This window comes from Apostichopus japonicus, chromosome 20, assembly GCF_037975245.1.
Source record: "Apostichopus japonicus isolate 1M-3 chromosome 20, ASM3797524v1, whole genome shotgun sequence".
Taxonomy (NCBI): Eukaryota; Metazoa; Echinodermata; class Holothuroidea; order Aspidochirotida; family Stichopodidae; genus Apostichopus; species Apostichopus japonicus.
In genome coordinates, this window is record NC_092580.1 from 20165692 (window position 1) to 20237780 (window position 72089).

At 35.0% G+C, this 72089-nt stretch overlaps 4 protein-coding genes across 9 annotated transcripts; 2 read left to right on the plus strand and 2 right to left on the minus strand.

Annotated features, from left to right (window-relative positions):
* Positions 1-1521: 1521 nt before the first annotated feature.
* LOC139960966 (uncharacterized) lies at positions 1522-7414 on the minus strand. The gene is made up of 3 exons (XM_071959703.1): positions 7008-7414; positions 3497-3624; positions 1522-2366 (listed from the first exon to the last, which is right to left on the minus strand). Exons 1-3 carry the CDS (start codon positions 7233-7235, stop codon positions 2228-2230), a joined length of 495 nt encoding a protein of 164 aa, XP_071815804.1. The 5' UTR covers positions 7236-7414; the 3' UTR covers positions 1522-2227.
* A 334-nt stretch (positions 7415-7748) lies between these two features.
* Positions 7749-24419, plus strand: LOC139960963 (uncharacterized). Of its 4 annotated transcripts, none has more exons than XM_071959697.1 (14): positions 7749-7906; positions 9128-9872; positions 10557-10727; positions 12229-12529; positions 13363-13467; positions 14338-14491; positions 15317-15797; positions 16549-16760; positions 18215-18345; positions 18966-19063; positions 20392-20478; positions 21145-21218; positions 22405-22565; positions 23178-24419. In XM_071959697.1, exons 2-14 carry the CDS (start codon positions 9135-9137, stop codon positions 23270-23272), a joined length of 2808 nt encoding a protein of 935 aa, XP_071815798.1. In that variant the 5' UTR covers positions 7749-7906; positions 9128-9134; the 3' UTR covers positions 23273-24419. The 4 variants fall into 4 exon arrangements, with proteins under 4 accessions (XP_071815798.1, XP_071815795.1, XP_071815796.1 ...); XM_071959694.1 differs by lacking the exon at positions 7749-7906 and adding an exon at positions 7931-8113; XM_071959695.1 differs by lacking the exon at positions 7749-7906 and adding an exon at positions 8145-8468.
* Positions 23866-41141, minus strand: LOC139960965 (guanidinobutyrase-like). 3 transcript variants are annotated; one of them, XM_071959700.1, is made up of 8 exons: positions 40902-41141; positions 39632-39873; positions 37217-37339; positions 36053-36237; positions 33067-33273; positions 27632-27776; positions 26667-26761; positions 23866-25808 (listed from the first exon to the last, which is right to left on the minus strand). In XM_071959700.1, exons 2-8 carry the CDS (start codon positions 39837-39839, stop codon positions 25707-25709), a joined length of 1065 nt encoding a protein of 354 aa, XP_071815801.1. In that variant the 5' UTR covers positions 39840-39873; positions 40902-41141; the 3' UTR covers positions 23866-25706. The 3 variants fall into 3 exon arrangements, with proteins under 3 accessions (XP_071815801.1, XP_071815802.1, XP_071815803.1); XM_071959701.1 differs by having other exon boundaries at positions 39632-39880; XM_071959702.1 differs by lacking the exons at positions 39632-39873; positions 40902-41141 and adding an exon at positions 39202-39554.
* A 148-nt stretch (positions 41142-41289) lies between these two features.
* Positions 41290-53262, plus strand: LOC139960964 (dynein regulatory complex protein 11-like). The gene is made up of 15 exons (XM_071959699.1): positions 41290-41603; positions 42590-42917; positions 43809-44114; positions 44547-44618; positions 44835-45043; positions 45583-45667; positions 46451-46591; positions 46790-46865; positions 47177-47325; positions 48030-48184; positions 48994-49184; positions 49830-50113; positions 50490-50667; positions 50936-51174; positions 51506-53262. The coding sequence occupies exons 1-15, from the start codon at positions 41593-41595 to the stop codon at positions 51635-51637; spliced, it is 2556 nt and encodes an 851-aa protein (XP_071815800.1). The 5' UTR covers positions 41290-41592; the 3' UTR covers positions 51638-53262.
* Positions 53263-72089: the final 18827 nt, after the last annotated feature.

Here is a 72089-nt window from a genome sequence, read left to right on the forward strand (position 1 = left end):
GTCCGCTTTAAACAGAGTATAGTAGGATGCAAAGCATATATCTTCAAAAAATTGTAAAAAATTGCGCAACACTTTGTCCTTGCGTATATATACCATCCAAACCCGTAGCAAAGAAAAGCGTGTAAGTTCTCTAATGTAGGCCTATGTGTGTGTGTGGACAGTGTGGGGGGGGGGGGGGGGGAGTTTTAGAGACTACAAGGAGCTACCTACGTACGTTAATGTTTGTGTTATAACGGTGGTTAGTTTAAAATAGGTGGTGCTATACCACTTTCATCGCAATAAACGTTGTAGTCATAGTTGCAAGTTCCCTCAATCCCAGTTGGGACAATTTCCTAATGCTATTAGCTCTCTAAACTGTCCTCCCATATCATGCTTGAAAGCACTCCTATTGACAGTATGAACAGTTTCTAACCTTTATCGGATAGAAACATGATATTCATACTGCTGATACTGACAATGCAACTGCTCTGAAAGCGGGACATGAAAGTACAGTATAGAAAAATTGTCCCAACTGGGTGTTCATGAGTTATTTCCTTTCTGTTAGAAATGTTTCACAACAGTTCCAATAGAGGTGAATTATTTTACGGATATTGCATTGGTCAACAGTTGTCTTATGCTACAATGTTCTTCAGATGTATCTTACCTTCTATGTGAATGTCTACTTTCTGCTAGCGCCCTCTGCAATGACTGGAAAATGGGATAAAAGTTTGGGAACGTGCGGTACTTTGGATAATATTTGGAACATCTTAGGATCGTCACAGGGATATTAGTTCAAACAGACCCCACCAACCCGCAGAGGATATAGCAATGAACATGCCAAAGTGAAAGTATTTGCTCAGTGGCAGATCCTGGAATTTCAAACAAGGGGTTTTAGCTGTGAAGTTGTTGAAGCCAACATCCATAAAAATTAAAAGGTCAAGATGTGAATGGTGTATTCTGAGGAATATTTAGGCTATATAATGAAGTCATACATGCAAGGTTGTTCTTATAACCACTTTTAATTTTTTTTTGCAAGGATAAAGACAGGAGGGGGTGGTCTTTACACCCCAACTTCCACCCTTGTGAGTTGAGGTTTAGCAGCAATACAAAGTTTCATGTCTATATCCTCTGCCTGTTCCTCATCTCCAGAAACACCAATTAACCTTTGGCCCTGTAGTACCTCCAACAGAGCCCCTTCCACACCCTCTTTAAGTTTGGCTGTACCCAAAACACTGTGAGAGCAAAATATCCTCTGTAGGTGCCAACAAAATTACCTAATTATTGCCTTCCAAAACATTTTAATATTATATTGTCTTGTGGAATGGTTCAGTCATATTTCATGAGAGATTAAGGGGATGGAGCAGTTGGGGTGTGGTGGAGGAGGGGTATATTTGGTTTCAATGAATTTTCTCCATTCCATGCTATTGCTTGCATAGGGTAAAATTTAAATGGTTACTAATAGTTGAGAATAAGCAACAATATCCAAAAATTTGAATGCAAAGAACAATTCAAAAGTAAAAAGTTGCGACCAAACAAGGTATATTATTGTTATTCCATTTTTTATTCTTTTACGAAACTTTCTCAGAAACTGGCTGACAAAACAAACCCTTTTTCATCCATTTATACACTCACATGGCAACACACTTATCATCATGTTTGCTTTATGGTTTGCTAACCCTTCAAAAGATATCAACATCAAATACATTTACCATCAACTCTGATAAACTGCAGATGTATAAATAGGTAACATGCATCCAGATAGTTTGCTAAACGCCCATAAAGTGTTCTGGTTGGAGTTCCTGCAAAATTTGGTTGATTTTCCAAGATTTACGAGGAGTAAACGACAGCGGATGATTCTTGGACGTGAGGGCAAATTTTTAAGGATTTTTTTTCTTTTGGGTTGTCCCTCGGTTATTTAGTTACAAAGCGAGTCAGCTAGTCGTCTATCGGACGACCTCCAAAGCTGTAATTTGATTTGTCTCTGACAACAGGAGGACCATTAAAAATTTGCCCTGTACATGATGATATGAATGTCACTATTTACATGGGTTAAACTGCTCACTTTGATTGACACACTATATAGATAATTTACTTAACTTCTCTGAAACACAAGTTTGCTCAGCAGTTTTAAGGACACGATGATGAAAGGGTCATGAGAAATATTTTCCAAAGTGTGCTGAAACACACCATAAACTTTTCCTCTTTTTCTTCATTTCAATAATTGTTCTTTTACAGGAAGGAGACGTGTTCAATGTGAAGTTTCATCCTCGTCTGGTAGAACAATTTTATCCCTGGGAACAAAATCCGGATCAATCAGTGGTAGGCCAGCTTCTCGCCTCTCCTGGAGAACCCTTAGGGCTTCTGCACGATTCCATTTTATATTTTTGCTGTGGTAAAAAAAAAAAAAAAAAATACAATCAGTAAAGAAGGAACTGGAGATATACATATATATATGGGAACTTCAGAAATTGAACCTATCCCCCTATTTGCTGTGATCTTAATTCTTTACTTTGATCAACTAAATTAAAATTTCTCATCAATTCAAGTAACTGACCTACACACTGACAGGTATGTCAGTTCCTCAGAAGCAAGAGAAAACTCAACTGGAAAAGAGAAGACTTTAATGGCCCTTGAAAGGACATGTTTTCAATGTTGCACAAATTTATGAAGGACAAATGGTTTTGAATGTCACCGAAGGGGGCTCTGTTGTTATTATGACATCAAAAAGAATTTGGTATTGTTGAGTTCTTAGAACTTTAAAATAAAACAATGGATTCATATTAACAATTAGGCCTATATTGAGGAAACAACATCATCACCAATGCAGCTTTACAGGTGAATATCTTGCAAACCAGAATAGCAGTAGAAACATTACCAGGACTCAAATATATTTGTTTCTTGAAACTATAAAATATAAGGACTAAAATTCTGACTAATCATCCTTTAAAATCTTCTGATTTTTTGGCAGATATTGAGTAAGATCAAGGTCAAACTGAATTAAATCTGGATGGAAAGAACTCTGATGGCTTTACTTGTAAATGTGTTTATCAGCGTTACTCACAGGTTCATGCTCAATGTGATGCACGAGTATAACAATATATTGCTCATACCCTCAGTGGACTATTAAGGTTCACAAATCATCTTTTAACTCATAAAATATCTAATGAATTAACAAGAAATTCACTTGTGACATGGCCTTACTAATGTTCTGTGATCAATCATAACTTGAAATATAATCTTGGCAGGTTGAACTTGAGGTAGGTTTCATACAGGTCAAAACGTGTCCCCCCCCCTTTTGTTTATCATTTTGCAAGACACGATCCTTCACGTTGTGTCATTATAATCTCATCACCTGAGTTAATCAAACAACAGAAAAGAAACCGATTGAGAAATTATAACCACAGTTTGAAAGAACAAATGAGCTTGTTTTCCCTTTTCAAACTCAGTATCTGAATTTACAAATTAAACTCTTATGGATAAGTAAAATTCCTTCTTGTTTGTACTTTGGGATACTTACTTATCTGGGAGGTAGTGATAGTAGACAGGACCTAAAACCAGAACAACAGAAACTCCGAAGAAGAGAATGAACCTTTTCGACCAGAGGTCTATGAAGTTGTTTTTATCAAAACCCCAAGTAAGGTAATACTGTGGATGAAAAGAACATGGAATGGACTTAATGTGTGTAAGTTATTAAGCAAAACAAGATGTTTGAGAAATTGTGAACCTGTAAGTGTTAAAACTGAGTAGAATGGTACCACTAGTTTTTCAAATAAAGAATTGAAAAGTCAGCAGGTACTATGATTGGAGTTAATTCAATCAGCAGAATTGATATTGAAATATTTGGAAAGGATACTCTTTACTTTAAAGCAGCATTAAGCATTGAAGCAGAAGATCTCTTCATGCTCATTCAACACAGCTCATTAAATCAACTTCAACTGTTCAAATCCTATTTCAAGTATTGAAAGAACACTTCCTTGCATTTGATATATACATATGTGTTTCTTTTAGGCTCGCATGCAAATGGAAGGTCTACTAGGCTACAACGCCCAAATAACTTAGCAACAACAGAATCAGGCCTAGCCTCATATTGTTGAGGAACCTATAATGACACATTTTCAGAAATGTCATGATTATACCATAGCAACAGAAAATAGCCCAACTTGAAAGTGTGCTTGAAATTGGTCTCAAATGTGTTTTTCACTAAAACTGAATCCAAATGATATGGTAAGTTTCAAAGCTATGTCCAAACCATCACTCCTAAAATAGCTTCTTTTGTGTTAGCTTACTTACATGTAATAGACTGTTAGTTGTTTGAGTCCAATGTCAAATATGAAAGACATATTCCCACATTATTCTTTCAACAAATTTGTTATTGTACTTGTTATATTTGAACTATTGAAAAAATAATTGTATTTCAATTCGTTTAAGTCCATACAAGTGAATTTCACACAGATTCTGCTCAGATTTTCTGGTAGGTACACTGCATCATAAAGGGTGCAACAATGGAACCAATTTCTGTGAAGATACTGCCATGGAAAGTGGAGTTTTAAAAAATCTTGTCAAAATGTGCATGTTGGTCACATAAATATGCAAATACTAGATATGTTGAAATTGGAGAAATTTATTCAGCAATGAGCATATTTTGCCAGTTCAAAGTGCATCATAATTGAACACACCATGCTAACACAGTTAAAGTACAGTACTTGCTAATGGGTGTCATTTCGCCATAGAAAATATGCTCTTTCCGCCATATAAAAAGTGCCATTCTGACATGTTACCACGATGGCCGTAAAGCACTTATTGTATGGCGGTAAGAGCCGTTATTGTGGGTGCACTGTAGGCCTATATGCACTATATATTGCTTTACTTTGACACACAACCTAGACCCGCAAAATCCACAAAATCGATCATTTAAATCGACAATCAGAATCGGTTTTTGTAAAAAACAATCATATAATTTGATTCGATTTATTCAACCAACTATTATTTATGTGAAGACAGTGAAGAGACTCTTATAAACTATAATACTATTCAATCAACCTGTACATTAAAGACTGTGTTTTGTATCAATTCCCCAATCTTGTCTGAACTACAATTCAGTCTATCCAGCGAACTATCACACTTGAAGATGGTGTACCTACGTATCCTTCCACGCGATTCAAAGAAAGATTCACCGATACATATGGCGGTATGTATTAGTGTTTGCACGGGTTATCCGGGTACCCGGCTACCCGCCCGACGCGATACTACCCGGTTCCTAATTTATTACCCGAATCCTAAGCAAAGTGTGATTTAAAAAAAAAAAAAAAAAAAATTGGCAAACCGACGGTTAGGCAGATTTTCCATTGACTTAGTGTGGTGTTAGGCTACAATGTGGTCGAAGAGAACAGCAATAACGAAGGGGCCCCGCTCGACGCAATACTACCCGGTTCCTAATTTATTACCCGAATCATACGCAAAGTGTGATTGCTTAAAAAAAATGCAAACCGATGGTTAGGCTGATTTCCCATTGACTTAGTGTGTTGTTAGGCTACCATGTATTCGAAGATAACAGCAATAACGAAAGCTTTCCATAGATATCTTATAACTGCGTCACAATTTCAGCTAATAAATAGATGGCTAGGCTAGACTACCCTCATTGACTTAGTGTGGTGTTAGGCAACCATGTGGTGGAACGTAACAGCAATAACGAAAGTATTCCATGGATGTCTATATAACTGCGTCACAACTCCAGCAAATTATAAACAGATGGTTAGGCTTAGCTAGATTTCTCATTGACTTAGTGTGGTGTTAGGCTACCATGTGGAAGAAATTATTATTTATTCATTCGTTTATTTCAATGAAGGAAAGGCTGACATTATTTTAAGGCTGAATTTTAAGGCTGAATTTTTAACGATGTTTATGGATTATAGACGGGATTACTAAAAAATAGTAATCGCAAGTGGCTTTTTACTACGGTTTATTCCAAATGCGATCAAATTGCGCGAATTGTGCAATCTCGCGGCTAATGCGAACCCTGGGCCTGCATAATAGATAGTAGTAGTATAAAAAAATGTTTAAGAGCTAAATTGGATATTTATATAGTTGATCCAGACGTGCACGAGCTAGCATAAGCAGAGGCGGAAGTGCGATGTTAGTAGTAATGCTAATTATAATTAAATAATTAATTTATTAACAAGTTAATGAAAGAAACAGAAGCAAATAAAAATTATTGAGGGAGGTTTTATACCTTATCTTACACCTACGTATTTGAACATGAAAACATTGTCAGTAGAGAATATAATGCATTTATTACAGCATCCAATATGTAATTTCTTGAAAATCGTGATACACAAGGGTAAACAAATTTTTTCCGGGTACCCGGATACCCGACGGGTAACGGCCCTCGGGTACCCGGTTCCCGATTTTTGGACTCGTGTAAACACTAGTATGTATGTACCTATGGTAGAATGGCACTACATCCCTTGCTAACTATCCATGCTGGACATAAATAAGCTTGGCTCGTTTCCAGTTTGATAAGGTGTAATTTGATTTGAACAAGAACTGGCACATTCAATAAAATGGGGCAACCAGTCTGCTAAATCGATACTTTGTAGGCTTTCATTTTACATTACTCAGGCCCAGCCTTACTTTGGCTAAATGTATACTTTACCAATACTAGGCCTAGTAGTACTGTATTCTTTGATACTCGGCAAACCTGGTCAAGATAGATTGCGGTTTACATATAAACAAACGACTGTGTATGCTACAGCATTTTAAAATTAAGTGCATTTCCACTATCACTGAAACTAACGTTGGCAACTATTTTGATAGGTCTCACCCTAACTTTAGTTTAGACCTAACATTAGGACTTGGCTAGTTATCACAATGCGTAAGTGGTACTGGTACTTGGTAGCTAGGCTATGCCAAGGATTGCCAGACTGACAGTGACAGTCACTTTACGTGTCACTTTCAAGCAACGAAAAACTTCATACATTACTGTTACTAATTGTTTACTAGTGTTACTGTTACTACACTAGACTGCTTACTGGACTGTTGATATCATTTTGCTCGTCGTAGCTGCGTTTTCCCTCATCTATAATTTCTTGAACTCTCTTTGGGTCGATTTCTGTTTGTTTCCCTATGACATATTCAGATTGCTCTACTTTTTTAGACGTAGAACTGTACAGAGCAAAAGGCGTTTTCTGCAATGTAGGCTTCCAAACCTGGTAAATACTAGGAGCCCTTGATCTGCAGAGCCTTGCGATGTTCGCCATGTTGAAAACGTACAGGATAATTTAGGCTAGGTCTCGTTTAGGCTGCAGATAGCTTAGTACATGTATAGTTATGGCGGATATACACAATGTAAATTTGGTTAGGATGCTGGGCAAAGTTTTTAGTGTGCCTGCGTTTCTATACTTCGTTTCTAGCGAGATTCGGTGCTCTATCACTGATCTACACTGTAGATCAGTGTGCTCTATGTATCAATCAAAGTTACAATGCACCACTAGTGACCGAACTACACGTCCGTACCAGTTAGGTCGTCAGTAGCAGTTTAAAAACCAGGTACGCAGGTGAGAACTTGTCGCTTGCAGATGTTGCCAGATTTTTTACACTTTTATTTCAAGTTCTTGATAAAAGTCGAAAAAAAAAATTATTCAGCTAATTAATAGGATAAATTGTATAATCATAAATTTAATTTAATGAAATACGTTGACGATATATAGTTTTTGATATTATTGCATATTGTTTACCGATGGCTAAGAAGAAACCTACAAGTAATTACAACTTCTGTTGTTCCGCGGGTATACCTGAAAAAATGTAAACCGCATGTGCTTTCGCAATGGAGTTAGTTGGCCTTGTTATTTTGGTACAGGGTAGTGTTGCAATGTTAAGTGGCCAATATCACAGTGAAAAAGACTTTACGAAGGTTGAAGCTATTGGAAAGGTAAAACAAACACTTTTACAACATCGCTTGAAGAATAGAACAATTTTTTAAATATTAAACTTGAATAGTTTGACGTCGGATAAGTGCTATCGTTTGGTGGCGATGACTAAAAATGTTGTGAAGAGTGCGTTAACTGAAGTTTTAACCAAATGGAGTACGGCCTAGACTAGTAATGTCCTGCCACCCCTGTCTAGTCTATTGTGTCTTGTGAGCATCAGGCCTAGGTTTCAGCGTTACGCTGGGATAGACATTAGACAGTGACACTTCACATCTCTAACTGTCTAAGCTTACTTAGACCTACAGTAGCCTATTTTCAAGATTTGAACAGTTGTAACATAATGTTGTAGCAGGGCAGAAACCCCACAACTAGTATAAGTTAACTTTTATAGTTTAACTTTAATGCTTAACCACAGTCACAGCTACCTAGGCTATGTAATGTTGTTGCACTCCACACAACCACAAGAGCCAGGATGTGAGGTCTTTTGGTCACTTGGTGGGAATTTACTTATTTTCATCATCCTGGATTTGGTATCTTAAAATTAAAGGAAAACAAAGTGTACATGTAAGTGGAAAAAGAAAGTTGTTTTCTGCCCAAATTTTTCAGAGGAAAGTAATCAACGGAAAGTACCGTGTGCAGAGAATATAAACTGGAATGGGATTGGGAAACAACTTTTGTGCAAGGGAGTGCCTAGGCTAAGGTGACCATATTTTTTCCAGTAAATCCAGGTACATGTTATTGATGTTGTTCCCTTTCCCATGTTGACTTGAACTTATAGTTGGTACCTACACTACAGTATACATTTATAGGGACAGGTGCATGGCATTTTGACAGTGTTTTGATGGTTCCGTGTTTTATGATGGCCAAATGCCCAAGTTTACAAGAATCTAGTACTTTGTACAATGTAAAAATCTCATATAAAAACAGTTAAAAAGTCACTGGAAGTTTTATGTTTCATCATTAAGTGCAACATGATGCTATTCATATGAATTACAGGCTATGAAAATATTCAATAATCTTGGCTCTCTTATTCTGTGACCCATAAATGAACTTAACATTTGTAGATGTCAACATTAGTGTTGTTGGTCTCCTCTCGCCAAAGAGAAGCACCTTCGTACGTTTTCGACTGAAACGGCCTGTTCTCCGTCGCAGATGAAGCTCCAAACTTCGGGTAGGCCCCTTTAATATAACATACTAAGTTTTTAATTCTTATTTTTTCTTAGGTTTACAATGGCAGTTAATCCATTGTTCTCTGGACCAGTTCAATCTTCTAGGAATCATCAACATAAAGTCTCGTCAACCAATCATTTTCATAATAGTAACTCCTTGCATATTCAGAAAGAGAGCGGAATGGAATCGACCATTCCCAGGAAGAAGCCTCGTCTAAACTCTGACGAGAATGCAGAAGCAGAGGACGGTGAAGATCCATTTGAAGATTTTGAAGAAAGTTTTACGGCTGATGATTTAGATGCAATTGATATGATAGCTTCGCAGGCACTTTCTCAGGCTCCTTCAAACTCTGCGAATTCATTCAATAAGGCACCTTCTTCATCCACCAGACAATTTTCACAAAAGCCTCTAAAACAGCTGAACAATGTCCAAGTACAGCAGGGACTTCCTACCTCTGATTTCAGAAAGAAAGAGAGACCCTTCCCCTCCCACTTTCAACAAGCAAGGGAGCGCCCCGTACAGACCAACGTTAACATTCCATTCCATCAGCTGGGCAAGAGGAGTGTGAAGACGGAACCCTCTCAAGGGGTAACCGGTGGTAACAATTTCTTGAAGAAGAGAGCAACAGGAAGCAGCGGGGACAGAAATGTCAGGAACCTGCTGACACCTCCAAAAGGAACCACGATGGTGGATAGTTCAGCTCTTCCATCGGGTACTCAGGATGAGCAGACCGAATCTCATAAGCTGCAACAACAGCTGGAGTTTTTCAAAGCTGAAACAGAGCATCTCAATCAAAAGGTTAGTTTAAAATTGGAAACGTAGTCAGGAAAGGTTTAATAAGATTGACTATGAAAAATAAGACTAATATTCTGCCTTGTTAGTTGAAAAACCCATCTCAATAGAACAACCCTTAACATCTTTGTGGACTACTGCTTTCAGATGCTTGTGATCAGTTTTCAAAAATTTAATAGAGGGCAATTCCGGTAACGGATATTATAAAGACGACCTAAACCTTAAATATTTCATCCTGTTAGTCGAGCACCCCATCTCAATATGTGGTCCCGAACTTGAGATACGGTGTTTTTGAATGTGACCTATTCAGACTGGCTAGATCTTCCCTAAGTAATGTTAGAAGTGGATCTCAGTAAATGTTCTATGATATCATCAGGATAGATTTTCATCCAATTGTATTCTTTCTCAGTATAATGATCTCATTAATTTATCCTTTGGTACTCTGTGTACTAAAACACTGCATTAATGAAAAACTGTTGTTTTTTTTCTGAAAAAGTCGGATTTAGTATTGAATAGGATATTCAACATTAAATTTAACAGAATCCATTCATGCAAAATGGTGATATATTAAAGAAACACTGAATTGAAATTATCATTCTCAGTAGTTAGCTGTCTCATTATATATTTACATTACAGTTTATTTCCATTCTACATTACTTAAAGTGCTCACAATTTTTTCTCTTGTCCCAGTTACAAGCAATGAAGTCTGAGAAGTATAGAAAGGATGGGGAGATTGAGGTTTTGAGGCAGAACCTCTCCAAAGCACAAACAGATATCGGCCAGTTAAGGGTAGAACGTATACAGCAAGATGAACAAAAGCGGAGAGAGCAAGTCAACAAGGAAAAAGAATTACAGAGAGAGGTAGGTATATGTGGAAACTTCATTAACTACTGAGAAATCTTGACTGCTTATAAGGGTTATATACTTATATACCGTACACTATTTTTGTAATATTCTGTCAGTGGATCGGCGTGGTGGCGGGAAGACTCTCACACGTTTGGTTCAAATTTAAAGTAATGATATGTGTTGTTACATAGCTATTTCATCTGTCAGGGTAACTACTGATTATTTGAATGTATTAAATGTGCCATCAGATCAATGTATTTTAGTATGCAAGTAATTCTATTTGTCGATATTAACTTAAGCTGGCTGCACACTGTACTGACTGAATGGGACCTTGTTCAGTCGAGCAGTGTGCAGCCAGCTTTTGGGAATAGGACTGGTTATTTCTATGCAGCTTGAATTGCTAGACTTTCAACAATTGTCATGGATGGTTGATCAGGGCCATAGCCTGTCGTGGGAGGGGGGGGGGGGGGAGAGGAGGAAGAGGTGGAGGCTTCTGATCACTTAGTCAGTAGTGTGCAACCTCAAAATTGTAGGCACGTATTGTAGGAATGGCATTCGAGAAAGAACATTAGGATATTTTAACTGCTCATCAGGTATATACAGTTATGCACGATCACAGATGCGATGACCTTGCATTTGCTTTGGTTTTCACAAGTTTTGTTAGAACAAAAATAAATGTTTGGAGCTCCTAAGATTTAACCTGCATGAACAGTGTAGCAGTCTAAAGTGAAAGAGCTGTTAATAAATATATTTATTAAATCTATGTGTTATATGTAGGCCTATCAGTTTCATTATATCAGTGCCCCAATGATTTAGCTAAGAATATTGAGGTACTGCTTATATATATGTATATACCAGGGCCTTCTTTAACATACTAACTAGGGTGCAGCTGTTCTCCCAAGTCACCAACACGGCACACCCTCTCAGCTCATTTGCCCCCCCCCCCCCCCGTAACCTAATATTTAATTAAATCTAAATTCCCCATATATGTCTTCCCCTTCAGCATATATAGGCTACGGCTACCAACAGAATGTCCTTGCATGCTTAAATCTTCAATTACCTGTGTAAAACAATGAATAAAGCAGGGCTTAGAGTAATATAAATTCATATTTTCCGCTACAAAGTAATTTACCTTTTCTTTGTAGAAGTGTAAATTTCTAAACCATGAGATCTCAACTCACAAGGCCTGGGAAGTGCCATTTCCGGCAATCTGGGAGGCAATTTTGGCAAGAATTTTGGCAAGAATTTTCTTGCTACGCTACGTCCCAACTGATGGTGGTGCTTTGCTTAGACAGTGTCATGATGATTCAGGAATGGCCCACCCATTAAAAAAATTCTTAAGAAAAGCCATGGTATATATGCACAACAAAGCAGAACTGTTGTAACATTCAGATGATACATAATGTATCTTGATGTTCCTCAACTGCCCAGGCTGTTGTTGTTGCTGTTTATTTTATCATGCTTACCCAATACTAATGAAGTTTTGCTAACATGAAATATTTGTTATGTTCAACAGTTAGAGGCATTGAAGACACAGCTAGAATTCAAAGAGCGAGAAATCATCGAAACACAGACGTCGTTCCGCAACCTTCAACAGAGGACTTGCCAAGATGGGAAGACTTCCAAATCCAATTGTCCATCACCTCGGAAAAGCCCTAGATTAATTCAGGTTGGATCACCGAGCCGGCAAGTCTTTCCAACAAAGGCATTATTTATGACTGGAGGTGCTAAGCAACTGAACGGTCAGAGGTCACCAGTGACCAAAAAGGGTAGCCCGTTGAAAAACCAGAATAGACCAAGTAAATCTAAAAGCCCAGGTTTGTGCTTTTTGCTTTTAATTTATATATATATATATTTTTTGGGGTATCAATATCGGATAACCTGAAACTGATTGATGATTATTAAGTTATTTACAGTCTACACATACATCTTGTGCACATTATTCATTCAACTCAAACAAACTATTTCATATAGATATAGATATATATATAACAGCATTTTGCTGTTATGATTGTCATCAAAATTGTTTTGTTTTTTCCATCACAGACTGTAAAAACACATATGCAAACAGACCATTAAAATAAATGTGTACTTTGAAATATGAACACTCAGGATCAGTTTAGCTTCAGGAAAGGCACAACTAGTACATGAACTGCTACTCAAATAAGTGGACTCAGTTCAATCCAATCAATGTCCTATTGGGACTTTAATAGAAGCTAATTGTCTGTAGGAGACAGGTCAGCTAGTTTGTACGGGTCAGCTAGTTTGTTAAGTACTATGGCCATCCTCAAATTCTTTTGTCTTTTGGAAACTATGGCAATGGTTTCACGGAGGTTTAACTTAGAATGAAGTATTTTGCAGGGCCGACACCCTTTATATCCCTACCCCATGGACACCCCCCCCATTGACATACTTTCCTAATATACATACTTCCCCCTTAGCCACCCTCTTCTCCCTAAAAAATTGTGTTTTAATCACTATATATATAGTAACTGCATTGTCTCATGAAAAATTGTGTTTTATTCACAGTATGGTAAATTGCATTGTCTTTCCTTCATTCAAAGCTCATCAAATCCAAATAATTAAAACAGATACATTGATTAATTCATTATCTGAAATTGTTTGCTTTTGGTTTGATCTGATCAAGCAGTTAGGAGTGATTCACCACGGAGGAGTTCATCAAGTTTGTTGATCAAGAAGTGGAGCCCACCCACACTTGGCAGCGCCACACAATTGAAGACACGAATTTCAAACGGTATTTCCTATTTTCGTTGACGTTTCAAATAACATATTACAATCAATTACCTCTCTTATTGTCTCGTTAAATGTTGGGCAGGTACGGAAAGAGAATGGAATAAGGAAATAGAATAATAAGGAAATAGAATGTATCATATGCAATTGATGTAATGTAGTCTAGACAGAGAAAGTTGGCTAAAAGGACATGGTTTAGGGCAATATTGCATACATGTCTAAGATGGCAAAGTATGCGATATCATGATGTACTTAATTGTTATATAGTAACAGAACAGAAAAGAAACAATGATTGTGGACGATGATGTTGAACACCCTGGGTTCAATGAGTCAACAAGGTTCACATTAAAGTAACAAAACAAAACACAGAAGCAAATTCAAACATAGCTCATCCTTGACATTAATACAAAAAGAAAGTAACATTGTAAAGATAACATATATGTGGAAATAGTAAGTCACAGGAATAGCTTATATGGTTCCTGGCATTAAGACAGCTGGTTGTACCTTAATTCTAAAAATTGTGTACTCCCATTCCACTTTCCATCAGATTCACTGAGGCAAGTACTGCAAGTATCTCTCTCACCCCCCCCCCCACCCCTTCATCCATTACCACAGAAACAAATGGTGTAGATAATTAGCTACAATATTAAATGGTAATAACAATGCTAGTGCTGAATCTGTGTGTTTATTGTAAAGTGAGTCTTTCATGTGTACTATTAGAGTTTATTAGACTAAGTGTCGATATTCTGTCCCTGAAACCCCCCCCAACAAAAAAACCCCCAAGAAACATTGACTTTGGAATAATGGGTTCCACATTGTTTTGGAATTTATTCTTTATGTTAAGACATTGCAAATTGTTACTTCACATTTTAAGGTTGTGTCGGTCCATCTCTAATGGTTGGCCTTTTAATGAAGGATGAAGAGGAGTCCAGTATGGAGAGATCAGGAGACCTGATTGCCATGTTTAACAGATCACTAGGCTGTACACCCATGGATTCCACTGGCTCTGGTGGGAGCGGCTCTGACATGTAAGTTACTATGGGGGGGAGGGGGCACTGGGGGGTCACAGGTAGATTGCAATTGTTCACTTTATTTTGAATAAGACAACTTAAATGCATAGTAAATACTTTAAAAGTCCAGAATTTGCAGTGGCTGTTCCCAACTGGAACTTTTCTGCATTGAATGTTAGCCTTCTGTTCTGGGTCCAAAGTATAATAGCACATCACATGGGACTTTAATCTACATTGCAACAGGTTGGTTACCAGTCACTTTGTATATATGCATGTGAAGAAGTGATTGCTACTGTATATCTTGATCTGTAGCTTCTACAGTTTCAGTATTAGTTTGAAATGTCTGTGGCATAAGTATACGTACCAAAAACTGTGACATTACCTATTATAAGAGGTCTGTCTATAGATAGGTATCTTGCTATGACAGCAGCATTGGTCCAGTTTTGATTAAATAGACATATCTTGTTTTTAAAAGTTACAGTTGGCCATTCTTTGAATAGCAACGAGAGAACTTAAAAGGATATCTTTCTCTAGGCAATTGAGATTATCATCTTACTTTTCTTCTGGATTTTTGTATGAGAAAATGAAGATAATGTTTAACTCAGCAACTGGAACTTGGATGCATTTGGTTCACCTAGTAAATTTGTCATTATCTACAGATTGTTTCAGAAAAATCATCGGTATTGCAATTTTTGAATCAGCACTTGGAAAACCTTGTTCACTTTTATCTCATACCCTACCTGTTTCTTGAGATTTTTATTGCAGCAAACACTTACATGTCTTATTAGAGCACATATTCATTTCACTGAGTTGTAATTGTTCCTGGTTTTCATTTTGGTACAGAGAGCAACCACTGGATGCAGTTCAACAAGATACGAGTGCCTCCAGACAGAGGACTGCTTGTCAAGCCATCTCATCTCTCCTTAGTTCATCAAGCCAAGATTCACAATCCCTCTCTGTACCTCTGCCGAGGCATCCTGTAGCCCCTGACACTCCCTCCCTCTCCGAACAACATCTTGCCAAAATTATCCCAGTCATTCAAGAACAACTGGATTGCTACCTCCAGGAGTTGGAGACACTGATTGAGAGAATTAGAAACCGCTCCCGTTCGGAATCTACCTCCCATCATGAGGTGGACGAGAGGTTTCTGGAGGAGCGGGTGGTGGAGTGTAGGGCCAAGGCACTCGTACCGGGTCTCCAAACTTTAAGCAAACTCTGCTGTTACAGTAGGTCGATATGCAAGATGATCACAGCTGGCTGTGATGAAATCCATGATGCAATGGACACATGTGTGGAGGAGATTGACCCATCCGCTCCAATTACTGTGAGTTTTCCACAATTCTTGTGCTTCCTGTACTTAAAACAGAGTTGATCTTGATTTATCTTCGATGCTATATGAATACCATAATCGGGAGGGGATACAGGGTGGAAACAACAGAGCATATCATCTTAGACTGCCTCGGTACTAGCTCTACATGGCCAGAGAGAGATGAGTAAAGCACTTAGGAGAAAAACAAAAATTATGTATTTAACTTAGTCTTGTAAATTTCTGAATCTGTAAACTAAGCCAAACAGGTGGAAGGTTTCATAGTTACCAGATGCGGATAAGTATGAGTAACAATTCTGTCTCTTCAGTTATCAGTCAGCATTTATGTGTTACGATGCAGCTTGGCAACTAAGAATAACCATTTTCTGTGCTTTGTACCAACCCAGCAGAAGATGCCTTTATTAAATTCATAATTGTTGCTCACTAATGATCAAATTTAAACTGGTGGTTACATTGTTAAAACTTTATCTGTTTCATGATTATTTTCTACAAATGGAAAGCCTTTGATGACTGTATAAAGACTTCCAGTCTGTCAAAAGCTATGATGGAAACTTGTCCTTCTTTTAGCCCTCTCGAAATCCCCCAGCAAACAAAGAAGGATAACAGAGTTACTCAACTGAGAGCAATAGTGTCTTAGAGCTTTGTCAAATTGTGAGTCAGTCTTAAAGTTTGGTAACGGTAAAGCGATTCAGCTATTTAAATGGTACTCTTCAAGTCTTATATTTTATTCTTGATTATACTTTCATAGTTTACCCAGACCGGATCCAGAGGAGGAAGGGCATCTTCTGATCAGTCACGTCTCGCTGAGTGGATGAAAGAGCCTTGCCGGGTAGTCCAACTGCTTCAAACCATCCTCAGACTTGATCCGGTCAAAGGTCATCCATGCAAACCAGTCAGGGAGAGTGGTTGGAGAGTGATCTCTGTCCTTTGTAGAAACACTCCAGATTCTAAACTCAAATGGTAAGGATTTCCAACGTTGCCTTGTTAAGATCAGACCAGCTGCCCTGTTTGTCATACCTTAAAGGTATCGCAATTTAAACATATAGTCCAAAATATTAAATATAGGACAAAAAAAATGTACAATCACTGTGGAATCTGTGCTAACCTATTTTCTTCATATCCTTCAGTAGAATATGTGATAAAAAGTATCAAACATGATAACCCCCCCACCCCCAAATGGAACACAATTCTCCTTTGTACATTGTTAGCATCTTTATCACTGTAGTGTAATAATAATACCTGGGATTGTTTGTCCTTGCATTGGTCCTCCATTTTAATACCATTTGGAGTCCCAACAAGAGATTTTCCTGACTGAAATTTAGTTTATGTATGCCTTTGGTTGCTTTCTCTTCTGCCCAAAATAATTCACATGTTTTTTGAGCCTCTTTATTTTTGATGAATGCGTTACGCATGAATCGTTACAACACTGCTTGAAGATGGTGTACACATGACTGGTTATAATATTGCTTGAGAACAAGTTACTCGTGAATGGTAACGGTTACAACATCGGTTGAGAATGAGAACTCATGACTGGATACACACTGCCTGAGAACAAGTCACTCATGACTGGTTAAAAACACTGCTAGAGATTGAGGTGCTCATGACTGGTTACGGCCCTGGTTAGAATGAGTTTGTCGTGACTCATTTTAACACTAGTTGAGAATGAGAAACTCATGACTGGTTACAGCACTGCTACAGATTGAGTCACTCATGACTGGATACAACACTGCTCGAGATTAAGATACTTATGACTGGTTACAGCACTGATGAGAGCAAGACACTTATGACTGGTTACAACACTGCCTGAGATGCTCATGACTGGTTACAACACTGCCTGAGATGCTTATGACTGGTTACAACACTGCTGGAGATTGAGTCGCTTATGACTGGTTACAAATCTAACGAGTCACTAATGACTGGTTACAGCATTGCTAGAGAATGAGTCACCCATGACTGGTTATAGCATTGCTAGAGACTGAGATACTCATGACTGGTTACAGCATTGCTAGAGATTGAGATACTCATGACTGGTTACAGCACTGCTAGAGATTGAGATACTCATGACTGGTTGTGGCACTGCTAGAGTTACCTATGACTGGTTACATTACTACTTGAGAATGAGTCACCCATGACTGGTTACAACATTGCTAGAGATCTAGATGCTCATGACTGGTTACAGCACTGCTAGAGATTGAGATACTTATGACTGGTTACATTACTATTTGAGAACGAGTCACTCATGACTTGTTACAACAATGCTCGAGATTGAGATACTCATGACTGGTTACAATACTACTTGAGAATGAGTCACGCATGACTCGCTACAACACTTCTAGAGAATAAATAACTCATTCTCTTTAAATTTAAGTTTTAAATTCCTGATTGTTTCTTTCTGTTTTTTCATCCTTATTAAGGTGTGTTCCTCTTTTGGTCCAGCATGGCCTGTCTTTAGCCCTATCTTCATCCAGCAGTAAGGATACATGGATGTCTGCTCTTACTACTACAACAGCTGTTGCTGGAATGCTTCCTATTTGTTCGCAGTCAGGTAGGGAAAATTCAACCTTTCGAAGGAATTTCAATTAAAAATAATAATACTGGGCATGAAAAACCTGTTTTCTTTGAGTAAAACTCTGGACTAGATATTAGTGGAGCAGATTTGTGCTATAAAAATTAATCGATAATTAGTATTGTGCTATGTGGTGCTTTGAATGCTTCCAATAACTGATGTTGCAAATCTGTAAAATGAAATATTCACATTTAAAATTCCTTCCTTTCAACAAATTATCTTAACATTCAGTCCTTATAGAGATAAACAAAATTAAGCACAACAATGAAGTGACAAAGAAGGAAAGAAGAAAAAAAATTAAAATAAATCAATTTTAGATCCACAAGAACAGTATCATCTGGCTCGAGTTATTTATTTATATATTGCTTAGTTCGTAATATCTATTACTTGGAATATAGAATACTTTTCTTTGGTAGTATCAGTGTTACTTTATTCACTTTTGTATGATTATATATAAAAGAGTTGATGATTCGTGTAAAGGTAGTAAATTTGATGTGTTGTTACAATTTTAACCTTATGCCAAAGCTATAGCATTTTGATCAAACGACTTACAAATTGAATTTGATTGAAGTAATACTTTGATCGTTATTTTACTCCAGATTCCTGTCCTCTATCTCACATTTACCAGTGGGGAACCTCACTGAAATCGGCCGAGGATAGTTTTGGCAGAGACGGGGTGACTTTAATACGACTTGAGGTAACGTATGATGCGCTGAGCAAGAGGATAGGAAAACACTACAGGGTGTCTGTAGAGCGGGGTATCTCAGTAGGTGACCCCACTGGCCCTCGAATGATACCGATTGCAGACCACAACAAACCTGATCTGTCCACTAATCCGTTATTCAAAATCCTTCAGGAATTACACATGTACACCCTTCTTGGATATCCTGTACATTGTTCAATCACTATGGATGTTTTCATTTCGGTCTGGTCTTTCACTCCAAGCAATATTTTTCTCTGGCCCTCATAGAGAGTGATTTGAGAAACCCCCCCCCCCTCTCCCCCATAGAGGTAGTAGTGGTGTAGCTGTTCCTCCTTGGAGTTGATATAAACTTGAAAAGGAGAACGGCAGCAGGATGAATATGATATCCGTATCAGAGAACAAGCAGATGATGTATCTCACCTAGCCTACTTTGGGTATACCAATCTGGGCAGAAATTGCAATGATTGTTAGTATACAAATAATGAATGGTTATGAGTGCAATAGTGCAAATATTTCATGAGTTGAAAGATGGAATGTTCCATTCAACGAGGTGCAGCCAAGTTAAATGGAACAAATTACATCTTTCAACGAATGAAATATTTGCACTATTGCATGAATGGAAACCATTCATTATTTGTTTTATACAACATATTATATTAAGATGGGTAAAATGCACTCATGCAACAGATTGTTTTGAACGGACATGTTTCTCTGCTCTCTTACCATTGAAAAAAGTGCTATCAAAAAAGTATAACCCATGGTTCTATTTTATAGAATGGAATAGAGTGGATTTTGCATGCAATCAACAAGCAATTGACCAATCAAATGACCAGAATACAATTAGGTGTTGTATAATAACTTATAAAGGATACTAACAAGCTAAGTACAAGTGTTTGATGAGAGTAAATACTTTCTTTTGTTCGTATAGAAAATTGCAGCAATATTGAAGTTGAATGACTCTGAAAGCTAGGGTATTACTGTTATGTAAAGTTTAGATGAGAACAGGTAACATGGTAGTTAGTAATCAGTAAATCATTCAGTATAGGGGATACAACTTTAGGCCTCCTCGGTAATGCCAAGTCTGTTCTCTCTTCCATTGAATACATATCAATATCTTTCCTCAACCAACTCATCATCCTGTGCTCCTTGCTTGAAGTCGTTCATGAACCTTAATTGTAAACAAAAATCTCTTAATGGAAATTGTTAATATGTATCATGTTTGTAAATTTTGTAAATTTAATTTTGTAAACACGTAAGTTAAACCTTTCCTTAAGTTAATTTTCCTGGCTTGCTAATATATCTGTTTGGGTTTCCTTCCTTAGATTGTTAAGTTACTCTTGGCGATAGTTTCCAGTCGAGTTAACGGAGCGAGTTCATTGGTCGAGACAAACTGTCATTGCAGCTATGAGGTAATGTTTATAGCCCTTTTACTTTCTGTTTCATGGATGTGGAGGTATGAGTGACATTAAAAAACCCTTATAATTTGAACAAAGTTTAAATAGCTTCAACTCAGTATCCACATTCAATGCTTGCTGAAGATCTCCATTTGATTCTTGTCACCTTGAATATTAATTAGATCATGTAACGATCACATGACACTGTATATATAAGGGGACACTGGATTTTGAGCAGCTTTTAACTATAGCTGATAAACATCAAAGTGGTACATGAGTGTTCATTTTAGACTTGATTTCGAGCACTGCAACAGATGTAAGAAGTATGAACAAGAGTAAATTACTAAGTACGGTAGTAATTATGCAAATTATGAAAGTACATAGATATACAAAAATGGTTGGGGAGATTCACTGGAAAGCTACTGTAAGCTTTTGTAACCTCTGCTTCAACTATCTGTAACCATTTTATTTCTCTTCGAGATCTTTCTCTCTTGCTTTGATGAAGAAATATTACATGAAGAAATTTGTTAAGTCATTATACAAGTTCAATTTTCTTTGTGCCTTTCCCTCTCGCCATGGTCTGACTTGGGATGTCTATTTTCTAGTATTTAACTGGTTGTACTCTATCACTGAAAAAAAGCAGAAGTAACCTTCATCATTCTTCTGATTTGTTCATATCAGGTGGTTGGCAGTGTTGTCTTCATGTTGCTGGAGGAGCTGAAGCAAGCAGAAATGGACAAGTCGTCTCATCAGAGGTGAGACACATATTTGCACCCCTCCATTTTCTTTTGGTGGGGTGGGGGCAGGGTGGGAGTACTTGAAGGGAAAGAGAAGAGGGTTGTTAAGAGTTGGAAGTACTTCATCTGATAATCACCAGGTTCTCTACAATCTTAGATACCCATAGATTTTTCCGGGGGGGGGGGGGGGGTGGTCTCCTGTTTACTATAACTGATGGTATGCTGGGTCATTTAGCGAGTGGTCGGTTCCCCAAATGGGAAGGCCCCAAAGGTGAAAGGTATGTGAACTGTTTGATTGGGTGGTTGGGGAATGTACTATCCATTACTATACTTACACTTGACACAAGGGTGAATATTTCTACCCACTACATTAAGTGTCAAGTTAATTTGCAGGAGATAAACCTACATGTAGGGCCCCAGAATGTGTGGGGCCCTAGGCCATGGCCTACTAGGCTTATGCCATAACCAAATACTGCACGGCAAGCTGAAATATGAATTGAAAGTGTTTCAGTTTACCACAGTATTAACTCTTTTCAGTATTGCATAGCTTTTCGTTTATCATCCTAAACTTGCAGTGAACGAAGGCTTCCCAGGTCGGGAAGGAGTAGGGTGACAAATAACCTTAAATGGGGATTACAGGTGGGCAATCAACTCCTCTGAACAGAGTTAGAATTACAATAGTGTCATATGGCTCAAGCCTCTTTATTGTTGATGTCTTATAATGATTGTATAACTAGAGGTGTCTCTCATCTCTATGAGTAGTGAACAAAGAGGAGAACTGAGTGATTGTGATAGGTATTAAGATACTTATCGGTGATGAGCCGAGCTTACACTCAGACAGTGTGCAAAAAAGTAATGATTGTTTTGAAATGTAAAACGTGAAATTTTTATACCCAAATTTGCAAAGTCAATACAATTCAATACAGTACAGCACAATACAATACAACACAATAAGGGAGGCAAGGTTTGGATGACTTGGTCATTCTCTTCTCCCATGGAATCTCTAATTAGACGTCCTGTCTAAAGGAAAGCTGCAGCATCTGCAATCCTATTGCTTCAAACAGAAGATCAAAAGATGTGGTCCTATGTAGCCTGGATGATGTGATGCTACACAACTGCAGTCCTCGTAACAGTCATGTCTTGATACAGTAACTTATACAAGATGATCAATGTTGTGAAACACCTCAATCCCCCTTTCTTTAAGATGGTTCCTGTTGGAGCAGGGGTTGCTCTTTCTACACATTGTACTAATGCAGACCAGATCTCTCACTGAGCAGAAAATAGAGACAGAGCTGGAGCTTATGCATCTCGTTGTTAGACTCCACCGCTTATTCAAGAAAGCAGATCAGATGGATAAAAGTCAAGGTAAGTTTGGGTACTTATCTTTCTTTCTCTTAATAATAGGACACACAAGTGTGTTTGTATGGTTGAGGTACAAACCAGCCATGAGGATAGTTTGTAAAGACACACCTGAATCTTGTGAAAAGCACAGATTCACTCTAAGAAGCCCAGAAAACATGTCCTTTTAGTTTCATATGTACATATGTAGTTTCATATGCTGACATAGATGAAACGCAATGCCATTTGTCCCAGACAAATTTATATTGTATGTTATCTGATCTATATTTTATGTTATACTTTATATTATATTGTATATTGATTTATATTGTATATAATATTGTTATATTGTATGTTATCATTGTATGTTATCTGAGGCAATGAAACACTTGACCTAATGGGTCTGTGTGATAGACCAAATAGTACACCAGTTTTAATTGAGGAGTCTCAGATGTATTAAAGGGTCACTTCTCCAACATAAATGGTAAAGAGGCAATGCAACCTAGACTGACAGCAGGGTTTCTATTGATATACTACACATTATAACTTTATTTCATGCCTATAGTCATCCTGAAACCATAACAATTTGTCTTTGGGACAATGTTGTAAAATGTTGTATTTTTCTTTTACATTGATTAGCATTTATGCTGCAAGATATCTGGGAGTGTGTGGCTGGTGATGATGACGTCTGGGAGGATGACGAGCTGGATGAAGATATGCAGGAAGGTGACTGAGACGCACCCTCAAGATTATACAAACTGAAATAAAAACTGAAAAATAAGTACGGAAGGATCGATCACACCTTGAAAATGCAGGAATGTATGTATGTGTGGGTGTGTGTGTGTATGTATGTATGTATAGTCTGTCCCTTTAATGCTTTAATTTATATCACAGTTGCTTTGTGTGGATAATATCATGACATGTTTAGCCAGTCCAAATTAAGTCAAATTGAGTAGTTAAGGTTTTGTGAAATATTATTGATGTGGGTAACTTGTTTGATTACCTGGTGTCCTCCAGTGGTAAGGCATATCACGGTTAAGTGTCTTTATTGCATGCTTTAAAAGGAGAACTAATGTAGTTGAATAGAAACCTTTTTCTTGCTATGAATCAGCTAGTCTTGTAGCATAGGATTTAAGTGTGCTTTTGGGAAAGTGGGGTGGAGAAGGTGTAAAAGAGAAGAGCTTAATAGCTGATCCTTACAGAAAGGAATACCTAGAATATATTATTATGTTGGATAGTAGTGTCTTTGTAGTTATTGCATGCATTACTTAAAAAAAAAGAAAATGATTAGAAAAGTTATGAAAGATGAGGCTTGCTTTGCAACATAAAGGGTTCACTTGCCAAAATGTCTGCACTACATTAGGGCATTCTCTACCAGTAATTAAAGAAAAGTCTGCTTGTCATATGTACCTTGAATTGTTAAACAGTTTGGTAAATACAGACCAAGTAAGATTGAGGCTTCCCAACCCTCTTCATCTAACCCTCTTGACAGAGAAAAACAGTCATTGACTCAAGTCGGCCTTCCTTGAAACTTTATTACTGAGAGTTATTCATTATTTGGCAGCTGTGTTTATGCACACTGAACACTTTTATGACCAACACTCATGCAAACCACTAGATACTAAGCAAATTCTGGACCTACTAGTTCTATCAAACATAAATTGTAAGAATGACCAAATTCAGTACAGGGTAATGTAGATATGGGTAGATTTCTATTTAGGTATCAATTTTTTCTAGTAAACACAATTAACCATATGTTTTGTATATTTTTGTCACTTTTGATATAATCATAAGTATTAACTCATCTTCCATTACATAAGCACAATAAATACCATCACGTACAGGGATAGTATCACACCTAATAAAGTAAGGTCATTTTAATCTTCTCTTTGTTTTAGTTATTACCTTCTTTGTCTCTTAACCCATCCTCTGTATGTGTGTACCTCTCAGTTTGAGTTATGCCGATAACATCTTCATGGTTTTCCCATCTTAGCAGCTATATTTAATATAAAATTCTATTGAAAGTAGGCAATTTTTGGATGCTGTGAAGGGGACAGAACGCAGCAGCAAAATAGATCTGCAGGTATTTGGAAGTTTCAATATCACCACAGCTTTTAGTGAACTGAAATTAGCCCATAGGAAGGACGAGGCAGGAGATACATTTTACACATGATTTATATTAATTTATAAAAATATTCATTATACAAAAATTATATTTATATTAGCTTGTAGAACGTTGCCGACCACCTCTGATTATCCTTAAAATCTCCCCAGATTGAGCATACAACCTCTGAGAATCTTCAAATACCTACTAATCCAGGATGTTTGAAGCCTCAGAGTACACTTAACCTATCTTTTCAATTCTCTGTAGAGTGTCCTAACATTGAACCTCATACTGTCCTTACCTCAGAGTATGCATGGAACTTCCCTCTTTCCATTCAACCCTCATCACATGGTGAAAACAATTCATTAACTCTTTACCAGGAGATACATACAAAACTGCAGTCAATCAAATGTAAACATTTTCCAGTTGATAAAAGAAATGTGTAAGGCATAATCGGTGGATGATATAGACTAACCAGCCTACTAATTTGATTTGAAAATAAATCGTGCTTCTTAATATTAGTTATGTGATGGAGAAAATTGTTCCCGAGAAGTATTCAAGTTTTGAGGTATACACATTACTGTTGCTAATGAATTTTGACTTGCCATAGTACATTTACCATGTTATTAATTACCGTTGCTAATGAATTTGACTTGCCATAGTACATTTACCATGTTATTACCCCACATCTCTCATTCGCATCAAAAGTCAACAGTTTCATCAAAATGAGTTTTCAACAGCTTCATAGAAGAAAACAGCTTCATAGAAGGCTCTTAAGCTATTGCATCACTGTTGTCTTCGGACAGTGTTGTATTCTAATTTGACAGATAATTATGAAAAGTTGGATTGTATCCCAAACTGAACAATACAAGTGTCTAATGTTGTATTAGAATATGAATGCTAAAATTTGATTGTTTATCTACACTCCCACATCTGATGAAAGTTATATATGTGGGTACTAACAATTGACAGTAGGTTTTGCTACATCATTCTGTATTATAAATAATCATACTGTATTTTGAATACTTTGTGCGAATAGATAATGATTTGATAATATGGCTTACTCAATCAGAGTATTTTACACCTGGCAAGGCACAAAGCATTTCAAACAGAAGATTGGCTCCCGTCAAGGCAGTAGTTCCGTTGGTGTCATAAGGGGGTGAAACCTGGACAAGCAAAGCAGAGAAGATGGACTAAATAGTGTTAAAAAGTGCAAAACTATATAAATTCCAGTATTTAATTGAGCATTCCTTGGTCTCTGACAAAAAACAGTCTATGAGACAGTCAGACACATCAACAATATTAAATTAAAGCAGATTAGTTAATGCACTGAAATAGGAATGGAAGGCTATCCAGTTTAGAGGCTTGTAATTGGTACCCATCAGCTTGTGGGTATCCTGGGTGAACCATTCAGCAACATGCCTGTTGCCTCTGCATTCTTGTCTAAATTGGCTTTAAACTCACACTTACTTATCCAGCAGATAGCACTTAATTTGCAGTATTTTATAAAGAAGATTTTGCCTTGTGAGGGGGGGGGGGTTACTATGATTGGCTAGTGGTACACTGGCAAGGGAAAAGAGGGGGCCAAGAGTCCAGTATGAGCAGATGCACCAATTTCGGATATTCCTTGTCCCAAGTTTCTTATTGCTATTGCTAAGCAAATTACTATAAAAGGTTGAATATCCTACCCCCTCCCCTGGATTCCTGTGTGTCCCTGCAGAGATATCATAAGCTGTTAGAGGGCTGTATTAAAGGCACTACACCAATGCTACCACTATGCTACCTCCCACTGTGGAGCCATCTCGTGAAATGGTTTGCAAGATAACAGAGATTGCTTGCCAAAACTAGTGCTATGTGTGTATGCAAAACTTAACCAGCCGTTACATTTGTAGCATATTTGGCAGAAATGTATTGGCATAAAATCTTACTTCAAATGGCCATGTATTACTTGTCATACTTCTTAAAGATAAACAATGCTATTCTCATACCTTGTTTCCCCCTTAAAAACATACTTCAACACTTACTTCAACAAGATCTGCACCAACTAACTTGATTCCTCTGCAACCTCTGATTATCTCTAAGCCTTGGATGGAGGTCAGCCCGCCAATCTCTGGGGTACCTGATGGATGTAAACAATAAACCAATTGACTGGATATTACCTCTTTCAGTCTTCTACCTACAATTTACATTGATAAAATTCCACCAACAAAAACTTGAAATTTAGCTAGTTGTGACAATTGTTTTTATGTTCACTTGTTTGATATCATCCTACAAAAGCACTTGTGCTTTGAAGCATGATATGATAAAACATTATAAATTGGTATTAGCACTGGAGGGTTGTCTCAACTGGCTGTGGAAATTATTTTGAAACTTTTCTTGTGTGTTAGTTCCTATTGTATCTAAATAACATAGTCATAATACATCAAAATGGGACATTGTTGATGATAGAAATTGCCCAGTTTCATCATTACATATATAACATATATGTGTAGGTGACAAATTGCAATATAAGAAATATGATTTGAGGAATTAAAGAACATCAGTACTGGCCAAATTTCAGCATGCTAAAAAAATTCCTGATAGTTCTACATCTCCAAACATTGAGAAGTGTTAAATTTGACAAAAGTTTCAGGGAGGAAAACTTACTTTGAAGGCTGTAGTAAAATTTCTTTTTGAAGTTGTGCATGGGCAACCATTATTTGACTTTATTTTGCATATTTAGCACCGATACTTCTCACCTTGCAAATTTTTTTGTTACAAAAGTGTTATTTTGACAAAAAATATTGACTTTGCACAAAATACAAGCCCATGCTTATGGAATGTGTTTTTTTACATTAATTAACTACAATAATCTACATTATATTTGATAGAACATATTTGAGAGAATATGTTTGATAGGCTTTTTATTACTGGGTTTAATGGGAAAGGCAAGGTTGAGTGGAAATCTATTTTTGTTAGTGCCGAGTTAACGTTGGGTTCCTCAAATTACCTGTTCCTGGTGCAAACGCTGGATCTAAAGCATCAATATCAAAGGAGAGATAAACTGGTACTTGTCCCATCATGTCTCTGACTTCAGCCATCAACGGTGACATTGACTTATACCAACACTCTTCAGCTGGAACCACTCGAAACCCCTGTTATATAAAAGACCAAAATTAGTTGTACTTCAGACAAGAATTATCCAAGGACTCGGCATCTAAAGCCATAACCAGAATGCAAAAATGCATTGAAGTTTCGATTACTTCATTGCAATAGACTTCTGCTTATTCCTTAGAAACAGCTATTATAATGGAAATGTCCCGATTTCTACTATGAGATACGGTATCATGTTTAAATGGTTTCCAGAGTTTGACTGCTGGTGACCCAGATGACCTTTGACCTCTACCAAAAGCAATTGAGTTTTTGGTTCCTTGCTGAAAGCAAAGGAACCTATGTATTCAGGTTGGCGTGTGTGTGTGTGTGTGTGTGTATGTGTGTGTGTGTGTGTGTGTGTGTGTGACGCTTAAGCTTGTATGCACGATAACTCAACAAGGGATTGACTGATCATGATCAAACTTGGTGGGTGGGTGGCCCATAGTGAGTAGATGAACCCTATTGTTTTTGGTGCCCACAAAGGTCACCAAAGATCAGTTATGGTCCAAAAACCCAAAATACTAAAACTGCAATAACTCCCAGTGCCAATGTGCGACAAGGTTGATATTTTGGGACAAGTTGTGAACTGGTTAGGGCAATATTTTGAAACTTAACGGTCATGTGATCTGAGGTCACCAAAGGTCAATTAATGTTAAAAAACTAGTATTTTTGCGATAACTTGAGAACGAATTGTCCGTTAGGGTTAGGAGTTGCTTCAGTGTAATCCAATTGTCGACCCACATCTGGGTGACCCTTGACCTCAATTTGACCTTTGGTGACCTTTTCATGTTTTGGGGATTTTTACAGTTTCGATGCTATTTTCAGATGTCAAAGGTACCTTCCGATCATAAATATGGATAGGTTGACCCCCGTGTGACCTTTGTGTGCGAACTTATATGGGGTCAAAGTTTTCGGTCAGAGTTAGGATGGCTGTACAGACTTATCGTGTTGATTTTTGGAATCAGCAGATCAAACTACATTTGAAACCAAGGTCAAAAGGTCAAAGGTCACATTAGAAAAAATGTGCTTAGTTTGGGAGAAAACGGGCGAAAAAGAAAATGTTTGGTTTTGATGCTAGATTTGGATATCAAAGGTACCTTCCGATCAAAAATGTCAATGGGTTGACACCCGGGTGACCTTTGTGTGTAAAGTTATACAAGGTCAAAGTTAATTTTCAGACATTTAATGCAATAACTCCCAGGGCCAAGGTGTAACAAGGTTGATATTTTGGGACAAGTTGCAAATGGTATAGAGGAATATTTTCAAACTTAACGGTCATGTGATCCGAGGTCATCAAAGGTCAATTAATGTTAAAAAACTAGTATTTTCGGTGAGAAAATGGGCAAAGAAAAAAATGTTTGAATTCTTACAGTTTTGATGCTATATTCACGTCTCACCAATCAAAAATGTCAATAGGTTTACCCCAGGTGACCTTTGTGTGTGAAGTTTTATGAGGTCAAAGTAAAATTTCAGACATTTAGTGCAATAATTCCCAGTTCCAAGGTGTGACACGGTTGATATTTTGGGACAAGTTGCAAATGGTATAGGGGAATATTTTCAAACTTAACGGTCATGTGATCCGAGGTCACCAAAGGTCAATTAATGATAAAAAACTAGTATTTTTGCGATAACTTGAGAACGAATTGTCCGTTAGGGTTGGGAGTTGCTTCAATTTAATCCAATTGTCGACCCACATCTGGGTGACCCTTGACCTCAATTTGACCTTTGGTGACCTTTTCATGTTTTGGGGATTTTTACAGTTTCGATGCTATTTTCAGATGTCAAAGGTACCTTCTGATCATAAATGTCAATGGGTTGACCCCCGTGTGACCTTCGTGTGAGGAGTTATACGAGGTCAAAGTTAATATTCAGACATTGAATGCAATAACTCTCAGTTCCAAGGTGTGACATGGTTGATATTTTGGGACAAGTTGCAAATGGTATAGGGGAATATTTTGAAACTTAACGGTCATGTGATCCGAGGTCACCAAAGGTCAATTAATGATAAAAAACTAGTATTTTTGTGATAACTTGAGAACGAATTGTCCGTTAGGGTTTGGAGTTGCTTCAATTTAATCCAATTGTCGACCCACATCTGGGTGACCCTTGACCTCAATTTGACCTTTGGTGACCTTTTCATGTTTTGGGGATTTTTACAGTTTCGATGCTATTTTCAGATGTCAAAGGTACCTTCTGATCATAAATGTCAATGGGTTGACCCCCGTGTGACCTTTGTGTGCGGAGTTATACGAGGTCAAAGTTAATTTTCAGACATTGAATGCAATAACTCTCAGTTCCAAGGTGTGACATGGTTGATATTTTGGGACAAGTTGCAAATGGTATAGGGGAATATTTTCAAACTTAACGGTCATGTGATCCGAGGTCACCAAAGGTCAATTAATGATAAAAAACTAGTATTTTTGTGATAACTTGAGAACGAACTGTCCGTTAAGGTTGGGAGTTGCTTCAATGTAATCCATTTGTCAACCCGCATCTGGGTGACCCTTGACCTCAATTTGACCTCTGGTGACCGTTTCGTGTATTGGGGATTTTTACAGTTTCGATGCTATTTTCTGATGTCAAGGGTGCCTTCTGATCATAAATGTCAATAGGTTGACCCCAATGTGACCTTCGTGTGCGAAGTTATACGAGTTCAAAGTTAAATAATATTAATGAGGTCACAGGTCAAACGTGAAAAACTCCCAAGTTGCAATAACTTAGCTACTATTTATTGGAATTTCGTCAAACTTGGTATGATGATATTGGTAGATAGTCTCCACACACTGATGTGTGTTGCAATTGATATCATGCATGTTTTTAAGGGGGGGGGGGCTAGCATTATTTCGTTATGAAAAGTTTGTATGCACAATAACTCAACGAGGGAATGACCAATCATTACCATACTTGGTGAGTGGGTGGCCCATAGTAAGTAGATTATCCCTATTAATGTGGGTGCTCATTTCATGAATATTAATGAGATCATGGGGTCAAACGTGAAATACTCCAAATTGCAATTACTTGGCTACTATTACTAGTCGGAATTTCGTCAAACTTGGTATGATGATAATGGTAGATAGTCTTCACACACTGATGTGTGTTGCAATTGATATCAGGGCTTAGCATTACTTTGGCAACAAAAGTTTGTGAGCATAAATTACTGTTGTTGTATTAGGGCTTTGTTATAAATTTCCCTATGAATGGAACTAATGAACAGCAGCAAGGAACCATGAAATGTTTTCATTCTGGTTCTATTCGATATAACGCATCCACATGCCACTTTATAAAAAATCTCCATGCTTCCTATCTTGAGATGAAGTGTTTACAAGGTTTTCAGTGTTTGACATCTGGTGACCTCAGATGACCTTTAACCTCCACGTTAAACAATAAAGTTCTCAGAATGATTCATGCACATGCCAAGTATAACAAGATTTACACATATGAGGGTCTTGAACTCAACGTGTCACAACTACATACTAAATAGGAGATTAGTCCAAGCTTTCCTTCTTGAGATATTGTGTTTACATGTTTTCACAATTTGACCTCTGGTGACCCAAATGACATTTGACCTCCCAGAAAAACAATAGGGTTCTTCTACTCAATGTATAGGCATCTTGCACTTAATGTGGTACTTCTACACATCAAATATGAAACTGGTCCAACCGTACCTTCTTGAGATAACGTGTTTACAAGGTTTTCACAATTTGAACCCTGGTGACCCCAAATGACGTTTGAACTCCACCAAAAACAATATGCTTCTTGTACTCAATATGGTACTTCTACACACCAAATATGAAATTTGTCTGACCTTCCCTTCTTGAGATATCGTGTTTACAAGCTGGGCGTCATAAACGCACTCACACACACACACACATACGCCATCATGAATGCAAAGGTTACGATTATCATCGAAACCAAAAATCACAGGTGGGCAGAGTGCAGTCTATCTACAAATTTGCAAAGTTTTTTGAAACCCCATATAAACACAGACTGAAGAACATGCCACGCTTTGATCCAGTCAGCTGAAACAATTAAATCTTTGAATGATCAAATGGAAAAAACATAAAACCTTGGGGTCTTGTATATATATATATATATATATATATATATATTCAAGTTTTTAAGATATTCACCTATGGGCAGTATATTAGACTTCATATTACATTATTTGATGAACCTCTGCTGTGCAAAGGGTCATTTCTCAAAAATTAAGGTGGTCTAGTCAAACAACTTGGACTGATAGCAGTGGTTTCTAGCAGTGGCGGAGCTAGGGGTATTGGTCAGGGGGGTTGAAAATGGTCTGTAGGGGCGCTTTCGACACTATCTAAGCGAAGCGCCACCACAGGTTGGCGCGGAGCGTACAGAAAATTTTTGAGTAAAGATACTCCCTTGATCGCAGGAAATGACCCTTTCCTGGCCTTGCTAATTTGCAGATAAACGAAGTATAAATAGGTGTCATCGCCATTTTGTCAGAAAATTACACCAACAAAATTTGACATAGGTCAATAGGTAGATGAGAGCGCAATAAAAAAGTCAATAATCGCGAATAAGTAAAAAGTAGTAAAAAGCTGAAAAGGGCGCCAGCAGTCCATTTGAGTCTGTCAGGGGGGGCATCTGCCCCCCCTGACTGTATGGACGCTCCGCCACGGGTTTCTAGCAGCCTAAAACACCTCAAAGTTAGTGCTTGAAGTAATTCTTTAAATCTTTGGCCTGGCCGACTGTATACAAAATGGCACTGTGGTTTACAAGATAAGTTTCATGCCCACCCACGTTAATAAATGATCTGCCATGGGAGACATACATCACAATAAGATACTAATTCAAGCAGCTGGCTTCATCTGTTTCAAAATTTGATTATTCCACTTCCCATCATTTTGCTAATATTGGATGGTTATACACAAATCTATAGGTTTTACCTCTTGCCTATGTTGGTCCAAATATAACTGGTGGCTAGCCTCCTAATGAGATGGCAAAGGAAATATTTAGCCCCGACTATTATATGCAAAGTAGGCTAGGTGAAGTACATCTGCCACTCATCGGTAAGTCTACGTAAGTTGTGTTGATAATTGATTTAGAAAGGTTAAACATTCTCAACACCTCTTGTAACATAGTTGTAAGACCAACAATACATACTGTGCAATCACCCTGCAAAAATAAACAGCAGGTTTTAACTCATTTATAGGCTAGGATTGTGAAGTCATAATGTTAAACCTAGCCAGAACAGCATTACTAATTACATATAAACTAAATGTAGCTGACAGGGATGAAGACAAATTATCAAAGGCAAACTCTCACCTGCTCCACTTGCCACGATTGTCCACCATCCTTAACGGAATACTGAGACCCTCTCAGTCCGATCTGGATCGTCTTTTCCGGGATGATTAATCCCTCGTCAAATGCCCTACGGAATGGGGTACCGTGAGCGATCTTTTCTCCGAGCATTTCGTCCGATGAATCCGCATGCGCATCAACATGTATCAAGCCCACAGGACCATGCTTCTCCTGAAACAGCAAAGAAAGAAAAAATCAAATATGAGAATGAATAAAAAATTAATAGCTCGCATATAAAGCGAAAATAAGCTGCATAATAGCTGATTTGAGTAAAATTAAGTTGATATCAATTGCTAAAAGATTTATTATGATTCCTTCATATTATTACTGGTATTGTCCTAAACTGGTTTAAAAGTTTTATTGTGGGCAGATCTCAAAGAGTTAGAATAGGGGGCTGTACTTCTGATCAGATTACTATTAAGTTTGGTGTACCACAGGGATCTGTTTTGGGTCCGGTCTTATTTAACATCTATATTCGCTCACTTTACGCTGAAGTTTCTAGAATGGGTTTTAATATTCATGGTTTTGCAGATGATCACCAGGTTTATAAACACTTCAGGCACCATAATCAAGGATCAGTTCTGGTTGACTCTCTGCAATCCTCCTTTGGTTGTATCCAACGTTGGATGCGCAAATATTATTTGCAACTCAACCCTGGCAAGACCCAAATAATTGTATTTGGTCCCCCTACTATACTAAAACTGATTCACATCAAGGGTGTTATTCTTAACTCTGTTGATTGTGTACGTTTTGACCAAATTATTCGTAACCTTGGTGTTCATTTTGACGATACCATGTCTTTTCGGCATCAAATATGTTCACTTAAATCCAGGTGCTTTAAGAATCTTAGAAATATTTCTGAAATGCGGTTTTATCTTACTAAGTCTGAGTTAAGCATTATTGTCCAATCCATGGTTATTTTGCATATTGATTATTGTAACTCACTTTATTTTGGTATCAACCAACATTTATATGATCAACTCCAATCTGTTCAAAATTTTGCTGCAAGATTGATATATGGTAAAAGTAGATATGATCATGTGACTGATCTATTCCATGATCTCCATTGGCTTAAAATCAAGGAGAGGGTGTACTTTAAAATAATTTTGATTGTGTTTAAGTCTGTTAGAGGACTGGGTCCTAAATATATTCAAAATATATTGGTAACCTCTGACCGTAGCAGAAATACGTTATTGATAGAGCCTCGAGTTAAATCCTCGTATGGGTATCGCTCGTTTGCCAAGGCTGGACCTAAATTGTGGAATAAGCTTCATGACAGCCTTAAAGAAATCCAAAATGCTGCTACTTTTAAGAGGCAATTAAAACACTACCTATTTGTAAATGGTTCTGATTTCAGCCAGAATCTCGACCAGGTTTAACTTTTGTATCGTTACTTTGAGATTTATTTAGTTGTTTTCCAGCACAGCAGTGCACATAGTTTTCTGTAGTAGTTGTGCTTATAAGCCTTTATTATTATTATTATTATGTAAGAATCGGAGAATTCATAGGTTGGTGTTTAAAATATATGAAATAGAATGGAAGTATCTGGAAACCTTATAGGTCATGTCATTATATATAAATATATATATATATTATATATATATATTATATATATATATTAGAAATTTTTGAGCAATGCTTTGAAGACAGTGATAACCTACACAATAAGGGGATGATGGAAAATCAATATAAACTGAAAATTCTGTTTGCAACCAGAAAGCCCGAAGGCCTTGTGATTCCTTGTCACATTATTTTCTGACTATCTGATTATTAATGAAGAGCAAGTGAGTTTAATTTGTCCAACATTATTTTCTGACTATCTGATTATTAATGTAGAGCAAGCGAGTTAAATTTGTCCAAGAATAAAGTGAGAACCGAAAAGATCAAAGATTCACTGGTGAGGATTTTACAAAATAGAATTTTATTCCAAAATGTTTCAATAACCACAAAAGTACAGTCTCATTATGTGACATAAAGACACATAGATGTTCTACGAACGGGCAGTTGGACATTTATTTTAAGAATTTTAAGCTACCGAATTAAATCTGCCTTTTAATAATTGTCATTAATGAATGAGAGTTACATGAGATTTGTTTAATCACAGTGAAATATTTTCACCACTTATTTCCAAAGCCAAAGTAATCTAGTATAAATCACAGAGAAATAAGGCCAATTTTGGGACTATCTGAGATAACCTGTTGACCCCTTGAGCCTATTTTGAGTTAACCTGTTGACCCTTGAAGCTCAGAGTGTGAAAAATGATAAGTGCTTGAGTGTGTTTAATTCACCCAATCCAAGAATATCAACTCTTTGAAGCATATTTTCATTTCCAAGCTGACTATACATTGTTGAATCACACCTTTTGTATATTGCAAAAACCTAAAGTGAACTGAAGTTGACCAAAATATGTTTTCACCAAAAGAAAATTATAGCATGGGAGAATTCACAGATTAATTGCAGCTTTTACATTTGGAGTAATCATGTCTACAAGGTTCTCTGACTTTGACTTATGTTGACCTCATATGGCCTTTGACCTCTACCAATTTTAATAGGGTTCTTGTACTCACCAAGTTGGATTTACATACCAAGTATGAAGTTGGACAACAATGTACTTGAGTTATTGTATTTACAAAGTTTTCAGACTGACCTTTGTTGACCTCACATGACCATTGAACTTCACAGAAAAGAATAGGGTTCTTGTACTCAATAAGACTGATCCACACACTAAGTATGGAATTAATCCATTGAACTTTTTAAGGTGTCACAGACATACACAAACACATACACGCCTCCGGCAATGAATCAACAATAGTGATGAATAGCTTGCATGTATGTACAAACTAATAGATCTGTTTCCTGTATCTCCAGTATCTTTCTAAGCTAAGAGTCGATCACTATATATTTTGTGTCACCAGATCATGAACTGAAGAAGTTTACAAGCTTAACCTACCTTAATAGCTTGTAGTATGGGATATGATATGGAATGATCACCGCCCAAAGTCAGTGGTACGCAGTCATTCTCCAAGATTTCTTTATATTTCTTTCTGATGCTCTCACACGCTTTCTTGATGTTGTACATTGATAGTGAGACATCACCAATGTCGGCAACTCGTAAGGATGCAAAAGGAGCAGCACCTGACGACAAGGAAAATGGATGGATAAGATTAGCGCTGACAGGAAGAACAAGGGACCAAACTCTTACTGACTCTTCAAACTGACTGTTGAACCATGCAGCATTATAATTCTACCTTTAAAGCATGCCCCCCCCCCACCAAAACTTTTCACACCAATTACTTATGAGAGAGTGGTTTTGCCACAGGTAGCAATTTCAAAATCTCTGGATATTTGTCTGATACCAACCCCCTCCCCACACCCTAATTTCGAACCTGTGTTGAGCAGGTGAACAATTACCCCAAAAATTGTTCATAGCATTTTTTTCCGAGGGAGTGGTGCAACCACAGATGGCAATTTTCAACAATCATTGGATATTGGTCTGACACCTACTCTCCCCTGGCCCATCCCAATCTCAATTCAGTCTTGGGATTAAGGTGGCCACTGACATGACATCAAAATGATCCACTCAAGGAGATCGAACAAGCTAGTCAAGAAACTGTGTCTGAAAACTTGGGAGAAACCCCACAGTTCACATATCATGCATGATAATAATACTTATAAAATGTAAACATATTATGTTAGTACTGTAAGCAAAATTTCAATATAGTTTACTATGAAACTGAAAAAGATCATATTAACTGTAATAAAATTGGACGCCTAGGTTTGTAAGTGCATTTTTATCTATGAACTAATCTATGTACAGTACCAACTAGTACAATATCTATATACAAGTAGAGTTTAACAGGTATGTAGCTCTTGACTTCCTTAATTATCAAACACAAATCCTTTCTTTCATAAGCAATGACAGACACTCAGTACATGCCAGATATCTTGGCCATCCTAGTTTGGATTACTAGCTCTAAGTGGCTTGAGGATCTCATTATATGAGATATGTCATGTCTCATCCAGCATACTGAAAATTTAAAAGCCATCAAAACATATTTACAATTTCAAAGGATAGAGAAAGAAATTTTCTGGAAGGTACAGTATGGTACTGTACCTTGTGTGTTGTACTCTCTTAGTAGACAGGATTCAGTTCTTATTTGCCTCGGACCAAGTCTAGTTCCTGTCCTGTTAGAGCATCCGCTGTCGAATGGAATTCCAACAAAGCAGGCATCCAGACCTGTCAAGCGATTCATAAAAGAGAATGTTAGGATTTAAAACATGAGTGTATGCTGAGAGCCACTGCATATTCATGAATGTCACAAAATGTAATAAGATGTAATAGTTTTCTTATTGCTTTTTCTTGATAAGAATAAGTAGCAAAAATTGGAAGGGATTTAAAATTAAATCAATTTGTAGGATAATGTGACACAGAATTTTGCAAGATGTTTTACATGTTTTTCGAATGTAAAGGGGGAATCTCTTTTTGAACTTTTGAAAGATCATATCATCAATAACTATGTTTCTACAGTTCTAGTATACAACTTTATGCACTTATGACAAAAAAATGAAGTTAATGAGTGAACAAATCAGGCTCTTGCAGCTACTGACAATATTGTGTACATGACTCTGAGAAGTTCATAATAATGAAGCACAAGCCCAACTGACTACAGTGAACGGTTGCTTATTCATCTCAAACATAACTGTCCTTTGTACTATAATGAAGTTGTTAAGCTTAACAAAACAAACAAATTAATAAAGGAGAGAATAGATAAAATGAATAAAAAACAAATAAAGGTATTGTAACTCATCAAGTGTAGCAAATTCCAGTAATATATGTTTAGAGTATAAGCATAACAGTGTTGCAAATTTACCCTGATTGCTGCGATTTGCTTCACATACTCTTGACCTGGCTTACCCTTTCAAACCCCGGAATAGCTGTCCAATACCCCGCATTATTGAAACTTAACCAAAATAGGTGCGCGGGCTACGAGGTAAAAGTGATAGATGGCGCTAACTTATTTACGGATAGGCTTAAGTTCCACAGTGCATTCTTATAAATTAATTTTACCCCCTTACACATTTTGTGTTTATGTCGTTCTGAGATATTTTAAGTCCACCAGACCGTTGGTTCGTAGCCACTAAATTCTTCAACCCCCATTCCACCACTTCTGACTTCGTAGCCCGTTGGATCTTTGCCACTAAATACTTTAAATCCCCATTCCACCACTTCTGATTCCGTAGCCCATTGGGTTTACTTAAAAACAAGGCTAGACCCAGTAGCCTGTTGGATGTCGCCCCAGATCCCCACGTTTTACTTTACTTTGAAAACATTTTTACACACATTTACTTTAAAGAATGACTTCGTAGACCGTTGGTTCGTAGCCACTAAATTCTTCAACCCGCATATTCCACAACTTCTGACTTTGTAGCCCGTTGGCTTCACTTAAAACACAGCTAGGCCCCGTAGCCCATTGGATGTCACCACACATCTTCAGGCTTTACTATCCTTTACAGAATGACTGCGTAGCCTGTTGGTTCGTCGGCAACAGAAACAAAAAGGACCACGTACCCCGTTGGATATCGCTCGTTTTACAAGTATATGCATTGTACATTCAAAAAAAGGGAAAAAATATAAAAGTCCAATAATCTTAACAATGCTATAATAGCGCCATCTACACAAGCACAATATAAGACTGCGTGGACGTTGTTCGTCTACGTCAAAACCACAATCTCGGATCCAGCGGGGTATTCTGCAGCTACTCCCAAACCCCTGCCTTAAGAGTAAGCTTGTTATGGAGCAAGCACTTCCAAGTGTGTCTTTAACCAGAATCAGGCGATTGACTGGACCAGTTCTGCTAAATGTAGGCATAATGTTATAGGCGTCTAATAAATTAACATCCGCTAATTGCCTGAAGTTGAAAATGTGCTGTTTTACAGCCTAGGCCTTAGCTAAGCCTAAGTCTAGTTATTAAATGCTCTAGTAGGCCCACCAGCAAGTAACTTAATCACACTAGACCAAGGTCTTCAAAGTAATATTACTTTTTGTTTGTATTCTAGAAAGTTACCAATTATTAACAGTAAGAAACATTGAACTTTTACCAATGGTGTGAAATGATAAAGATGTTGACTCTCCATTGGAGTGTACAGTCCATATTCCAACAGCAGGATCAAAACCATGTGCTCCCATTGTAGGACTGGACAAAGTACTATGTATACAACATGTACAGAAGTAGACATTTTCCACTCATGAATATTCATGTTGTCAGCTTCACCCTGACCAATTGCAGTGATGAATATTATAATGAGCAAAATTAACATGGCAATAGATGTTCATGAATATGACAAATAATGAATTACATCCAAATAGATACTCCCGATTTTTTATGAAATGACATATAGAGTTAGCTTACATCCACTCTGCTTTCAGGCCGGCAATGTTTCTACTTACCTGCTTCCACCCCTCCCACAATTTACCTTGGCTAAAATCCCCTCTTTCAGCTTAAATGTAAAATTAGCTCATGTACACTACCCTTTGATGATTCCTTGTGTGGGAGACGCATCATGGTGGCAATACCACCAGCACGTGGCATATCTAATCCACTGATGGGTTTGAAGAATTCTTTCCTGTCATGGCTACTTTGTTCTCTAATATTCTTTGAGATAGGTCTACTGATCCCCTGCACAAGAAGACTTGGTCGAGATGGCCACCTAAGTAGTTGATTAGACAACCGATGCATCTTCTCAGAATCCTTATTCGATGTTGTCAAAGTGCTGCAAATTGATAGAAAACAACATACAAGTTGTTTCAATGTAATCAACTGAGTTATATGTCACATCATCAGTGTGTGCCATAATTTTAACATAAAAACACAAGGCTACTATGTTAGTTAGCTGTAGGACCTGCATACTCAGAAAGAAAAGAGAATCTCGAATTGACCAATTCAAAAATCCCTGCAGTGCAATGGTGATGTGCGGAGTCTTCTGTGGATTTGGTATTTCTAGTTTGTGAACTTGGGAAAAGGGGTTTGTTTCTGTTGGTTTCAAAACAACTTTGTTCGTCATGGTTACACTGCAGTGATGTCCAATAAGGTGCCTTTGCCTACCTCAGTATTTGAGAAATTGGTCAGATGCTGGGTATACACTCTCTTTCACTGGATGAGAACTTTAAATGGCAGTACCTGGAGCAGGAATGGGAGCGAAACGCCGAATTCACATCCCTGCCTCGTTATCCTCTGAACACTTATCGAAAAGAGAAGGCTTGAAATAAGCCAGTGTTCATCCACGATCTAACATGGATAGGATCTCAAATGAGCTACTTTAAGGCTTCCTGATCCTTGGGCTCTACTCTAAACTTACTAAGTGTAAGTTACCATGGTAACGGTAATGTTAACTGTAGGTAGATCATTGCTCCAATGTGCTCAACTGGAAGGGTACTATGTTAGTACGATCCCCAAATAGCCTAGCATTTTTCACCTGACGATTGGGTAAGTAACCACAACCTTTGACAGCTTTAGTAAATGTGCACAGGCATGGCATTACTTTAGTTTAGGCCTAATCATAATTCATCCAAACATCTAGAAAACTTCCAGTGCAACAATTAAGTAACAATATGCAAAGTTACGAAACCTTTCATATCGTTTATCAAATTACGTTGTCAGCGGTAGACTATAGGTCTAACACAGTTGTGTATGATTATATATCTCCTAGTAATTGCTAGACAAAGTATTACGTCTAGTACTACTAGCCTAACAAGTAACATAATTTAAGGCTAAAAAAATAGTAAAGTACATTAAAATTACCTGGCTAACTTCTAAGAAAATGCTCATCACATGTCAAAAACATTCACTGCCGAGTACGAGAGACACTTAACCTGTGTTGAGGGCTAAGAAAGGTTTAGTCATAAATTATGACTGCTAATGTTGCGCTTTGAGTCAATTTGTGATTGATTTAAGACTTTACTTTAGCTCAAAAAACGCACGTTACACGTAAACAAGTCTACATGTGACAACGATCTGGACACCTCTCCCCATGCCCAGACATCAAGGGTTTGGGAAAGTCCCGGTCTATGAACTGCTACAGCGCCCCTCTTATTCCAAAGGTTGCCTTGGCAACATACAGCTCTTCGTGGTCGGCGCCTTGTTTACGTTACAGCCTTAGTACAGTGTTTCTGGAAGCACATATTGTGCATGCTGCATATAGTATGTCGTAGTACTCATAATCACGCTAATGGTGTAAACACAAGAACGCGGATTGTATTAGTAAGATCAACTTACCAGGAATGATCAATATATATATTTCAAAGTGGGAACAGCCTTTGATCAAGATTTGAAGAATTGTGCTCTGAATATTTTAGAGCGATAACCGACCTTGATAATTTAGCCGTAATAGGAGCCATATCAGACTAGGCTATAGCCTAACTTAGTCTAGGCTACAGCCTGTACGTTTCCAGGCTAGGAATTAAAGAGGTTTGACTTGAGACAAAGCTTGACCATGTCCCACAGGTAACAAATTAACTTAAATGCTATGATAAGCCTAATTATTTAAAACAAAAACTTGTTAAGCAAACATAACTATGACAACCATCTAGTGTGACTGATGATTCATTGGCAAAGTTCTAATTGGACTAGGCTAGGCCTAATTAGTAATTGTTAGAAAACTGTCATAGACCTAAGTTATCTTTTGATTGTGAGAATTAAACTAAATATGGACTTAAACTTTTAATGTTACTTTGTGAGCATAAGGCTTAGTTAAGTTACATCAAAGAATAGCCAAAGTTAAGCTAGTCCAGGCCACTTGAAGGGTATGAAGACTCGCGCAAAAAGAAACGTCTAATGCCGGTAATTTGACCTAGTTTCGAATGAGGTGTAACAGAAGTGTAAAACACCACCATCGATCCCAGAAAATACACACACAGCTTGCTACCGTCGGTTATTAGACACTAGTGTACAGTCAGTACATACAGCTGCGGTCAATACCCACAGCACAGTATACAAACGATACAGTGATGGACAACTCAGGTCCAGCTAAAGATAACAATTAAGGTATCACGTTTCATTACTGTCTGCATTTTGTAGCGACACGAACAAAACGTCACTTGCAAGCAACAAAGTTAACTTTTTCAGATGGCCGCACGCGGTTTGTGGCGAGTCTTCAATGCCTTCAACTGTGTATGCTTTAGCATTTCCCTGTTGAATGGTAGTAGACAATTTTCCTTGCTCATAAATAATATGGAAGACCAAATTCTCCAAATAACTAGGCATAGCCTAGCGTACTTTGTAATGACCTGCATTTGAAACAAATTAACACATCCTCTAAGTGATGGGGTTTGGGGGGGGGGTGGAGTGGTAAACAGAATATTTAATTCTGAATTTGGAGGGAATAGTCTAGGTTACATACATGAACTTTAAAAAACAAAAGTAAGAACCCTCAAAGTGTTCGATGGATACTAACTTAAAACGCTTCTTACAATTTCTTCCTTTACATCCAGCTATTACCAGAAGCAGTGGGTGCAGGCTCAAGAAAGCCTCAGTGACCTTTTGATCCAAGAGATACCTGCGGAACCACCCAAGCCCGAAAAGGACAGACTTACAGCTTTCCAGAACATTGCAACACTGTACATCAAGTACCTTCAAATATTTCGCAAATTGGAAGAGTGCTATGACCAAATTGTACAGCCCCAGAAACGTAGAGTGTTGCGGCATGTTCTCGATGGTGTCATGGGAAGAGTTTTAGAGCTGAAGAATGAAATGGTCCTTCTTGAGTTTTCAGAGTTCCATTATTTTGATGATATTCTGTCAGACTTGAAGTTAACACCAGTAAGTTTTGCAATTTTTTATTTTTTACATGCTTTGATCTAATGAGATATTGATCATTAGCCTAGTTACAGTTCATCATGTTTAATCAAATAAAGTTCAGGATTAACTCTTTCAAATAACATAAAAACATCCATATTAAGTTTGATACACCTGAAAGTGTTATTTTCTTTTTAGCATATCAAGTAGCATGTACACAAGAATTTAAATGCCATCACAGTTTACAACGTACAATATTAGCACTGATGAATCATTGATAAAATAAAGAGACAATAGGTATTACAATTCAATGTTCAATTTACATTAAACCTGTCGCGGATCACAACAATTTCTTTTCAACCGTTAAAAAGTTTGTCATCATAGCAATTATCCACTTTGGTTCATCTCTTGTGCATAGTAAAGATAACAGAATTTATCTATAAAAGTTGTCAAATAGCAACTTGGTATTCAAAGCATTGGAATACATTACCTTTGTCCTACTGTACAAACTGCTGCCTATTTATTGTAGCTTAGAATTATTAGAGCACAGGAGTTTCTCTTTCTGAGGTCACAGCCTTAAATCCTGTTTAAGCAATTAAATTATTATGATTATATTCTTAATAATTTACAAAACAAACATTTAATAAAACATCAAGCATTCCAGTTTGCATAAGGTTGTCAGGAAATCATTTTATATGACATCTTATATCAAACTGCTACCCAAAAACTGGCAAATTGTTTCTCAAAGATGTACATACCAGTTTTGGCACAAGGATTATTACTATTTTCAGTATTTTCAGAGAACAAAAATTCATTGACCTTACTACACTGCAACATAAAAATCAGATCACTTAATTTTTCATTAGGGTCATTCCTCATTAATTATTTTCCACAATTTTTCCATCTTCCCCATAGAATGACATCGAGGTACCAATCCCAAAGTACTTCTTGAATGAAAGAGCCAAAGCCCTTCAGGATAGGGAGAAACTTCTTGGACAGATCTTAGCCAAGATGGGACCACCAGAGGAAATGGTGGAGGAGGTTACCATGTCAACAGAGGAGGCGGTCCGTAACATTCAAGTACACGAGAGAGCCAGGCAGGGAAGACTGAGAGCCAAATTTATGCGAGAGATTCGACTTCAGGAGGAACGAGAGAGATTGGCTGCAAACAGAGGAGCGCCAACGCTAGATAACGAACTTGCTGCCGTCAGAATTCAAAAGGTACCGAACGACTTCACTTTAATCGGTCTTGTCCTCCCCCTCTTGCAATTTGGACAGTCATTTTTATCCAACTGTACAGCAGTCACTAACAGAATACAACTATTCATTGCATAGAATGCAAGGAGTTCATTGTGAAATGATTACATAGCAAATGTCAAATGTTTATGCTTAGATAACGAACTTGCTGCCGCCAGAATTCAAAAGGTACCGAACGACAATAATCGGTCTTGTCCTCCCCCTCTTGCAATTTGGACAGTCATTTTCATCCAACTATAAAGCAGTCACTAACAGAGGACAACTATTCATTGCATAGAATGCAAGGAGTTCATTGTGAAATGATAACATAGCAAATGTAAAATGTTTATAATGCTTTTGACTTATATTAAAGTTGTGTTTGATTATTTTTCTTTATGCTTTTGTTATCCTGCACAGATCTGGAAAGGGTACTCTGTCAGAAAACGTATCAAGAAAGAAAGAGAAGATGAGATGATTTTTATTCGTATGGTGAGTAACCAAGGCAGCACATCTCAGAAAACCTCATCCACAAACTTAAAAATTCTCCTGAAAATCTCCTGAAAAGAACTATAAGCTGAAAGAAATATGATGGAGAATTATGGAACAATACATTTTCTGTTCTGTTAGTGTTTATTATTGTCATGACATTCTTTCTTATAACAGTATTTATTTATTTATTTTCTTGTTTGGGATTTCATACAACAGACTGAACCTCCACTACCAAACAATTCTAAGAACACACCTCAGAACCGAGCGGATAAGACGGCATCGATGAGACGTGTGACGCAGGCAGATCACGAGAGAGAATACCAGAAGGCCCTGGTCACCATCAAAGACAAACTGAGGGATGTGGAAGGACCCGACATGAAAGAGACCATGCAAGATCAGATTAGACAATGGTTTCTAGAATGCAGGTAAAAAACAATAGGTTTCATTATGGTGTTTTGTGATTGTTGTTGAACATTTCTGACAACAGTTGATTCAATATGTACCCCCCTCCTTCTTCATCCTCCTTATGTAGAGAATACATGCACCTTGAAGAAATATGTATGGTATAAGATCCAAGATTTCAGTAGGAATCTGTGATTGATGGTTTTGTGTTAGGGACAATGGAAGTTTGCAGAAAAAGATAATTTTGTGTGACTGCTGTAGACGAATGACGTGTTATCTCTGCAGACACTGCGAAGACCTACCACACTTGCACAGCAGGGTTATGTCCAAAAATTGCAGGGATGCGTAGCCTTGCTATTTAAGAATTGGTGCTGAAGTTGTTACAGTAATTAACTGCTGGGGGGGCGGGGAGGGGGAGTCAAAAGAAGAAATACTTCATACAGAGCTTTCCTAATTTATCTTCATGAATTTGTTGAGCAGGGCAACATGGTAACTAAGGAAGGAAACTAGCAACTTTTCAGTCCCTCATGTTGTTCTTGTTTATTTTTGTTACCATAATCAGGGATGCTACTGGAAAGTTTCCAGATTTTCCTCCAGAAGATGAAGGAGGATCAGCACTGATTTTCAAAGAGAAAGACCCAGCAGAGGCAAGTATCACATAATAATTAAGAATAATATCAATATAATAATAATATCAAGATACTAATAGTATCAATATAATAATAAATATCGTCTATAAATTAACATTTTTGCCAGGAGTTGAAAAGCCTATTATAAAAGTAACAGCAAATGCTATTTCCATTTTTGTTTTAATTTATAACTTGTTATCTAATTTCAAGTCTCACTATATGTCACATGCTTCCTATAAGATAAAATTTTCATGGCTTGAAGACTTCCAAAAGGCCTAGAATCTAACAATTTTAACCATTTGCTAAAAAAAAATGCCAGTGAATAAAATAGCGATTGGCTAAATCAAATTCTCACTTGTATTTTCTTGACTTAAGATGAAATCACCATTAAATTTTGCACAGGCAGGGAACATGCAAGTATCTTGTATTTTTTCCTACAGGCAGATAATAAAATCTACTGGCATTTAACCAGTAAATAGCCTGAATTTTGGACAAATTGACAAACTGCTAGTCAATTGCAAGATATATAGCAGTTTTTGTACACAGGGACAGTAGTATTTTTAAGAGACCAAGTTCAAAGCTTTCAAAGCTGCTACACAAAAGTTGAATGCCATCATTTATATGTTCTGATACATTTTAATTGTACAAATTTTATTAAAAATTGTAGTCTTCATAGCATTGAAAGAGACTAAGTGTTTTAATTTCAGATCTAATGAAAATATCTATGGCAGCTATTTGGAATATATTAAATATTGTATAATTTTTATATTCATAATCTATGCCTTTTTTTTGTTATCAAAGATGGAAGCAGAACTTCAAGGCAAAGGAGAGGAAAAAGGTAAAAAGAAAGGCAAGAAAAGTGGCAAAAAGAAGGATAAGAAGAAGGATAAAAAGGACAAAAAGGGTAAAAAGGGGAAAAAAGGAAAAGGAGGAGATGACGAGGTAAGTTATTAATTTCTTCAAATTAAATGAATTCCTCTCATAAGCAGATCGTGCAGATATGTATTTGAATTTATTTCTTTAAGCTTCCTGGTTGGGTAGAAAAGCTTTCGATAGAATTTCTGACAAAGAAGAGATGCTCATATACCTTTTCACAAAATTGAAAAATTGACCTTAAATTATGATTTATTCTTCAAACAGGAGGAAGAACCAGGCTTCAAAATGCAACCGTCTAATTTCATTGGAACTGTGCAAGAGTCATCAACTGAATATACTTGTGAGTCTACGAAATATTTCACATCCATTTGTACCAGTCATGTTATTGTCAGCATCCCTACAGTAGTATTGCCATGTCATGAGGAAATATATTGCATTCAAGTTTGGGCATTGTAACCACCAAACGTTCTCGCCTTCTGGTATTTTTTGTTGAGGTGGTGAGATTCCGGCCTCCGATCATCAAAGTTCATAGTAGGAACCCATTCCTTCACTGTACCTCAGTGATGAGCATATGCCTCCAGTTGCATAAAGTTGCACAAGAAAATTCACACAAACTACATCTTCTTGTTGTTCCCTTTTTGCTTTACTCAGCCGTTTGGAAAGAGAGAAACGAAGAGAATAATTTCAACCAGAAGTCCGATTCTGAGCTGATTAAAGAACAGAAGAGAATTGAGGTTGAAACTGAGATCCGTTCGCAGGTGGATGAGCTTATGAGGCAAGAACTGAAAAATCTTAAACTGGTAAATTTTCTACAAACTATTTGTATAACATGAGTGCTTTCTTGCCATTATTTACCTACCTTATGATTTGCCAGATAACAGCAGAGCATTGAAACCTTTTAATATGATTTTTGAAAATACTGTCTAATTTTTCAAGTGTTTAAAGCATTACCCGACTTTCTTAGAATGGGAAGTAATATGTCCATAATTATTGCATACAATATCATGCATAATTATTGAAGAAGAGATCATATTTGAAACATATTTTTCAAAGTTTCAAGTCTTGAAATCTTTAAAGTTTTTTTACCTTAGTTTTGCAGCACCCCCAACATAGAGAGAGAGGGGAGAGTGGGGGGGCATAGACCACTAATAATTTTCATAGCAATGAATTTAATGGACCTCATATAATTTTCAGGGTAATGGTTTTCATTCAGGCATGATACCAGCTATATGTGGCATTGTCTACACCCCTGAACATTGGTTTGAATTCCCCCCACACCTCCCCTTACCCCTTCAATTTAAACCCGTTTAGGGTGCACTCATTTATGTTTACCACATTAAGAACAGTGTCAGAAGCTCACCATGGACTGTTATAATAGGTAGAGAAATGATACATACAATGAAACAAGTTTTCATCTGCTTTCATCTTGAAAGCATCTGCTTTTCATCTTCTAGAGTCCCTTCTTCGATTTGCATATATATTTCTTTTCTTTGCAATCGCACAGGCTGTCGATCGAGAGAAAGGTAAAGGCAAAAAGGGCAAAAAAGGCAAGAAAAGTGGCAAAAAGAGTGGAAAGAAGAAGAAAAAGAAGAAGAGTGGTAAAAAAAGTGGCAAGAAAGGAAAGAAGGGGAAAAAAGAAAAGGACCTCACTCCAGACAGGTAAATAAAAGAAGAAAATTGACCAAATAATGTCTTACAAAATGGTTGCATTATTAGGTCAAGACTCTGCACTCTGCTGATGACATGCTCAAATTGTGAAAATGAAGGTTTTAGACAAGAGGTCTAGTTTTATAAAGTTCATTTGTCAAAGTTAAACTTTGATAGTGAGTTGCAGTTTACATATTTCTTTTTTTGTTTTTTAAATGTATTTTAAGATATTGTAGGGCCCTGAACAGATTTAAGTGATATCAACATGGCAGACATGGTGAGCAAGAAACAAGGAAATCTTCTCCAAAATGCAAATTATTTCTCCAAACAGATCTACACTTTCATCAAAATTTAATTTGTCACTTCCTGAAATTTTTGAATTCATATATTCATTCGTTTGATTTATTTTTCTACAAGTTTGCACAAAAATAATATGAACAGCAATGAAGTCGCTCTGGGGGAAATACACAATAAAACCTGAGGGAATTGTCAGAGAGTGTTTGAAATGACAGAGAGCATTTGAAATGACCAAAGTAATATCCAATTTTATATTTAATCCAAACTGGAGTACATATGACCACTGTTATTGGACTTTTGATTTTTCATGCTGGAGAGTAACGGCCATTATTTGTCATGTCCAGTGTGTCACCAAAGCTTAATCTTTGACAACAGTTAGGAACAGAGAAAGGAATTAGTAGGAAACAAAATTTAACACCAATGACTTCATGGTTCTTAAAATCTATTGGGCCATCTGATTTGTCTGATTAATGAAAATAACTTTGTTAAGTTGTTCACTTCTATTCGTACTCTTCTCTATCCAGGACGATGGATTCTCTCTACGAAGAACTTGTGCGTGAAGGAATCCTGGTGAGGTGTCCCAAGTTTACATTATGTGACTACCTTGGAGACTACAGCTACCTAGGTACTACACTCCGCCAGGCAGACATTGAACCCATGCCTTCTCTTTCAGATGTCAGGCAGTTAGTGGCTCTGTATGGTGTCCTTCCATTAGGTAAGAAATATGTCTGAACTTTGTACTTATTGAATTATATCAAAACTTGTTACGGTCAAACCGTATATCACTACATGTATTTTGTTGAAATCACTTTATAACACAAGATACATGTACAATGTGTCAGGGATCATTATTGAGGGGTTACTCCCCCTCTCCCACCTCCCCTCCCCCACTATTTGGGAAAATTAAATTTCAACGCTATACCTATGTGAACATTGTACCCTATTGTTAGTTAAAAAGCACAATCTAGCGTACACTTTAATTACAGTTAGTTTCTATTGTAAACAGCTAAATCACTGTCAGAAAAGTTGTCCCTCATACTTACTAGTTATTACCAATGTGTCTTGACATGTGTCTGGACAATTTTACATATGCTCATGTAAGGTAGAGAAAAGGAGGACATATGCATAGTGAAATCCAGTGGTTAACCCTAATTAATACCCTAATCCTTGACATAGTTGTGAAACATGGAATTCATTCATTCATAATTAATACAGCTATGTACTACTTTGAAATGCAGGGAGATATGTCTGTAAATTTATACAGGAGAAAGCTGATTATTTTTTTTCTCTTTTCTAAAATTCCATAATTTATGCAAATTGTGAAAACTTCATTGTTTGTTGTTGTTGTTGTGTCTGTCAGGTTCACCTGCTGTCCATGAGAAATCACCACACATCAAATCTCTTCTCCTGGCTGGCCCGAGGGGCACGGGCAAGAGAAGCCTGGTCCATGCCATCTGTTCCGAGACGGGAGCCAATCTCTTTGATCTGACTGCTGGCAATATTGCTGGCAAGTATCCCGGCAAGAGTGGCCTCCAGATGCTGCTTCATCTGGTCATGAAAGTCGGACGTAATTTGCAGCCGTCTGTCTTCTACATGGGCGATTGCGAAAAGACTTGGATGAAGAAAGTACCAAAGACGGACAAAGTGAGTCCTAAAGGGTTTTCTGAAAGTACAGATGAATTTTAAATTTTGTCGTTATTTCTGTTAAATTTATAGCATGCTAAAAAAAATTTCTGAAGAAGTTTTCTGGAGGTTGGGACCCTTAACATTTGTCTCCAGAAATTGAGCAGTTTGAATTTGACTGGAATAACTATCGAATGCCCAAGATGGGTTAAAGTAGGTCCATTAGTTTAAGTTTCCTGGCATAATTTAGACTGTACACTGATCATTACAATGTTATAGATGACAAGTTAATTTGGTAAACCTGTAAATTTTAAAGAAACTAATTATTTGGAGTCATAATGAACTTTATTTCCTTAATTAACATTATTTTTTTTCCCTTTCTTTTTTGCCTTTAAAGTCTGACCCAAAAAGGTTAAAAAAGGATCTTCCTAAAGTCTTGAAACTGTTCAAGCCCGAGGACAGAATTCTGCTAGTTGGTACATCCAGATGTCCGTTTGAAAGCGAGATGAAGGGTTTGGCTGGTGTCTTCCAGAAGATGATCCTGATACCCAGACCAGATTATGCGTCACGAAACTGTAAGTCAATCTCCAATACATTAACTGTGTTCCATTGCTCGGAGGGGTACATCCACGGTGGGCCACCTCTTCTGAAATATTGTTTTGATGATAAAAATCCCTTTCAAAACTAATTGTGGGAAATCGAGTTCCTAGGTGGGAATATTATATGTTATGCTTTGCATGTGAACTTTCAAGCATTTTGTCATTGAGGAACGACCTTCCTTTTTGTCTCTAATGGACTAATTTACCATTTTTCTCAACTTCTCATTGTCATTCTTCTGAATAGTGCTCTGGCGAAGTCTCATACCAAAGAGCAAGGGTATCCTTAGCGAACATCTGGACATCAGCTCACTAGCTAAAGTCACCGACGGCTACACCCAGAAACACATCGTGACCGCCTGCCAACAGGTGCTGACAGATAGGAGAGTCACTCAGCTGGCCAAGAGACCACTCGTTGCCTCTGAATTCATCCCACCGCTCGCTCGTATTGATCCCATTTACAAGGAGGAAGAAGAAGCATTCAAAGTAAGAATTCTTTGTGACGTACAAATCAGCAACCTCCGTCTTTAAACCCTTTGCAGTTCTCACTTAAAAATTGTTTTTAATATTATTATTCTTCTTTTAGCATTTTTTTTAGTATTTAGTAGAAAGATATGCTAGAAAGAGCTTTTTAACTTCCAATTTGGGAACATTATCATGTAGGTACCCTCTGCCAAGGGAATGGAAAACCCCCTTAAACCTGGTACACACTTCCTCCTGGGCCTCTACATCTTTTTCCGCTGTCAGGAAAATATGTTAACCATAGGCTCGCTAAAAAAATTTATGACAGTTTTCTTCATTTGTTTTTCCATCACAGACCTGGTATGCCAAGACACCTCTCGGTAAGAAGAGGGCCAAAGCTGCTGAGGGGGGTGACGAAGATGACGGCAAGGGGAAGAAAGGAAAGAAAGGAGGGAAGAAAGGCAAAAAGGGAAAGAAGAAGAAGTAGATTGTTACTTGAGAAATAATGAAAGATATTGAAATATAATGTACTAATAAAACTGTGACTTTGTAGCTTTTCACTATTTCTGTCTTTCTCTTCTTATGAAAGGAAGGACATAAAGGATTTAGACCTACAATTTGATATTTGCTAAACGTTTTCAAAAGGTACTCTCCTGCAGAATTTGACCCTCCAAAGTATTACCAGGCATCAAGGATTGTAAAATTAATCAAGAACAAGGGTTTCAGAATGAAAAGTATGTCTGCTTTCTTTAGTACGACCCCAAGTGAAAATTATTTGACTTTCTAGCATTTTTTGCCTTTTTGTTTTATTGATGACCTTTAAAACATGTGGCCTTACTCTAGAATGAGAACATTATCTTGAAGAACCCTTCCACTTGAAATTAAGGCTCATTCAATTACAGCCAAGTTCAAATTTAATTTGAAAATTCACTTGTTAAATTAGCAATTTATACTGAACTGAACCTACTTCAAGAGCGAATCCTATCATTAGTTTAACATCTTTTGTTTTAATGTCATTAGAGATTAAAGTCTATTGTGATAGCCCATTAGATGAAAAGCATAGTTTGGTTTAATGATAGGAAAATGATAATAAGGTAATTTTCAAATTTAAAGAATATGAAGAACAATTTCCAAGATAGTATGAAAGACAAAAGTCACAGCTAAATTTTTCAACCTTCGTCATTGAGACATACAAATGTTTTCCTTTCGACAGTTTTACTTTTGGAGCCTGGCCCTTGTCTTTATCAGCTGTGAGTTAACAAAGTCAAACTTGGTATCTCATAGACTATTGAACAGCTTGTCAGGAGAGTTTACATTTCAAATCTATTTTAGATTTAGAAAAAGAACCATATAAATTACTGCTTATCAATTAAAAAAAACAAAAACAAAACTGAAGTACCGACTGTAGCATACCATCCAAAACGATTTAAATATCAGGAAACACTAGACATTTGTGGTTTCAAATATAAAAAACAATATACTTTGACAAGAAGGACAAGCCGTGTTGTTAATCACCCTTGAGTGCCTTGTTGTTTCAAAGAATTTTTTTCCACAGAGTTATGAGAATTCATGACACAATGGACTAAAATGAAAAATATCAACTTATCTCAGGAAACCAGTTTTAGTGTTCAACCAGTGCCTTCATTTATCCGTCCTACAAAATTACCAAATATAGAATGATCTTTTTTTAAACCTTTAAAAAGGAAAATTTACCAAGTTGATAAATTCACTGAATACTTGTAAGTAAACAATTGCTCTGTTGCATGTTCATATCACTTCCATACTGCCGTGTATAGCAAATCCATTTAAAGATTCATTTCAAACTTTTGAAAGAGATATTTACAAAGCACTGGACTGTCCATACATTTGCACACTCCCATGTTCAATGTATGCCTGGATTAGAATGTAAATTCACAGAGCTTGATTTTCTTCCTCTTGGCCACTGGGGCCCCATGGCTGAAGGCCCTCATAAGATAAATTTGGCCCTGAATTTGTGCCATTTTAGATCCATTCTTGATGCCTTTTTTGCTTGTTTAGATATCTTCAACTGTAAATTACATACAATTGTACAAAGATTGAGAGAAATAAAAAAAAGTTACAAATAAATGAAAAGTGTATTGTTCTTTTCCTTCTAATTTGTCTCAGTTCCTGACTTTTTTTATTCCAGTCAGTAGAAGCATATTAAACTAAATCATACTCTTTGAAAAGAATTGTCTTTTAACTGAACCGCTCTGAGCTGATAGAGTACTGTCATCTTCATAGAAAAGTTCTGTGATCACTTAGAATGCTTTGATCTATCTATTTAAGTTAGCATTTGCCTAATTAATTTTAAACTCTCAGATACTAATATGTTGGTGGAAAGATCAAACAGAGAGATTAAACAGATTAAAAAGATTAAACAGTCAACCTCCATAACAACTGAATGTGGTTTAAAATACATAGTTTTTTTGTCATAATGTAGATCTATCTAGACAGAGATTTTCAGTTGGTGTCCATGAAATGTTTCTGAAGGGTGACAATCAAAGTTGACACTCAACCATTTTTAAGACAATGGCAGTGTATCTTGACAATTCCAAAGCTTACTGTTTCCTCACATGTTTAGTAAAACCATTTAGGGTGCACCTTAATGATTATTCATCCTCACTAATACAGTAATTAAACGTTAATGCTATCAATATCCAATAAGTTCTATGCATATCCCATACCAAAATGACCTCCAACTGTAACCTACAATTTATAGTTTACACTCAAAGGTAACTATTCTAAGGTTAAAAAGCTCAGAGGATGCTGAGTGATCAAATATACCTCAAGGGTGAACTTTTGTTCACTCAATATGTTAGCATAACAGATACATACATACATACACACATACACGCATACACGCACACACACACGCATACTCTCCGCTTGCATGCACGCATAGGTTACGATTATCATCAAAATTAAAAATTGACAGTTAGACCGTTGGTGAGAACATTAGACTAGTTTTAGACCTCATTGATCTTTGTAATTCCAACAATATTTCAGATACTCTTCTTTTTCTAGATTTTGAAAAGGCTTTTGATTGTTAATTTGGACTGGGAGTTTCTTTATCAAAGTTTAAAATTATTCAATTTTGGTCCACATTTTATTAGGTGGGTTAGAACTTATTATGGGAACGTTACATCTTGTGTTATTAACAATGGTCATCTCTCTCAGTATTTTAGTATTTCTCGAGGTGTAAGACAGGGTTGTCCACTCAGTCCTTACCTCTTTATTTTATGTTCAGAATTGTTCACATTCATGGTTAAAATAGGCTGTTGTATGAAGGGTATATCTATTAATAACTCTGAAATTAGAATGTCTCAATATGCCGATGATACTGTTTTATTTTTAGATGGTTCACGCGCTTCTCTTGTAGAGGTTGTAAACATTCTTAATAATTTTACTGCCGCTTCGGGTTTAAAAGTTAATTTTAGCAAATCATTTATTCCATTGGGTGCTATGGTTTCAAGGGTTCCCTGGTATTTTCATGAGTATTGTTTTAATGTTAATCTTGGTCCCGTGAAATATCTTGGTGTCACATGTACCACAAAGAATGAAGATTTCTTTTAGCTGAATTATCTTCCCAAATTATCCAGGCTCAAACAGTTACTTGGGATGTGGACTAAACATGCACCATCTGGTAAACTAACTGTAATGAAGAGTTTTGCAACTTGTTTTTCTTTTTAGTGTTCTACCAAATCCTCCTCTTAGTTTCATTAAAGAGGTTCATATAATTTTGTATAATTTTATTTGGAACAATAAACCTTATAAGATTAAACGAAGCACCCTTATTAATAAGAAAGTTAACGGCGGCTTTGATATGACAGATATTGAATCTTTCACTAAAAGTCTAAACTGGACCTGGGTAAAACGGTATTTAGCCCCTCAGAGAGGAAACTGGAAAATATTTTTTGATTTGTACCTAAAACAGTTCGGTGGTGCTTTTCTTTTAAAATGTAATTTCAATGAGAAGGCAGTTTCTTGTATTTCTAATAATTTTTGCAGAGTAGTGTGTGAGGCTTGTGCTGAGTTTAATTTTTATCATCCAGACAGTAATTACGGTAATGAAATCATATATTGGTTAACGATAAAGTGATTTTCCACTATGATCTTTTAAAACACAGAATTATTCATTTAAAACATTTCATTAAAAATGATGGCTCGGTAATTCCATATAACACGTTTCAAGCGAAGATATATATTAGCAATTTTCCTTGTACTTCATACTTTGTGATTATTCACGTCATTCCTAGTCATTGGAGGGGGTACCATGATTCTGATTTGCTCCCAATGAGTGAAAATAACTTTAATATGTGCATGCGCACACATCAATTAACCAAAAATGTTTATAATAAGCTAATTACCGGTCTAATTTCCAGTGAAAATAGATTGGAATAAGATTTTTAGGCTTCCTTATACGGCTGTGAATGACCCAAAGTATCATATTTACAATTGCGTTTTCTACATCGTATTTTAGGCATAAATAGCTTGCTTTATAAAATGAAAATGGTCAATTCTCCACTTTGTTCATTTTGCAAAGATGCCGATGAAACACTAATGCATTTGCTTTATAATTGTAGTCACGTTGAGCGATTCTGGGAGGCAGTGAATTCAAATTGCATTAAAATTAATTATACTTTTAATCTGACCAATATTTGTTTTGGTGATTTTGGTGATATGGGTAATCCTGTGAACTTTTTAATTTTGCATGCTAAAAAGTATATATATTTATAGCCTACTTGTAGGTTGAATAACAAAATCCCAGATGTGCACGAATTTTACTTTTACTTTCGACTTGACCTTCACTATTTCATTTCTAAGCAAAACAACAATTTGTGTAACCTTAACGACTTCTTCTTTATGTAAGCTTCTTAGGTAAGTCTTTTTGCTGATTCTTATGTATTATGTGTTACGGTATTTTAAATAAATACAGTGGAAGAAAAACAACAGTTAGACCGTTGCTCCCAGGGGCCTTTCATTCTTCATTGCAGAAAGAGCAATAAAACATTCATCTAAATATAAAGGTTCATCGCAAGAACTTGAATCATCTTGGTTCAACTGGGGGTGATCTACTTCATTGAAGAAGCTAGAGGGAGCAATGGTTAGAAGTATATAATGTCTGATAAAAATCTTTAATACTGATTAGAATATCAGTACTCTCTGAATACATTTGGCCGTTTTCTCCAATGAGCTTACGAATTGTATTATTACCCCTATTACTTTTTTCTAGATTAAGAAAATACCTTGTATTTTCCCCCCTTCCTCTACCCATCTTGCACGAGATCTTATAATAGTTCTTTTCAACTAATAATCGTAGAAGATTAAAAGCTCGGTTTGAGTGGTTTTAGCTTAAAATGATAAAATGATAAAATGATAAAATGATGAAATGGTAAAATGGTAAAATGATAAAATGGTTAAATGATAAAATGGTTAAATGGTGAAATGATGCTATGGTAAAATGGTGAAATGGTAAAATGATACAATGATTAAATGATAAAATGATAAAATGTTAAAATGATAATATGGTAAAATGGTAAAATTGTAAAATGGTAAAAAGGTAAAATGGTAAAGTGATAAAATGATGAAATGATAAAATGATAAAATGGTAAAATGGTAAAATGGTGAAATGGTGAAATGGTGAAATGGTAAAAGGGTAAAGTGATAAAATGATGAAATGGTTGAAATGGTAAATGATAAAACGATAAAATGATAAATTTATAAAGTAATCAAATTATAAAATGGTAAAGTGATAAAATGATAAAATGGTTGAAATGATAAAACGATAAAATGATAAATTTATAAAGTAATCAAATTATAAAATGGTAAAATGGTAAAGTGATAAAATGATAAAATGATAAAATGGTAAAGTGATAAAATGATAAAATGATAAAATGATAAAATGATAAAATGATAAAATGATGAAATGGTAAAATGGTGAAATGGTGAAATGGTGAAATGGTGAAATGGTGAAATGGTGAAATGGTAAAATGATCAAATGATCAAATGATCAAATGGTGAAATGATCAAATGATCAAATGATCAAATGGTGAAATCATCAAATGGTGAAATGGTGAAATCATCAAATGGTGAAATGGTGAAATGGTGAAATGATCAAATGATCAAATGATCAAATGATCACATGATCACATGATCAGAGGATCAAATGATCACATGATCAGATGATCAGATGATCAGATGATCAAATGATCAAATGGTCAAATGGTCAAATGGTAAAGTGATCAAATGGAAAAATTGTGAAATGGTAAAATGGTAAAATGGTAAAATGGTGAAATGGTGAAATGGTGAAATGGTGAAATGGTAAAATGGTAAAATGGTAAAATGGAAAAGTGGTGAAATGGTGAAATGATGACATGATGAAATGATGATATGATGAAATGATGAAATGGTAAAATTTTCAAATGGTAAAGTGACATTATGACATTGATGAGAGTATCGACAGTATCATTAGTGACATTACTTTTGAATATCTGTGGCTTATAATACTAACGAATAGTGAAACTTACTTATGAATATCTGTGGCTTACAATACTTACGAATAGTTAAACTTACTTATGAATATCTGTTGCTTACAATAGTAACGAATAGTTAAATGCACTTATAAATATATGTGGCTTAAAATACTAACGAATAGTTAAGCTTACTTATGAATATCTGTGGCTTACAAAACGTACGAATAGTTAAACTTACCTATGAATATCTGTGGCTGAAAATACTTACAAATAGTTAAACCTACTTATAAATATATGTGGCTTAAAATACTTACAAATAGTTAAACTTACTTATGAATATCTGTGGCTTACAATACTTACGAATAGTTAAACGTACCTATGTATATAGGTGGCTAACAATATACCTACGACTAGTTTAACTTACTTATGCATATATTTGGCTTACAATACTTATGAATGGTTAAACTTACTTAGAAATATCTGTGGTTGACCTTACTTATGAATAGTTAAATTCACTTATGAATAAATGTGGCTTACAATAGTAAAAAATAGTTAAATTCACTTATAAATATATGTGGCTTAAAATACTTAGGAATATCTTATGAATATCTGTGGCTTACAATAATTCCGAATAGTTAAACTTAATAATGAATATATGTGGCTTACAATACTTCCGAATAATTAAACTTACTTATGTATATATGTGGCTTAAAATACCTACGAAAAGTTAAACTACATTTTTGAATATATGTGGCGTAAAATACCTACGAATAGTAAAACTTAATTATGAATATATTTGGCTTAGAATACCTACGAATAGTTATACTTACTTATGAATATCTGTGGCTTAAAATACCTACGAATAGTTAAACTTACTATGAATATCTGTGGCTTACAATACTTATGAATGGTTAAACTTACTTATTAATATCTGTCGCTCACAATACTTAGGAATAGTTAAACTTTCTTAAGTAGATATGTCGCTTACAATATACCTACGAATAATTCAATTTACTTACGCATATATGTGGCTTACAATACTTATGAATAGTTAAACTAACATATATGTATACGTGGCTTACAATACTTACGAATAGTTAAACTTACTTAGGAATATCTTTGACTACAAAACTTACGAATAGTTAAACTTAATTATGAATATATGTGGCTTACAATAATAACGAATAGTTAAACTTTCTTATGCATATATGTCGCTTACAATAGTAACGAATAGTTAAACTTACTTATCCATATCTGTGGCTTAAAATACCAACGAATAGTTAAACTTAATTATTAATATCCACGGCTTACAATAGTAACGAATAGTTAAATTCACTTATAAATATATGTGGCTTAAAATACTTACGAATAGTTAAACTAACTTATGAACATCTGTGGCTTACAATACTTACGAATAGTTAAACTTACTTATGTATATATGTGGTTTACAATATACCTACGAATAGACAAACTTACTTATGTATATATGTGGCTTACAATATACCTACGAATAGTTAAACTTACTTATACATATATTTGGCTACCAATACTAATGAATGGTTAAACTTACTTAGGAATATCTGTGGCTTACAATACTTACGGATAGTTAATGTTAATTATGAATATATTTGGCTTACAATACTTTGGAATAGTTAAACTATACATACAAAGAGTTAAAATTACTTATGAATATCTGTGGCTTAGAATCCTTAGGAGTAGTTAAACTTACTTATGAATATCTGTCGCTTAAAATACCTACGAATTGTTCAACTTACTTATGAATATATGTGGCTTACAATACTTAAGGAATAGTTAAACATACTTATGAATATATGTGGTTTACCTTACTTATGTATAGTAAATTCACTTATAAATATATGTGGCTTAGAATACTTATAAATAGTTAAACTTACTGATGAATATCTGTGGCTTACAATACTAATGAATGGTAAAACTTACTTAGGAATATCTGTGGCTTACAATACTTACGAATAGTTAAACTAACTTATGAATATATGTGGCTTACATTCCTTAGGAATAGCTAAACTTACTTATGAATATCTGTCGCTTATAATACATAGGATGAGTTAAACTTAATTATGCATATCTGTGGCTTAAAATACCTACGAATAGTTAAACTTACTTATGAATATCTGTGGCTTAAAATAGTAGCGAATAGTTAAACTTACTTACGAATTTCTGTGGCTTAAAATACCTACGAGTAGTTAAACTTACTTAATATCTGTGGCTTACAATACTTACGAATAGTTAAACTTACTTATGAATATCTGTTGCTTACAATACTAAAGGAATAGTTAAACTTACTTATGAATATCTGTCGCTTACAATACATAAGGAATAGTTAAACTTAATTATGAATATAGGTGGCTTACAATATACCTACGAATAGTTAAACTTACTTATGAATATATGTGGCTAACAATACTAAAGGAATAGTTAAACTTACTTATTAATATATGTCGCTTACAGTACTTAGGAATAGTTAAACTTACTTATGAATAGAGATGGCTTACAATATACCTACAAATAGTTAAACTTACTTATGAATATCTCTGGTTTACCTTACTTATGTATAGATAAATTCACTTATAAATATATGTGGCTTAAAATACTTATAAATAGTTAAATTTACGTAAGAATATCTGTGGCTTACAATACTTATGAATGGTTAAACTTACTTATGAATATCTGTGGCTTACAATACTTACGAATAGTTAAAATTACTCATGAATATATGTGGCTTACAATGCTAGAGGAATAGTTAAACTTACATGTGGCTTACAATATACCTACGGATAGTTATACTTACTTATGAATATATGTGGCTTAAATTACCTACGAACAGTTCAACTTACTTATGAATATCTGTCGCTTACAATACTTATGAATGGTTAAACTTACTTATGAGTATCTGTGGCTTACAATACTTAGAAATAGTTAAACTTACTTATGAATATCTGTGGCTAAAATTACCTACGAATAGTTAAACTAACTTATGAATATCTGTGGCTCACATTCGTAACGAATAGTTAAATTCACTTATAAATATATATGGCTTTAAATACTTACGAATAGTTAAACTTACTTATGAATATATGTGGCTTACAATCCTTAGGAGAAGTTAAACTTACTTATGAATATCTGTCGCTTACAATACTTATGAATGGTTAAACTTACTTATGAATATCTGTGGCTTACAATACTTAGAAATAGTTAAACTTACTTATGAATATCTGTGGCTTAAATTACCTACGAATAGTTAAACTAAGTTATGAATATATGTGGCTCACATTCGTAACGAATAGAAATTCAGTTATAAGTATATATGGCTTTAAATACCTACGAATAATTAAACTTACTTAAAAATATATGTTGCTTTTAATACTTACAAATAGTTAAACTTACTAATGAATATCTGTGGCTTACAATATACCTACGAATAGTTTAACTTACTTATGCATATATTTGGCTTTTAATACTTATGAATGTTCAAACTTACTTAGAAATTTCTGTGGCTTAAAATACTTACGAATTGTTAAACTAACTTATGAATATATGTGGCTTACAATACTAACGAATAGTTAAACTTACTTATGAATATCTGTGGCTTACAATATACCTACGAATAGTTTAACTTACTTATGCATACATTGGCGCATAATACTTGTGAATGGTTAAACTTACTAAGGAATATCTTTAGCTTACAATACCTACGAATAGTTAAAATTACTTATGAATATATGTGGTTTAAATACTTAAGGAATAGTTCAACTTACTTATGAATAGCTGTGGCTTACAATACTTATGAATACTTACTTATGTATATTTGTTGCTTAAAATACCTAAGAATATTTAAACTTACGTAAGAATATTTGTGGCTTACAATACTTAGGAATAGTTAAAATTACTTAATATGAATACCTGTTGTATTGTCCCGTAGCATGATAGCATGGTAGCACGGTAGCATGCTGGCATGGTAGCATGGTAGCAATGTAGCGTGGTTCCATGGTAGCATGGCAGCATGGTAGCAATGTAGCAATGTTGCATGGTAGAATAGTAGCATGGTAGCATGGTAGCATGGTATGATGAATATCTGTGACTTACAATACTTAGGAATGGTTAAACTTAACTAAGTATATCTGTGGCTTAAAATACCAAAGAATAGTTAAACTTACTTATGAATATCTGTGGCTTACAATAGTAACGAATAGTTAAAGTTACTTATGAATATATGTTGTTTACCTTACTTACGAAAAGTTAAATTCCCTTATAAATATATGTGGCTTACATTACTTACGAATATTTAAACTTACGTAAGAATATATGTGGCTTACAATACTTACAAATAGTTAAACTTACTTATGAATACTTGTGGCTTAGAACACTCACGTATAGTTAAACTTACTTATGAATATCTGTGGCTTACAATACTTAGGAATAGTTTAACTTACTTATATATATCTGTCGCTTAAAATACTTAGGAATGGTTTAGCTTACTTATGTATCTCTGTGGCTTAAAATACCTAAGAATATTTAAACTTACTTATGAATATCTGTGGCTTACAATAGTAACGAATAGTTAAAGTTACTTATGAATATCTGTTTTTTACCTTACTTACGAATAGTTAAATTCACTCATAAATATATGTGGCTTAAAATACTTAAGAATAGCTAAACTTACTTATGCATATGTGGCTTACGATACTGACAAATAGTTAATCTTACTTATGTATATATGTGGCTTACGATACCAACGAATAGTTAAACTTACTTATGCATATATGTGGCTTACATTACTTAGGAATATTTAAACTTACGTAATAATATGTGGCTAACAATACTTACAAAAAGTTAAACTTACTTATGAATTCTTGTGGCTTAAAACACTCACGTATAGTTAAACTTACTTATGAATATCTGTGGCTTACAATACTAAGGAATAGTTAAACTTACGTATGAATATCTGTCGCTTTAAATACTTAGGAATGGTTTAGCTTACTTATGTATCTCTGTGGCTTAAAATACCTAAGGATGTTTAAACTTACTTATGAATATCTGTGGCTTATAATAGTAACGAATAGTTAAAGTTACTTATGAATATCTGTTTTTTACCTTACTTACGAATAGTTAAATTCACTCATAAATATATGTGGCTTAAAATACTTAAGAATAGATAAACTTACTTATGCATATGTGGCTTACGATACTGACAAATAGTTAAACTTACTTATGTATATATGTGGCATAAAATACCAACGAATAGTTAAACTTACTTATGAATATATGTGGCTTACATTACTAAGGAATATTTAAACTTTCGTAAGAATATATGTGGCTTACAATACTTACAAATAGTTCAACTTACTTATGAACATCTGTGGCTTAAAATACTTAGAAATGGTTACACTTACTTATGTATATATGAGGCATAAAATACTAACACATAGTTAGACTTACTTACAAATATTTAAATTTACTAATATATATATGAGGCATAAAATACCAAAGAATAGTTACACTTACTTATGCATATATTTGGCTTACAATACTTACAAATGGTTAAACTTACTTATGTATTTATGTGGCATAAAATACCAACGAATAGCTAAACTTACTTATGAATGTATGTGGCTTACAATACTTACGAATAGTTAAACTTACGTAGGAATATCTGTGGCTTACAATACTAACGAATAGTTAAACTTACTTACTATGAATACCTGTTGCTTAAAATACTTAGGAATAGTTAAACTTAATTATGAATAGAGGTGGCTCACAATCGTAACGAATTATTAAATTCACTTATAAATATATGTAGCTTTAAATACCTACGAGTAGTTTAACTTACTTATAAATATATGTGGCTTAAAATACTTACAAATAGTTAAACTTACTTATGAATATCTGTGGCTTACAATACTTACGAATAGTTAAACTTACTTATGTATATAGGTGCCTTACAATATACCTACGAATAGTTTAATTTACTTATACATATATTTGGCTTACACTACTTAAGACTATGTAAACTTACTTAGGAATGTCTGTAGCTAACAATACTTACGAATAGTTAAACTAACTAATGAATATCTGTCGCTTACAATACTTAAGAATAGTTACACTTAATTATGAATATCTGTTGCTTAAAATACCTACGAATAGGTAAACTTACTTATGAATATCTGTGGTTTACCTTACTTACGAATAGTTAAACTTACTTTATATATGTGGCTTACAATACTTATAAATGGTTAAACTTACTTATGAATATCTGTCGCTTACAATACTATAGGAATAGTTAAACTTATTTATGAATATCTGTGGCTTAAAATACCTACGATTAGTTAAACTTACTTATAAATATATGTGGCTTACAATACTAAAGGAATAGTTCAACTTACTTATGAATATCTGTCGCTTACAATACTTAGGAATAGTTAAACTTAATTATGAATAGAAGTGGCTTACAATATACCTACGAATAGTTAAACTTACTTATGCATATATTTGGCGCCTAATACCTATGAATGGTTAAACTTACTTATGAATATCTGTGGCTTACAATACTAACGAATAGTTGAACTAACTTATAGATATATGTGGCTTACAATACTGAGGAGTAGATAAACTTACTTATGAATACCTGTGGCTTAAAATACTTATGAATAGTTAAACTTACTTATAAATATATGTGGCTTAAAATACTTAGGAATAGTTAAACTTACTTATGAATATCTGTGGCTTACAATACTTACGAATAGTTTAACTTACTTATGCATATATTTGGCGCATAATACTTGTGAATGGTTAAACTTACTAAGGAATATCTTTGGCTTACAATACTTACGAATAGTGAAACTTACTTATGAATATATGTGGTTTACAATACTAAGGAATAGTTGAACTTACTTATGAATAGCTGTCGCTTACAATACTTAAGAATAGTTCAACTTAATTATGAATGTCTGTTACCATACTGTCATTAATGTCATTTAATAAAGTAGAATAATAAATAAAATGGTAAAATGGTAAAAGGTAAAATGGTAAAATGGAAAAATGGTAAAATGGTAAAATGGTAAAATGGTAAAATGGTAAAATGGTAAAATGGTAAAATGGTAAAATGGTAAATTGGTAAAATGGTAAAATGGTAAAATGGTAAAGAGGTAAAGAGGTAAAGAGGTCAAATGGTCAAATGGTCAAATGGTCAAATGGTCAAATGATCACATGATCACATGATCACATGATCAGATGAACAGATGAACAGATGAACAGATGATCAGATGATCAGATGATCAGATGATCAGATGATCAGATGATCAGATGATCAAATGGTCAAATGGTCAAATGGTCAAATGGTCAAATGGTCAAATGGTCAAATGGTCAAATGGTCAAATGGTCAAATGGTCAAATGGTCAAATGGTCAAATGGTCAAATGGTCAAATGGTCAAATGGTCAAATGGTCAAATGTTCAAATGGTCAAATGGTCAAATGGTCAAATGGTCAAACGATCACATGATCACATGATCCCATGATCACATGATCAGATGATCAGATGAACAGATGAACAGATGATCAGATGATCAGATGATCAGATGATCAGATGATCAGATGGTCAAATGGTCAAATGTTCAAATGGTCAAGTGGTCAAGTGGTCAAATGATGAAATGATGAAATGATCGAATGATCAAATGGTAAAATGGTAAAGTGGTGAAATCGTGAAATGATGACATGATGAAATGATGATATGATGAAATGATGAAATGGTAAAATGGTAACATTTTTCAAATGGTAAAGTGACATCATGACATTTATGAGACTATCGACAGTATCATTAGTGACATTACTTTTGAATATCTGTGGCTTATAATACTTACGAATAGTTAACCTTACTTATGAATATCTGTGGCTTACAATACTTACGAATAGCTAAACTTACTTATGAATTTCTGTTGCTTACAATAGTAACGAATAGTTAAATGCACTTATGAATATATGTGGCTTAAAATACTTAGGAATAGTTAAACTTACTTATGAATATCTGTGGCTTACAATACTTACGAATAGTTATACTTACTTATGTATATAGGTGGCTAACAATATACCTACGAATAGTTTAACTTACTTATGCATATAGGTGGCTAACAATATACCTACGAATGGTTAAACTTACTTAGAAATATCTGTGGTTGACCTTACCTATGAATAGTTAAATTCACTTGTGAATATATGTGGCTTACAGTACTTAGGAATAGAGGTGGCTTACAATATACCTACGAATAGTTAAACTTACTTATGAATATCTGTGGTTTACCTTACTTATGTATAGTTAAAATGGTAAAGAGGTAAAGAGGTAAAGAGGTCAAATGGTCAAATGGTCAAATGGTCAAATGATCAAATGTTCACATGATCACATGATCAGATGAACAGATGATCAGATGATCAGATGATCAGATGATCAGATGATCAAATGATCAAATGGTCAAATGGTCAAATGGTCAAATGGTCAAATGGTCAAATGGTCAAATGTTCAAATGTTCAAATGTTCAAATGGTCAAATGGTCAAATGGTCAAATGATCACATGATCACATGATCCCATGATCACATGATCAGATGAACAGATGAACAGATGATCAGATGATCAGATGATCAGATGGTCAAATGTTCAAATGTTCAAATGGTCAAATGGTCAAGTGGTCAAGTGGTCAAATGATGAAATGATGAAATGATGAAATGGTAAAATGGTAAAGTGGTGAAATCGTGAAATGATGACATGATGAAATGGTGATATGATGAAATGGTAAAATGGTAACATTTTTCAAATGGTAAAGTGACATCATGACATTTATGAGACTATCGACAGTATCATTAGTGACATTACTTTTGAATATCTGTGGCTTATAATACTTACGAATAGTTAAACTTACTTATGAATATCTGTGGCTTACAATACTTACGAATAGCTAAACTTACTTATGAATATAGGTGGCTAACAATATACCTACGAATAGTTAAACTTATTTATCCATATCTGTGGCTTAAAATACCAACGAATAGTTAAACTTAATTATGAATATCCACGGCTTACAATAGTAACGAATAGTTAAATTCACTTATAAATATATGTGGCTTAAAATACTTACGAATAGTTAAACTAACTTATGAATATCTGTGTTTTACCTAACTTATGTATAGTAAATTCACTTATAAATATATGTGGCTGAGAATACTTATCAATAGTTAAACTTACTGATGAATTTCTGTAGCTTACAATACTTATGAATAGTTAAACTTACTTAGGAATATCTGTGGCTTACAATACTTACGAATAGTTAAACTAACTAATGAATATATGTGGCTTACAATCCTTAGGAATAGTTAAACTTACTTATGAATATCTTTCGCTTATAATACATAGGATGAGTTCAACTTAATTATGCATATCTGTGGCTTAAAATACCTACGAATAGTTAAACTTACTTATGAATATCTGTGGCTCACAATAGTAGCGAATAGTTAAACTTACTTATGAATTTCTGTGGCTTACAATACCTACTTATGAATATCTGTCGCTTACAATACATAAGGAATAGTTAAACTTAATTATGAATATAGGTGGCATACAATATACCTACGAACTTACTTATAAATACATGTGGCTTACAAAACTAAGGAATAGTTAAACTTACTTATGAATATATGTCGCTTACAGTACTTAGGAATAGTTTTAACTTAATTATGAATAGAGGTGGCTTACAATATACCTACGAATAGCTAAACTTACTTATGAATATATGTGGCTAACAATACTAAAGGAATAGTTAAACTTACTTATAGATATATGTCGCTTACAGTACTTAGAAATAGTTAAACTTAAATATGAATAGAGGTGGCTTACAATATACCTACGAATAGTTAAACTTACTTATGAATATCTGTGGTTTACCTTACTTATGTATAGTTAAATTCACTTATAAATATATGTGGCTTAAAATACTTATAAATAGTTACACTTACTTATGAATATCTGTGGCTTACAATACTTACGAATAGTTTAACTTACTCATGAATATATGTGGCTTACAATAATAAAGGAATAGTTAAACTTACTTATGAATATCTGTCGCTTACAATACATAAGGAATAGTTAAACTTAATTATGAATATAGGTGGCTTACAATACTTACGAATAGTTTAACTTACTTACGAATATCTGTGGCTTACAATAATAAAGGAATAGTTAAACTTACTTATGAATATCTGTCGCTTACAATACATAAGGAATAGTTAAACTTAATTATGAATATAGGTGGCTTACAATACTTACGAATAGTTTAACTTACTTACGAATATCTGTGGCTTACAATAATAAAGGAATAGTTAAACTTACTTATGAATATCTGTCGCTTACAATACATAAGGAATAGTTAAACTTAATTATGAATATAGGTGGCATACAATATACCTACGAACTTACTTATAAATATATGTGGCTTACAAAACTAAGGAATAGTTAAACTTACTTATTAATATATGTCGCTTACAGTACTTAGGAATAGTTTTAACTTAATTATGAATAGAGGTGGCTTACAATATACCTACGAATAGTTAAACTTACTTATGAATATCTCTGATTTACCTTACTTATGTATAGTTAAATTCACTTATAAATAGTTAAATTCACTTATAAATATATGTGGCTTAAAATACTTATAAATAGTTAAACTTGCTTATGAATATCTGTGGCTTACAATACTTACGAATAGTTTAACTTACTCATGAATATATGTGGCTTACAATGCTAGAGGAATAGTTAAACTTAATTACGAATATATGTGGCTTACAATATACCTACGGATAGTTAAACTTACTTATGAATATATGTGGCTTACAATATTAAAGGAATAGTTAAACTTACTTATGAATATCTGTCGCTTGCAATACTTATGAATGGTTAAACTTACTTATGACTATCTGTGGCTTACAATAATTAGAAATAGTTAGACTTACTTATGAATATCTGTGGCTTAAACTACCTACGAATAGTTCAACTAACTTATGAATATCTGTGGCTCACATTCGTAACGAATAGTTAAATTCACTTATAAATATATATGGCTTTCAATACTTACGAATAGTTAAACTTACTTATGAATATATGTGGCTTACAATCCTTAGGAGAAGTTAAACTAGTTTATGAATATCTGTGGCCTTCAATACTTACGAATAGTTAAACTAACTTATATCTGTGGCTTACAATACTTAGAAATAGTTAAACTTACTTATGAAAATCTGTTGCTTAAATTACCTACGAATAGTTAAACTTAGTTATGAATATCTGTGGCTCACATTCGTAACGAATAGAAATTCACTTATAAGTATATATGGCTTTAAATACCCACGAATGGTTAAACTTACTTAGAAATTTCTGTGGCTTAAAATACTTACGAATAGGTAAACTAACTTATGAATATATGTGTGCTTACAATACTTACGAATAGTTAAACTTACTTATGAATATCTGTGGCTTACAATATACCTACGAATAGTTTAACTTACTTATGCATACATTGGCCCATAATACTTGTGAATGGTTAATCTTACTAAGGAATATCTTTAGCTTACAATACTTACGAATAGTTAAAATTACTTATGAATATATGTGATTTACAACACTTAAGGAATAGTTCAACTTACTTATGAATAGCTGTCGCTTACAATACTTTAGAATAGTTAAACTTAATTATGAATATCTGTAGCTTAGAATACCTACGAATAGGTAAACTTACTTATGAATATCTGTGGTTTACTTTACTTACGAATAGTTAAATTCACTTATAAATATATGAGGCTTAAAATACTTACGAATAGTTAAACTTACTTATGTATATTTTCGGCTTAAAATACCAAAGAATATTTAAACTTACGTAAGAATATCTGTGGCTTACAATACTTAGGAATAGTTCAAATTACTTAATATGAATACCTGTTGTATTGTCCCGTAGCATGATAGCATGGTAGCACGGTAGCTCGGTAGCATGGTAGCATGGTAGCAATGTAGCAATGTAGCAAGGTTCCATGGTACTATAGTAGCATGGCAGAATGGTAGCAATGTAGCAATGTAGCATGGTAGCATGGTAGCAAGGTAGCATGGTAGGATACATATCTGTTACATACAATACTTAGGAATGGTTAAACTTAATTATATCTGTGGCTTAAAATAACAAAGAATAGTTAAACTTACTTATGAATATCTGTGGCTTACAATAGTTAGGAATAGTTAAAGTTAGTTATGAATATCTGTTGTTTACCTTACTTACGAAAAGTTAAATTCCCTTATAAATATATGTGGCTTACAATACTTACAAATAGTTATACTTACTTATGAATACTTGTGGCTTAGAACACTCACGTATAGTTAATCTTACTTATGAATATCTGTGGCTTACAATACTTAGGAATAGTTAAACTTACTTATATATATCTGTCGCTTAAAATACTTAGTAATGGTTTAGCTTACTTATGTATCTCTGTGGCTTAAAATACCTAAGAATATTTAAACTTACTTATGAATATCTGTGGCTTACAATAGTAACGAATAGTTAAAGTTACTTATGAATATCTGTTTTTTACCTTACTTACGAATAGTTAAATTCACTTATAAATATATGTGGCTTAAAATACTTAAGAATAGCTAAACTTACTTATGCATATGTGGCTTACGATACTGACAAATAGTTAATCTTACTTATGTATATATGTGGCTTACGATACCAACGAATAGTTAAACTTACTTATGCATATATGTGGCTTACATTACTTAGGAATATTTAAACTTACGTAATAATATATGTGGCTTACAATACTTACAAATAGTTCAACTTACTTATGAACATCTGTGCCTTAAAATACTTAGAAATGGTTACACTTACTTATGTATATATGAGGCATAAAATACTAACACATAGTTAGACTTACTTACAAATATTTAAATTTACTAATATATATATGAGGCATAAAATACCAAAGAATATTTACACTTACTTATGCATATATTTGGCTTACAATACTTACAAATGGTTAAACTTACTTATGTATTTATGTGGCATAAAAAACCAACGAATAGCTAAACTTACTTATGAATGTATGTGGCTTACAATACTTACGAATAGTTAAACTTACGTAGGAATATCTGTGGCTTACAATACTAACGAATAGTTAAACTTACTTAATATGAATACCTGTTGCTTAAAATACTTAGGAATAGTTAAACTTAATTATGAATAGAGGTGGCTCACAATCGTAACGAATTATTAAATTCACTTATAAATATATGTGGCTTTAAATACCTACGAGTAGTTTAACTTACTTATAAATATATGTGGCTTAAAATACTTACAAATAGTTAAACTTACTTATGAATATCTGTGGCTTACAATACTTACGAATAGTTAAACTTACTTATGTATATAGGTGCCTTACAATATACCTACGAATAGTTTAATTTACTTATACATATATTTGGCTTACACTACATAAGACTATGTAAACTTACTTAGGAATGTCTGTAGCTAACAATACTTACGAATAGTTAAACTTACTTATGAATATCTGTCGCTTACAATACTATAGGAATAGTTAAACTTATTTATGAATATCTGTGGCTTAAAATACCTACGAATAGGTAAACTTACTTATGAATATCTGTGGTTTACCTTACTTACGAATAGTTAAACTTACTTTATATATGTGGCTTACAATACTTATAAATGGTTAAACTTACTTATGAATATCTGTCGCTTACAATACTATAGGAATAGTTAAACTTATTTATGAATATCTGTGGCTTAAAATACCTACGAATAGTTAAACTTACTTATAAATATATATGGCTTACAATACTAAAGGAATAGTTCAACTTACTTATGAATATCTGTCGCTTACAATACTTAGGAATAGTTAAACTTAATTATGAATAGAAGTGGCTTACAATATAAATACGAATAGTTAAACTTACTTATGCATATATTTGGCGCCTAATACCTATGAATGGTTAAACTTACTTATGAATATCTGTGGCTTACAATACTAACGAAAAGTTGAACTAACTTATAGATATATGTGGCTTACAATACTGAGGAGTAGATAAACTTACTTATGAATACCTGTGGCTTAAAATACCTACGAATAGTTAAACTTACTTATGAATATCTGTGGCTCACAATAGTAGCGAATAGTTAAACTTACTTATGAATTTCTGTGGCTTAAAATACCTACTTATGAATATCTGTGGCTTACAATACTTACGAATAGTTTAACTTACTTATGAATATATGTGGCTTACAATACTAAAGGAATAGTTAAACTTACTTATGAATATCTGTCGCTTACAATACATAAGGAATAGTTAAACTTAATTATGAATA

Coding starts and splice junctions, on each gene's coding strand:
- LOC139960965 (XM_071959700.1), bottom strand. CDS start 39,839: ATGCATCGGTTGTCTAATCAACTACTTAGGTGGCCATCTCGACCAAGT. Junction 27,777..33,066: donor AATCGTGGCAAGTGGAGCAG/GTGAGAGTTTGC, acceptor TTTATATAACAG/GGGTTTCGAGTGGTTCCAGC. Junction 25,809..26,666: donor TTGGTGCAGATCTTGTTGAA/GTAAGTGTTGAA, acceptor TTGCTTGTCCAG/GTTTCACCCCCTTATGACAC.
- LOC139960964 (XM_071959699.1), top strand. Junction 45,044..45,582: donor CAATGGTTTCTAGAATGCAG/GTAAAAAACAAT, acceptor TACCATAATCAG/GGATGCTACTGGAAAGTTTC. Junction 46,866..47,176: donor GTCATCAACTGAATATACTT/GTGAGTCTACGA, acceptor TGCTTTACTCAG/CCGTTTGGAAAGAGAGAAAC.
- LOC139960966 (XM_071959703.1), bottom strand. CDS start 7,235: ATGGCGAACATCGCAAGGCTCTGCAGATCAAGGGCTCCTAGTATTTAC. Junction 3,625..7,007: donor AAAATGATATCAACAGTCCA/GTAAGCAGTCTA, acceptor TTTCATCCACAG/TATTACCTTACTTGGGGTTT. Junction 2,367..3,496: donor TATCACTACCTCCCAGATAA/GTAAGTATCCCA, acceptor TTTTTACCACAG/CAAAAATATAAAATGGAATC.
- LOC139960963 (XM_071959694.1), top strand. CDS start 8,079: ATGTCCTGCCACCCCTGTCTAGTCTATTGTGTCTT. Junction 20,479..21,144: donor ACTGTCATTGCAGCTATGAG/GTAATGTTTATA, acceptor TGTTCATATCAG/GTGGTTGGCAGTGTTGTCTT. Junction 22,566..23,177: donor TCAGATGGATAAAAGTCAAG/GTAAGTTTGGGT, acceptor TACATTGATTAG/CATTTATGCTGCAAGATATC.